The 72,089-nt window shown below is 40.0% G+C and overlaps 1 protein-coding gene and 1 pseudogene across 2 annotated transcripts; one reads left to right on the top strand and one right to left on the bottom strand.

The window, feature by feature from the left end:
* Positions 1-11,094: 11,094 nt before the first annotated feature.
* On the top strand, positions 11,095-11,239 carry LOC141414505 (small nucleolar RNA SNORA51; annotated as a pseudogene).
* An 8,518-nt stretch (positions 11,240-19,757) lies between these two features.
* Slamf1 (signaling lymphocytic activation molecule family member 1) lies at positions 19,758-55,441 on the bottom strand. 2 transcript variants are annotated; one of them, XM_074047691.1, is made up of 7 exons: positions 55,219-55,441; positions 47,260-47,598; positions 45,110-45,400; positions 34,990-35,088; positions 30,785-30,858; positions 22,022-22,114; positions 19,758-20,428 (listed from the first exon to the last, which is right to left on the bottom strand). In XM_074047691.1, exons 1-7 carry the CDS (start codon positions 55,292-55,294, stop codon positions 20,378-20,380), a joined length of 1,023 nt encoding a protein of 340 aa, XP_073903792.1. In that variant the 5' UTR covers positions 55,295-55,441; the 3' UTR covers positions 19,758-20,377. The 2 variants fall into 2 exon arrangements, with proteins under 2 accessions (XP_073903792.1, XP_073903793.1); XM_074047692.1 differs by lacking the exon at positions 45,110-45,400.
* Positions 55,442-72,089: the final 16,648 nt, after the last annotated feature.

The raw sequence follows: 72,089 nt of genomic DNA, 5'->3' as shown, positions 1-72,089 counted from the left end.
TAGAAAAATGAGTTTTGATAAAAGTACAAAAATAGTGAAATTCAAAATAATAGCCCTTTCCACAAATAGTGATGGAATAATTGAATACTTATATGCAAAGAAAAAAAGACGAGAAAGGAAAGAAAAAGAAAACATTGATCTATATTTCTTACCACATACAAAAATTCATTCAAAAATGGACTATGGACTTAAAAGTAAAACCTTACATTATAAAAGAGAAAACATTTGCAATATTAGTGTAGACAAAGATTCCCTAGATACAATACCAAAAGCACAATCCATAAAAGAATCAGTTGATAAATTCAACCTTACCAAAATTAAGAAGTTTTACTTTTGAAAGCCATTGTTAAGAGAATGGAAAGATAAGCCAGGGAGTGGAGGAAAGTTTTTGTTAATAATTTATCCAATAGGAATTGTAATTATAATCCAGAATATATAGACAGTTCTCAAAATTCAACAATAAGGAAACAAATGCCCCAATAAAAATAAGTGAGCAAAAATTTGAACAGACACTTCACCAAAGAAGAAATAAGATAGGCAAACAAGTGAATGAAAAAATGCTCAACATCATTGGCTATTAGGGGATACAGATTAATACCACAAGCTACTTCTAGAGAGCTCTGAAAACATTTAACTAACATTAAAAAGACTCCCCATGCTAAAGGTTGGCAGGGATGGGAAGGAACTGAAATTCTCATAGGTGGCTGGTATGTGTGTCGGCAACATGGTACAATCACTTTGGAAATCAGTGACAATTAATTTAAAAATTAAACTTGACACCTACTTTATGATTCAGTTATTCCACTCGCATGTATTGACTAGGAGAAATGAAAGCATATGTCTATACAAGCACTCGTGTGTGAATGGTCGCCATAACTTTATATGCAAGAGCCCCAAACTAGAAATAACCTCCATGTCATCAACAGAGGAATGGATGAACAAATTGTTATACTCATATAATGGCCTACTAATCTGCCACAAGGAGGAGTGAACTATTAATACACAAAATAACATGGATGAATCTCAAAATAATTATGCTGAATAAAAAATATATAAAATGTAATGTATATTTCATTTATAAAAAATTTTAGAAAACACAAGCTTATGTAGAGGAACAGAAAGCAAATTAGTGGTTATCTGGTTGGAGGTGGGACAAGGGGGGTAGATGAGCTCACAATGGTCACAAGAAAAATTTTGACTGTGATGAATGTGCTCATTATCCTGACTGCAGACATTGTTTCATGATATACACATATATGTGTGTGTGTGTGTGTGTGTGTGTGTGTGTGTGTGTGTGTGTGTGTGTATACATTCAGGGAGGAGAGAGAGAGGAAGAAAAGAGAGAGAGAGAGAAAGAGAGAGAGAGAGAGAGAGAGAGAGAGAGAGAGAGAGATTTAAGCCAAAAGCTTTTGGAGACTCCTCTGTCCATTCCCTTCAGTAGAGAGCAAACTTGGGTACCTGAAACAGAATTTACATTATGCTGCTCAATTTTTGTTTGAAGCATGCAAATTTGACTAAATAGCACCACTTTCATACTCTCAATGTTAATGTAAGATATCTTCATTTTAATTAAAAAGTTTTTTTTGCAAATAGCCAGTGTAGATTGATCCCTGGACCTCATGCAAGTCTGACAAACACTCTATCACTGATTTAATGTAGGACATTTTGAACAATTGGCTCCACTGATCCTTGGAAAACAATGGATGGTGCATCACCTAGTGATTCCAAGTCCTCGAACTTATGTCAAATATTCAACACAACTGGTGTTACCAAGTCTCCAACATAATTCCTAGAACACCCCTCCTGCCTGAGAGACTGGAGATTAAATCCAAAGCCTTCCCATGCTAGGCAAGAGCTCTACCGCTTGAACCATGCCCCCAGCCCTTTTGCTTGTATTTTGTTTTTGAGATAGAGTCTTACTAACTTTGCACTAGGATGGCCTTAAGCTTGTGATCCTCCTACCTCTGCTTCCCAAGTACCTGAGATTACCACACCTGGCTCTAAATCTCCTTTATATGTAAGTTTTGTGCAATGTGTGGCATGGGAGAGAATGCATCATGATACAAGACACAATAAATCTGTTTACAACATGTACTAATTGCAAAATTTTATGTACCAAATCCCATGCCATTTATAGTAGTGAAGAAAAATTTCTTAAAACATAGGTAGAATTTGTCAAAAGGAAGGACATGTTTATTTAATTCCAATTAATCCAGTCACATTACATGTTCTTGACAGTATCTCTTGTCCAGATCACTGCAATTTTCTTTCTCATTTCTTTCTGGTGGAGCTACCATGCATCACACCCACAAACATGGTAGCTAAAAATCAGTGTTTCCATTGGCAAGACACAATATGTTGTGTCATCTTATAAAATGGGCTAAAATCTTGAAATTAATCTGTCCTATACATGATACATTTTTAAGAAACATACACAATTTTTTATTTTTTATCAGCAGTAAGATTAGTACTGACAGACCTACTTCCTGGCAAGATGAAATAGTATTTATTAGCAACTTCATTGTTAACAGTTACTGGAATTCCTATTATTTATTTCTCTGCTCACTAGTATATCTTGAAATCCATAACATTCCTCTTTTATGGAAATCATTATTCAATCTATTTTTTTAGAGTATGCTCTTGAGCAAATTTAATTTTACTAATTTTTCACAAGTTTTTTCTATCATATATTTAAGATATGTGAAGAAAAACTCCATGATACAGTTGGAAGACATAATTCAATTTAAATTTATGCTTATTGTATTTCCAGTGTGCACCAATAGCAAATATGGGATTGAATCAATGTATTATATTCTTTTATAGATATGTTTATTTATTGTGTCACTTAAAAACCTTGACACAATCACATTTTCATGACTAGAAACAATAAACTATTCAAGCAGGATTATATACTCCCTTCACTATATATGTTCAGAAAAGAGGGAAATTGTTTTAGGTGAAGAAAGAACAATGTTACAGAATATTTGAGGGTCTCCTGGATAAAAATTTTCCCCTTGGGTAAATTTTTCAAAGTGTGTGTGAGTGGTATAAATTCTGACTCTATAAATATCTACAAATGTCTTCATAAAGTAGTAACTTAGTTAGCTGGGGATACATCTTTTTTCTAGATTTTAGATTTACAAACAAAAAATATATACCAGCCTGATTCTTATTTTTTATTTTTATTTTATTTTATTTTTTGGTTGGACAGGAGTTTGAAGTCAGGGCCTCACACTTGCTAGGCAGGTTCTCTACCACATGCGCCACTCCACCAGCTGATTCTTATTCTTTAATCTATTACCTGGAAATATTTAGTTTTTTTTTAAATCTGGGAGTTCAGGACTTTACCAGGATGTGTTCTGATATGTTTTCTCTACATATCCTACCTGGCATCTGGTTTACTTTCAATCTGATGATCCAAGTGTTTCTTTGCCAAAGGAAAATTTTCTTCTATTTCCTCGGTTATCACGCTTTTCTAGCCTCTAAACCATCTGAATCTAGCCAGGCACTGGTGGTTCACGCCTGTAATCTTAGCTATTTGGGAGACTGAGACTGGATCACTATTCAAGGCCAGCCTGGGCAAATACCTTGTGAGACTCCCCATCTCCAAAATAATGAGAAAAATGGATTGGAGGTATATCTTAAGCAGTACAATGCCTGCTTTGCAAGTGCAGAGCCCTGAGTTCAAACCCCAGTCCCACATTGCTGAATTAGCATCTCACAATTTTGTATTTTTGCTTTGCATTGAATTCTTTATGGACACTCTACAGAATGCCTTCCAAGCATGGGCTTCAAGTATGTCCATAATGCTTATTTGTTTGAGTTTTAAATTAAATTTAAATGCTTTTATTTCCAAGTCTTTTCTTAGTTTTCTGTTGAACCTGATTCTTGACTCATGAATATAATATCTTTGATTTCCATGTTGGAGAATTCTTTACATTACAGAAAATGTAGATGAGAAAACAAAACATAAGGTTGAAACCCTGTGAGAAGCAACTGTGGTTGGAAGAAAAGGAAACAAAGAAAGAATTATTAAAGAAGAAGGGGAAAACGGAAATCCAAATAAGGAAAGGTTTAAATAAGAGAGAAATGTCAAAACATTTTTAATTCTGCAAATAATCAAAATGGAAATAACAGAATGTTTGCAATTTTTATAGTATTAAGCAAAAGTTAGGTTCTGCATAAGCAATGAGCCCAAAACCAAATAGTATAAAAAGGACTCCAAAAATTTACCTGTGTGGCCATTTCTTAGAAGTTGACAATAAACCTGTCAGGAGGAAAGTGAAATGAGGAAATCACAATTCAGAAGAGAACCAAGGGAAAATTATAAGATGCAATATGATTCAAGTAGATGAAGGCATGTGAGGAAATACAGAGTATTCTGCCCTACTCTGCCATTGTCTCACCCCCAATTAGCTTTCTTAACTATTTTAAGTCATGGTTTCTTCAGCTATAAAATAAAGATAGCCAGAATAGTGCCTTAAGTTTGTTTTGAAGGTTAAATGAGAATGTCTGAAAACACTTAGAAAGGTGCTTGCTTGGCACATTGTAAGTTTTTAATAAATGTTAGCTTATAATATTACTATCACTAATAAATGAACAAGCCGTTTGATCATTAATGATCTGGAAAACTGCCCACCAGAAGGAAAATGATGGTAAAAGATCAGGCACTGAGCAGTAAGAGAGACAAGATTATCATTTATTGGATGCATAAGTTTGTTTCCAGGACTATGTTAAACAATTTCATGGGAGAAATAGTTGAAGGAATTGGGATTGATTAGTTTGGAAAAGAGAAAACCTGTCAAGGGCGCTGGGATTAGGCGGCAGGTAGGACCATGTGATAATTGTGCCCAGGTATTAGGAATGTTACAGTTTGGAGTTGAGGTGTCTCCATAAGTGACAATGAATGCTGCTCCAGGAAGCTGATTTCAGTTTCACAGGAGGATTTTCTCCCTAACTCTAGTCACCTCACAATAGGTAGAAGAGTTCAAGCCAAGACTGGATAGACCTTTAACAGGAGTGTTATTGTGGGAATTTCTTATTGTGTGGATGAATTCTGAATTCCCCAAACAAAATTGTTTACTTGTTTCCTTCTTATGAAGTATGTGCCAAGCTACGAGCTTAGAGACCGCTTACCTGATAGGCCCCAAAACACCAACAGCAACAGCATGTGGGCAACTCAACGTGATAAATATCAGTGGAGGGAAGGAAAAAAAAATGCAACAATTTTGATCTTCTCCTCATGCAAGCTGTATTGAAGGAAATGAATTTTTTTTATATCAACACATGACTCTGTTTTAGAGGCATGAAAAACAAAAAAGCTTGTGTTTTTACCTGATGATCAGAAAGACATGGAACAACATCCAAGGTTGACAGTCTCTCCAGTTACTTGAAGAAAACTGTAAGGAGAACAGCAAGCCCCCGGCATGTGCAAGCACACACATATACACACATGCACATGTACACAAAGAAAGAAGGGGAAGGAGGTTAAGATGGCAGACTAATAGCATTCACTCATTTCTAGCATCTTCAGGGAAGTGACCAGGAACAGTCAGAGAACAGGTAATTTTTGAGGTGGGTGGGGGCAGAACACACTGAAGTTTTAGTTGCAAAAAGACAGAACCATATTTTTTAAAGGATGGTGGTCAAAGAAAAGAATAGTGGAGGCTTTGGCAAGCTGAACAAAGGGACCCTCTGGCGGGCAGTGGGCAGAGAGCTCAGCCTGGCTGAAGCACATGTAGCTGTACAGGGCAGGGACTGAGGTAAAAGGAAGGAAAAGCAAAGCCCCAGAAAACACACTCTGGGTTTCAGCTGTCATAAGAGTCTTATTTTAAAAAATAAAAAAGAACTGAGAAAGTATTGGAATGGAGAAAGAGAAAAAGACTTCTGAGAGTGGTCTGGGTAGAAGTGGCATAGCAAAGTGAGGGAACAGAGACAAAAGACTCAGAAAATACAATTAACACTGGACCCAACCAAGGAGATTTGCATTCTAGTCAGGCAGGGGTTCTGGAGACTTCAGAGCATATAAGCATAGGGAAGATTCTCATTTCTCCCCAGCATTCAGTTGCACTGCAGAGGTGGGAACATTGCGAAGGAACCCTGAGACTAAACAGTAGAAGGATTGATGCTGAGGGTCAAAAAATCCCTGCACCATCCTGTCTCAGAGAGTCACAGCAAGGTTGGACAATTGTCCATTGAGAACTGACTGGGAAATCTGTCCTAGCTGCTGAGGAAGAACTGAATAAGAGACATGGAGGGTTTCGTATGGAGCCAAATTACTTGGACTCATGGAGGGGAGCGGAAGCCAATCCTTCCTGAACAAAGTTCCAGGAGGGAAAAACAACAGAGGATAAACTCATAGTGCACAGCAGTGTACCGCTAGCCTATCACCAGATACTTGAAGGCTCCAGACACTAGGCTACCAGCAGAAATCTTATAGTGTGCTCCACCTAGTCCTAAGAAGTAATAACTGCCATGGAATGCAACCTCTGGTTACCAAGGGAAGTAGGAAGCCAAACTAAATTCAAAGACAATATGAATAAACAGCTGAATGAAATAAGGAGTGCAATGCAAGATATGGAAAAAGAATTCAATAAAGACATAGAAATTCTGAAAAAAAATTTAAGTTGAAATTTTGGCAATAAAAACCTCAATAAATCAAGTAAAAAATGCAGGAGACTGGATCAACTAGAAGATAGAATATCAGAGCTTGAAGACAAGGTAGGTGAGCTAGAGTCTTCAGAAAAAATAAAGAAAAACAAAAATTAAAAAGTGTGAACAGAACATATATGGGACACTATTAAAAGACTGAACCTATGAATCATTATTTCTCTCCTTCTATTTGTTTTGGGATTTACTTGTCCTTGTTTTTCTAGGAGTTTGAGATGTATCATTAGGTCATTGATTTGGGATCTTTCAGTCTTTTTAATATATGCACTCATGGCTATAAACTTTCCTCTCAAGACTGCCTTAGCTGTGTCCCATAGTGAACCTATGAATCATGAGCACAGAAGAGGTATAAACTAAAGGCATAAAAAACATATTCAAAAAAATAATAGCAGAAAAATTCCCAAATTTTGGGAAAAAGATGGCCTTTTAGGCACAGGAGACTTTTAGAAGACTAAGCAAGGAAGACTAGAAAAGATCCTTCCACATGATATTATAGATAAAACATTAAGTATACTAAATGAAGAAAGAATATTCAAAGTTGCAAGGGAAGTGCCAAGTCACAAATAAATGTAAACTATCAGAATACTTTCAATAGAAAGTCTAAAAACAATGAGGACATATAATGATTTACTTCAAGAAAACAATTGCTAATCGACATTACTGTATTCAGCAAAACTACCCTTCATAATTAAATGAGAAATAAAAATCTTCCATGATAAACCAAACTAAAAAAAAATTATGATCATTAATCCAGTACTGCAAAAGAAACTTAAAGGAATCCTACATGCAGATGAGGAAAATAAACAGAACCACAAGAATATGGGAAATACTGAATCCTGCTAGAAGGGTAGATAAGCAACTGAGGATAAGGAAAAAAGCCAACATTATAAAAACAACAAAGTGGTAGGAATTACTATATACCTTTCTATAATAGCTCTGAATATTAATAGTCTCATTTATCCAATTAAAAGACACAGACTGGCAGCTTGGTTTAAATAAAAAGAAGACCCAACTGTTTGTAGCTTATAAGAAATGCACCTCAATGGCAAAGACAAACACAGGTTCAAAGTAAAAGAATGGAAAAAGATTTTTTTTGTGTGTGTCCCAGCTTTATTGGCATTTCAGGGGAAGTTTTTAGAAAGTCTTTTATAAATTTGTCAAGACAATATTGGGTTTTCTACTACTTTTATAATGCTGTCAAGGCAGTATTGAGGGTTTTTTTTAATCAATTATATCTTATGACGCTCCTTTTATGACATATTTTAGCTTTTTGGTTTTGCCCTTGTCTATTTTAGATCAGTCCTTTATTTTTTTATTGTTTTATTATTCATATGTGCACACAAGGCTTAGGTCATTTCTCCCCCCTGCCCCCACCCCCTTCCCTTACCACCCACTCCGCCCCCTCCCTCTCAATACCCAGCAGAAACTATTTTGCCCTTATTTCTAATTTTGTTGTAGAGAGAGTATAAGCAATAATGGAAAGGAACAAGTGTTTTTGCTGGTTGAGATAAGGATAGCTATACAGGGAGTTGACTCACATTTATTTCCTGGGCATGTATGTTACCTTCTAGGTTAATTCTGGAAAAAGATTTTCTAAGTAAATGGGTTACAAAGTAAGCAGAAGTGGTTATACTCATAACTGACCAAGGAACTTCAAATCAAAATTAGAAGGAAAAAAGGTTACTTCAAATTGATAAAGAGACCAATTCATCAAGTGGATTGTAAACACTGAATGTTGGCATACCCAATTTCATAACACAAACACTACTGGACATTAAAGCCCAGTTAGACCCCCAAACTATAATGGTGGCATACTTCAGTACCCCACTCTTACCAATAAGTAGGCCATCCAAACAAAAAAAAATCAAGAAAGAAATTTCAGAATTAATTGACACTACAGATCAGATGGATTTAACAGACATCTGCAAAATATTCCACCCAACACTCCTAGAATGCACATTCTTCTTTGCCGTCCATGGAACTATCTTCAAAACAGATTATATTCTAGGACATTAAGCAAGTCTTAACAAATACAAGAACACTGAAATAACTTGTTTACATTTATTAGAACATAATGGAACAAAACTAGAAATGAACAGCAAGAGAAACTACAGAAAATGTATAAGCACATGGAGTTTGAGCAACACACTTTTGAATAGTCTGTGGGTTACTGAAGAAATTAGGAGTGGAAAAAAGTTCCTAGAAGCAAATGAAAATGAAAACACAATATACCAGAGTCTATGGTACAAAATGAAAATGATTCTAAGAGGGAGGTTGATAGTTATAAACATTTACATTTAAAAAAATCAGAGAGAGCTCAAATAAATAACTTAATGATGTACCTCAACATATTAGAAAAATAAAAACAAGCCAACCTTAAAATTAGTAGAAGAAAAGAAATAATAAGATTAGAGCTTAAATTAATGAATGGAAACTAAAAGAACAATACAAAGGATCAATGAAACTAATAGTTTGTTCTTTGAAAAATAGGCAATATTGACAAACCCTTAGCCCAGCTAGCCAAAAGAAAGAAATAAAAGACCCAAATTTATAAAATTAGAGGTAAGAAAGGTGATATTATGATGGATACCATTTGAATACAGGGACCATTACAGAATATTTTGAAAATTTATGTTCTTATAAATTGGAAAATCTGGAAGAAATGGATAAATTTTTAGACATATATGACCTACTGAAACTGACCCCAGAAGATACAAATAAGTTAAACAAATCAATAATGAACAATGAGATTGAAATATTAACAACAACAAATCATAACAGAAAAGCCCAGGACCAGATGGATTCACTGCTGAATTCCACCAGACTGTTAAAGAATTACACCAATGCTCCTCAAACTATTCCACAAAATATAAAGGGAAGGAGTGCTTCCAAATTCATTCCATGAAGCCAGTATTACCTGATATCAAAAACAGATAAAAACGCAACAAAAAAAGAAAATTGTTTGATGACCATAGACTTAAAAATCCTCAGTAAAATACTTGCAAACCAAGTTCAACAACACATTAAAAAGATCTTACATCATGATCAGGTTGGATTCATTCTAGGGATACAAGGATGGTTCAACATATGTAAATCAATAGATGTATACACCATATAAACAGAAGCAAGGACAAAAATCACACAACCATCTCAACAGATGAAAAAAAAAGCCTTAGAAAAAATACACTTCTTTTCATAATAAAAGCCCTAAAGAAACTAGGAATAGAAAGCTCATACTTCAACATAGTAAAGGCTGAATGTGGCAGACCTATAGCCAACATTTCACTGAATGGGGAAACTGAAAGCATTTCCTCTGAAATCAGGAATGATATGTCCCACTACCCACTCTTATTCAATATGGTGCTTGAATTCTTAGAGCAATAAGGTAGGAGTAAAAAATAAAGGGACAGATACCAGTAGGAATGGAAGAAGTCAAACTATTCCTGTTTGCAGATGACATGATCCTATTTTTCAAAGGCCCTGAGAACTCCACCAGGAAACTCATAGATCTGATAAACACTTTCAGCAAAATAATAGGGTACAAAATCAGCCTACAAAAAAAAACAGTAGCTTTTCTATCTACAAATAATGAACTCACTGAAAAAGAAGTCAGCAATCCCATTCCTCAAAGGGAAAAAAAAGGTACCTAGCCCTCCTTTTAGGAGTTCATCTAGACTTCCATAATCTGGTGAAGGGTTTGATCTGTCAGCTTGTAAAGTCCAGCTAGGGTTGGGATGCAGCTATTCTCACACCAAAGTTAAATTTAATGTGAACCGCACACAAGGGAGGGGTGAGGATAGGTAAGACACCTAAAAAACTAGCTAGCATTTGTTGCCCTTAATGCAGAGAAACTAAAGCAGATACCTTAAAGCAACTGAGGCCAATAGGAAAAGGGGACCAGGAACTAGAGAAAAGGTTAGATTAAAAAGAATTAACCTAGAAGGTAACACCCATGCACAGGAAATCAATGTGAGTCAATGCCCTGTATAGCTATCCTTATCTCAACCAGCAAAACCCCTTGTTCCTTCCTATTATTGCTTATACTCTCTCTACAACAAAATTAGAGATAAGGGCAAAATAGTTTCTGCTGGGTATTGAGGGGGGGAGCGGGAGGGGGTGGAGTGGGTGGTAAGGGAGGGGGTGGGGGCAGGGGGGAGAAATAAACCAAGCCTTGTATGCACATATGAATAATAAAAGAAAAATGAAAAAAAAAATTTAATGTGAACCAAGCAGACAACATGCTCTTCTAGTCCATTAGCTCCTGGACCAGCTGAATAAAGACATCAAAATGCCTTCTCTGTGCATGTCAGGTAAGGTGCAGGAGCCATGCCTGGCAGTGAAGTCTTTGACCTATAGTTTAGCTAATGTTGCATTGAGATCAGGGCTGACAGTTATTATGGGTAGAACCATGTGGGCTGGAGTTAAGTCCCCTGGTGCTTACCGCAGGCTGTATTCTTATACTCTCTGTAAAAAAAGAGGAGGAAAAGTAAACCTACTCCATATAGGAGTAGGAGTAAACCTACTCAATCCAAGCTCTGCACCTGTCTGTATTGTGAATGGGGAGAGACAAGGTGGGAACTAAACATAAACTTAACCAAAGATGTTAAAGACCTCCACAGTGAAAACTATAAAGCACTGAAGAAAGAAATTGCAGAAGACACTTGGAAATAGGTAGATTTCCTGTGTTCATGGATCAGCAGAATCAGTCTTGCTAAAATGATTACACTATCAAAAGTGATATACATATCAATGTAATCCCCATCAAAATTCAATGACAATCTTAACAGAAATAGAAAAAAATCAAAAAAAGAAAAATCATAAACACCTTGATAACCACAAAAGACTTAGCATAACCAAAGCAATCTTCAGCAAAAAGAGAAATCCTGGAGGTATCACAATACCTGACTTCAAACTATACTCTAGAGCATAGTAACAAAAACACTGTGATACTGACACTAAAATTGACACATAGACCAAAGGAACAGAAGATTCAGACATAAGCCCAAGAAGCTTCTGCCATATGATTTTTGACAAAAACTCACATTAGAGAAAAGATACCCTTTTTAAACAAGTGGTGCTGGGAAAACTGGATATCCACATGTAGAAGACTGAAATAGATCCCTATCTCACACCCTGTGTAAAAATCAACTCAGAATGGATCAAAGTCCTTAGTGTAAAAGCAAGTTACTTTGAAACTACTAGAGGAAAGCATAGGGGACACACTTGAAGATATAGTCATAAGCTAGGACTTTGTAACTAGGATTCCAATAGCTCAAGAAATAAGAGCAAGAAATGACAAATGGGTTTACATTAAATTAAAAAGCTTCTCCAAAATAAAAGAAACAATCAACAGAATGAAGAGACAGCCTACACAATGGGAGAATGTCTTTCCCAGATGTTCATCTGACAGAGGATTAATATCCAGAATGTATAAAGAATTCAAAAAATTAAACACCTGCTAGGCACAGTGGCTCAAGCCTATAATCCTAGCTATGTGGGAAATGAAGATCAGGAGGATTGTGGTTCAAAGCCAGCCAGGGTAAAAAGTTTGTGAGTTCATCTCAACCAATGGCTAGGCTTAGTGGTATATTCCTGCTAGGCAGGGACAAATAGGGGGTTGTGGTCTAGGCTGGCCCAGGCATAAAAGCAGAATCCTATTTGAAAAATAACTAAAAAAAAAAGAAAAGAAAAAGGGCTGTGGCTAAAATAGTAGAGCACCTGCCTAGCAAGCATGAGTCCCAAGTTCAACCTCTAGTATTCCTAGTATTCCCCAAAAATTAAAACACCAAAGTAATAAATAACCTAATCAATAAATGAGCAAATGAATGGAACACAGACATCAAATGAAGAATACAAATGGCCAATAAATGCATCAAAAAATGTTCAACATCCATAGCCATCAGCAAAATGTAAATCAAAATTACATTTAGATCACACCTCACTTAAGTCATCAAGAAGACAAATAACAACAAATGCTGGTGAGGATGCAAGAAAAAAGGAACCTCAATACATTGTTGATGGAAATGTAAATTAGTGCAGCCACTATAGAAATCAGCATGAAGGTCCCTCAAAAAATTAAAAAAAAGAATTTCCATAGTATCCACCCATACCACATCTAGGCATACACTCCAAAGAATCAAAGTCAGCTTACCATAGAGATACTTGTCCACCAATATTGTTATTCATAACAGCCAAATTATAGAATCAGCTTAGGTGCCCATCAATGGATGAATGGATAAAGAAAATGTGTATATACACAATGGAGTTTTTCTCAGACATTAAGAATGAAATTATGTTGTTTGTTGGAAAAATGGATGAAAGTAGAGATCATCATGATAAGTGAAGTAAGTCAGTCCCTTAGAGACAAGTATTGCATGTTTTCTCTCATTTATGGAAGTTGGGTTGGGGGGGACCAATATCATGAAGATAGAGTGGAGTGGTTGCTAGGAGGTGGAAGGGAAAGGGAAAACGGGGAGAGGTGAGGGATGTAGGAGAGAAAAATGGATGGGTGAATATCATCAAAGTACATTGTGTGCATGTATGTAAATGTCATAATGAAGTACCTTACTATGTGCAACTAATAGACACCAACTAACAATAAATAAATAATGAATTTTAAAAAAACGCTATGTGAAGACAAGTGGCTTGGCATTAGGGGGAGACTCATTTCTAGTCAGAAGAATCAACAATTCCAGATAACCTCCAGAATAAAGGAGCTGTCATAAGCTGGGATCTGACAGGAGAGAGTGCCTTCAATGCAGCAAGCCAGGCCCACAATAACACAAGATGAGGTCTGCTCATGCAGAGGACAGCCTATACTTTATGCAACACATCAGGGTCTCAAGCAGGGACTTAAAGGACAGATCTTCCTGACCTCCTGGTCTCCTTCTGCTTCTCTAAGATAACTACCAACATTCTTAGAGCTTTATGTTCTCCAGCACTTCCACATTCCTTATGTGTTTGAGAGTACCTAACTGGAGAGCTGATCTGAGAGCACTAGCCTCTTTCCTACACTATCCAGTATTGTTTCTGTGTTGCTAAAATCTAAGTACTGGCCAGTGGAAAAGCTGAGAGGCCTGAGTGGACCAAACGCTTGACTTATTAAGGTTATGAATGATGGGGACTTTGCAACCCACTCAGCTGCCTGGGCATGATGTTTTCTGCTGCTTACCCTTGACACACCCCCTGACCAGAAGTCATATAACTAATAGGCCCTGCATCATGTGTGTTCCAGAAATGGTACAACAAAAAAGATCATGTTTTTAAAGGGAGGAATAGTATGGGAGTTGAGCAGAATAAAGAAGAAAAAAGCAAATGCCTACCAACAGAGACAATATGGTGACTTGTCTAGCAAACATGAAGCCCTGAGTTCAAACCCCAGTACCACCAAAAAAGAAATATTTTCATTCATTGATGTTTACATTTATTTTTGAAAGTCCCATTTCTTTCTTTATTGTTACTTATTATTTTTGAGAAAGGGTCTCACTATGTACCTCAGGCTGGTCTCAAACTCACAATCTTCGTGCCAAGCCTTCTGAGTGCTGGGATTTCAGGAGCTGGGGATGGAACCCAAGGCCTCACATATGCTAGGCAAATGCTCTACCACTGAACTTCACCCCCAGGAGAAGTCTCTTTTTTTGAGCCAGAAAATTAAGTTAAATCCTATTTTGGGGTGTGTTACTGAGATTTTTAATTCAGGGCCTCACATTTGCTAGGCAGGTGCTTTATCACTTACAGCCACTCTGCCAGTCCAAGTTAAACACTATTTTAATATCCTATGGCATTCTTTGATAGTTTTAAATTTAAATAATTGTTTTAGGGTGTTCACTTTCTGCTTGCTAAAATAAATACTTACTGTGAAATAATACTCATGGTCTGCCAGCAGCAACTTCACACCTCTCTTGTTTACTATGACTCTTTGTAAATTTTTTTTTCATTTTTTGTTATTATTGTCATGCTAGCGGCACATTGTAACATTTTAAAAAGTTCTTACAATATATCATAGTTGAATCACCCCCTCCATCATTCTCTTTTATCCCCCCTCTCCCATTCCTGGAATAGTTACAATAGGTCTCATTTTCCATTTACATATATGTGTACACAGTGTTTGCACCACAGTCACCCTCATACACCCTGTCCCCACATCCTCCACCCTCCTACTGGTACCAAACCTCAGACAGAAACTGTTCTGCCATCCTGTTCTCCCTTTTTGTAAAAAAGAAAAGACACTTTTGTTTCCATGTACACATGTACTATAACCCCAATTGGTTCATCTCCTGTATTTTTCTCCTTTTTACCTTTGTCCCCTTCTTATGGTGATTTCAGCAGGTTTAAAAATTCTGTATTCCTTTGTGTATAGGAAGTACATCACCCATATTCACCTTTTTAACTTCCTTCTTTTTCCTCCTTCTCTCATATGTGACCTCCCCTTAGCATGACCTGCTTTTCATAACATTGCTGTATTTGTATTAGGTCTATAGTCCACATATGAGAGAAAACATGTGGCCTTTGGCTTTCTGAACCTGGCAAACTTCACTTATGGTGATGTTACCCAGTTCCAGCCACTTACCTGCTAATCACAAAATTTCATTCTTCTTTGTGGCTGAACAAAATTCCATTGTATATAAATACCACATTTTTTTAATCCATTCATCAGTGGGGCACCTTGGCTGTTTCCATAGCTTAGCTATTGTGACTAGTGCTGCAATAAACATGGGTGTGCAAGTGCCTTTTTCTGTACCTGGCTTACATTCTTTTGGGTGTATCCCTAGGAGTGGTATTTCTGGATCATATGACAGTTCTATTTGTAGTTTTTTGAGGAGCCTCCATCCTGTTTTCCATAATGTTTGTACTAATTTACATTCCCACCAACAGTGTATGAGGGTTCCTTTTTCCCCACATCCTCTCCAACATTTGTCATTTTGTGTTCTTGACAATAGCCATTCTAACAGGAGTGAAGTGGAATCTTAATGTGGTTATGATTTGCATTTCCTTTACGGCCAGGGATTTTGAGCATTTTTGCATGTGCTTTTTTGGCCATTTGGGCTTTTTCTTTTGAAAAACCTCTGGTTCAGTTCATTTGCCCATTTCTTCATAGGGTCATTAATTTTTTAGAAGTTTAGAATTTTGAGTTCCCTGTATATTCTGGCTATTAGTCTCTTGTTAGATGTGTAACAGGCAAAGATTTTCCCTCATTCTGTGGGCTACTTCTTCAATCTTATGGCCATTTCTTTTGTTGTACAGAAGCTTTTTAATTTCATGTAGTCCCATTTGTCAATTGTTTCTCTTAGTTGCTGAACCATTTGAGTTCTATCTAGGAAGTCATTGCCTATGTCTGTTGCTTCCAGTGCATTCCCTGCTCTTTTCTACACTAAATTCCAAGTTTCAGGTTTTATATTAAGGTCCTTAATCTGCTTTGAGTTGATACTTGTGCAGGGTGAGAGCCATGGATCTAGTTTCAGTTTTCTGCAGGCAGATGTCCAGTTTTCCCAACAACATTTGTTAAAGAGGCTGTCTTTTTTGCATTGTATGTTTTGGGCACCTTTTGTTTTTTAATATTACCACTCTTAATTATAGCATTTTCTCTTGCGCTTGATTTAGTGTTGTTTTGTTCAGCATGGCTTAAGGAGCAGTAGGATATATGCATATATGTGTGCCATCTCAACTGGTGTAAGTACTTTGCAATAGTTGCACAATGACTGAATTGCCTAACTGCATTTTTCAGAACAAATCCTCATTATTAAGAAACACATGACTGTATTTTAGTTGCCTGTGTTCTTTGTAGCTCCCATTGGGTAACAGGCTCAAACACTTTGTAGGAACTTAATAACTATTTGTTAACTGAATGAGAAGTAGGAGTCTTCTGTGAAATAAATGTATTACAGCCTGTCATCAGCCCACACCAGGCCTCTTGTTATCTGTGAGAGGAAGGGGCAACTAACACACACTCTCTCTCTCCTGTAAGTGTCCTAAGTTGACAAGAATTTAATTACAGTTTCAGGTAGTACTTAAGTAAGTCTACATCCTTCACATGAAGGGGACATTGTGGTTGCCACGCTGAAGTACGGTGGACTATATTGTCACACCACCCTCTTGTGGTTATTGTGTGGAACGTATTTTGGTATAAATGTTTTACTCAGTAATTCTACTATTTCGGTAACCTTGGAATATTTTCAGTTTTGAGCCATACTTAAGTGGCCAGGTGGCTACATTTAAAATATGATTTTGACAGTTGTAGTTCTTGGTACATAGATGTGTATTTAGTCTACTCAAAGCTGAGTAAAAGAGACTAGCACAGCTCTAAACTAGTGATTCTCAACTGGGGGAGATTTTATCCATTTGGCAATGTCTAGAGACATTTAAATATTTTTATTTACCATACATTGATAGCACAAGGGGATTTCATTATAATTCCATACATGCATACAGGGTACCTTGAACAAGTTCACCCCCTCCATTATATTCCCGTTCCTCCCTCTCTCCTCTCTCCTCTCAGTGTTTTCTCCAGTGCTGAGGATCTAACTCCAGGCTTTGCAAGCACTCTACCATTGAACTACACCTCCATCCCACAGAGACACTTTTGATTGGCATAATCTAGGATGAGAGATATGCTATTGGCATCCAGTGGGTAGTGGCCAAGAATACTGTGAAGCATCCTCCGGTGAGAAGACTAACCCCCCATGACAAAACCTTTAACAGTCCCAAATGTCAACAGTGTTGCAGTTGAGAAATCTGGTTCTAGATTTCTCCCCAAGGGGAATTTGGGGATGTTCAGAGAAGGGACTTACTCTGACAATGACAAAAATTTAACTTTCTTAAAAGATGGTTCTATGCTATGTGAAGAGGGTGGTTCCTGAGCTTTGGTGGAGTGAGCACTAAGCTAGCCCTTGTTCACTCTCCAGGGAAGGGAAAATCTCACAACAAAGTAGCTACCTTCAGTGTTCATAACTGAAGTTGTGGAGACGCTGGCTATGAAACATGTCTAGGAAACACAATACTAAAGTACAATTTTCTTGGTGGATTGGCTATATTTTAATCATTTCCAAAAAAGTAGAAATATAAGCCAGGTATGGTGGTGGTACACACCTGTAATGCCAGCAGTCAGGTGGCTGAGGCAGGAGGATCACAAGTTCAAGGACAGCCTAAACTACATAACAAGACCTTGTCTCAAAAAAAACAGAAACATAAACTTCAGGAGGAGAATAAACTCCCAGTGGCTTCTCAGGCAACATGTGCACCCTGTAACCATCGCATCTTCTCTGTGTGACTCCTATAGAAACCTGGAACGCTGTCCAGATGTATTTCAGAACATCATTCCCTTAAAACCGAAAGTGGGCCTGTTCCTCCTGACTTCTCCAGAATTTAGTATGCTTGGTCAAAAGAAAACAATGTTAGAAGAGAAACACGGGGAATTCTGACTCTAAAGTTTCAGCTTTGTTCTTTTCAGCCTCAGGCAAGCTCCAGCTCACCACGATGTCATGCTGTCATAAAGAAAAGACTGAAGTGTTGGCAAAAGCATTTCTGAAAAGAATTCTCCACTTTCCCATCTGCAACCTGGACCTAAGGTTGCAGGCATAATATCAAATATTGTTGGATTAATGACCCAAAAGTTTCCCTCTAAGACACAGTCTCAGAGACTTTGGACAGGTAGTCTCTCCTTCCCACTTTGTTTCTGCCACAGGAGATGGTGTGTGTAGGGGGAAGACTGGTGTCAGAAGCTGATGTTCTAGAGAAATCTGAGTTGTAGTAAGGGAATGAATGCTCATAACTCCAGGGTTTATCAATCTCTGTTAGTAGTTCCACAGTTTTAAAAACAGATACCTAATGAACCTATGTTAAACAGCATGATGTTTTTTTGGCCTGTCCAGACTGTCTTCTATTTGAGGAACTTCATAATTCTTAAAAAATAGAACCTACCAACCAACCACTCCAAAAGTAGAATATGTCAGATAATCCAATTCTCAGCCTCCTTTGAACATAGGACATGGATGTGTGACCTAGGATCAGTCAGTCCTAAATCTCAGACTTTGAATTAGAAGCTAGAGATGAAAAGATAAAGAAGAGACCTTAGAGTGTTCATTTTGGTGGCAGAAAACGCAGCGACAACTGTAATGATGAGTTTCTAAGTCCAGCAGAGACATTAAGGCAGTGGTGGAGTCCATGCCTAGTGCTAGGCACAGTGGCCTTGAAACTATGATGCCTAGGATTGTCATCCCTAGACTAGCTTTGTAATCTTGACTGTGGTCCTAGCCACAGCCTACTCTTTCTTTATCCTGCTCACTTTCAAAGATGGTTTTGTGGAGTGTCCTAGTTGTTATTTGAACCAACTGATATCTTTGCAATAGGTTTCTTTTCTACATGAAAAATCCAAAGTCAGTTTCTGTTGATTGCAACCCTATTACAGAAGTTGGTACCAGGAAATGGGATGCACAGAGCAACAGAACCTAAAATGTGAATTGGCTGAATAGAAGTAAGGTATAAGGCAATAGGACCTTCAAATTTTGAGCTGGAAAGTTGGTGTTCTTTGTTATACAGCAGTACAATAGTTATTCTTAAAGTGTTCATCAAGATTGTACAAGAACCAATAAGAAAAAGAAATGCTTAAATTGAAAGATAGCCTGTGTAAAAGCAGTCTCTGCTTTTTTTTTTTGAGAAGAAAAATAGAACTTTACTAAAAGAGACCCTGTCTGCATTCTGTATCAAAGTGATCGAACATTTATTTGAAACTTTTGGGTCAAAATAATTTAATTTTCTACTTGAAGGAAAGGGATCCAAGAGTAGATAGTACCTGGTAGAGACTCTGACCTGCAATTCCACAGAAGTTCCTGGGGTAAAAAATGGGCTCAGAACTAGGGTGGAAAGAGTCTTCACTAAGGTTTCAGGAAGTAAACAGAGAATTAAGATTCAAATATCATTTTGAGAAGTGGAAAATCTCTCTGAGACAAGGTCCTCTGAGTATCACAAGTTACTTTATAATAGCACTGCCCAACCCTTGCCACTTTTCTCTTTAAAGATGAATGCTGTTTGCACAGAACTATATTTTTAAGAATCTTAGATGGCTTCCATTCTACTGTTCAAAACTCAGAGACCCCAAAGTCATTTTCAGTTTATTGACTATTTAGCTTGAGTTTTGCAAATAAAATACTGATTCTCTTAGCTTCTTTTATAAAATAATCTCAGAGTGTTTTACATAAAATAAAGAATTCACTCTTCACCCCTCATCCAGAGGGAGAAAATGAGGCACAGAGCCTCAATCAGGTCCACAGGATCAGCTCCCAGAATAAAGTACAGACAGTCAAAATGTAAACTTTTCCAGACTTTGTGGCTGGTGGCCAGTTCTCTGAGACAGGCACTAGATGTCTTGGCTCTCTGTCTTCTTTATTATCCATTCCAGCAAAAAGCAAGATGTCTGGAGATCTGGACTCACGTTATTCATTTTGTCTACTCTACCACGAAGATGGAATACCATATCAAGTAGCTCTTTGTTCGGTATCAGTGCCAGCTGAAGAACAGGATAAACATTTGGGGAGCCATACATCCTTGTCCATTTTACAGGTGTGTGTGACGATACATCACCAGGGAGTTGATCTGAGAGGAGACAGATGTGTAGACTGTCTGTCACAGAGAACATGGGAACTGAGGCCAAGTTCAGTGTTTAGTTTGGTTCCTCCATCTTCCTGCAGAAAGTCCCTTTGCAGAGTCCATGGTGTCAGCTCTCTGGAAGTGTCACACTGGCATAGACTGTAATGGGATTTTGTTCCTGTGAGCAAAAACAGAAAGTCTGTGAGTCAAGGGATGGGGCACAAATTTCACAGACAGTGAATGAAGTAGCATTGTTTAGGAAAAGGAAAGAGTTCATGGAGAATAGCAACTTGCCATGGGTCTGTCACAGATGGAGCATTCAGAAGCAGCACTCAGGTCCCCAGGCTGCTGCCCTGCCTGCATGTAGTAGGGCTACAGCTCCCATCCAAGCATAAGCCTAGAGACCTGTCTCCTACCTACTGAAGACTGGCACTCACTGCCCTGTCTCTGTCTCTGCCCTCTTTCCTTCCCTTGTAAGGAAAAGCATCTTCAGGCATGGGGCACAGTTTGGAGAAGCCAAGAGAATACTAAATTATTGAACTTTAAAAAGAGCTAGCAAGACCCAAGAGAGAGTCAGGGAGGGGAGAAGAAGATTATTGGAAAAGACCTCCCACAGGGCAAGGAGTCAGAGAAAGAAAGAGAAGGAAATGGGCAATTTAGGAAGTTTTGCTGTAAATGTGAAATATACAGTTTTCCTTCCCCAAGTAAACTTAATTAAAAATCTGTATTATTTTTTTAAAGCTTTTGAAGTTAGATTTATATATTTTTTCCCTCCTGGATATAACAAAGCACTGAGAGAATAGATCATCCAGGTAAGGTTCTATTTGAAATAGAGGTCTTGGCCAGGCATATCTGGGCATGTGTACAGGAGGAGCTTTGAAGAAGAGGGATGGGTATAGGCATTTGGGTGACCTTTGTGTCTCTGTAATCCTGGGCTTTCTCCTAGAATGCTTTGGTAATAGAGCCCAAATGGAGTCAGGGTTTCAGCCCAGAATTTGTTTCTGGTCATTTAGTAAAGAGTTCTGTCAGAAGTAAATGTGGTCCTTGCTGATTTTGCAATGGTGTAGACTAGGCAAGTCTTAGTCTCAGTCATGTAGCATCTTCTCTTCTAGGCTTAAGACCTATGCAGAAGCTCCACCCCTAAGTATGCTGATTAAATGGGGCTGTAAACATCTAGTCATGGGCATTTTTAAATGAGTATACAAAGTTTTCAAAATTAAATTAAATTTTTTGATTAATGTGTAATAGTCACACCTATAAATGGGGTACAGTGTGATACTTCAACACAGGGCATGAGCACCTTTCCAAAGCTTCCCTGGTGATTCTGTTTTTCAGATGATGCTGAGAACTCCTGCACCTAAGTATAATACCCAAATGTAAGTGTGTAAGAATCACCCGGTGTAGGTTGATATGTAGACCCCCATGGGTACTCTCCATAGATGTCTGGATTTAGCAGAGTCCTGGGAGGCCCCAGGAATCTTTATTTTTAACAAATATTCCATTGATTCTGGTGTCATCCTTGGATGGCTTTCAGAGAAGCAATGGCCAGTAGGAAGTGAGCCACAGCTTATTCCATGGGAGAGGCACAATTGAAGCCCCAAACCAAAGCTGTGGCTATACCTTGCTGCTTGCTTGCTGTGGACTTTTCCAGTCCAGAGCTCATCAGTCTGTTTCATTTCATTTTTACCTGAAACCTAAAATATTTTCCTCCCCCTTCTGTTCCTCCACCTCTCCTCTCTCAACAGTGAGGAGGCACAGAGAGATACCTTACCTGGATAGACTCTAGGACAGGCTCTGTGGCAGCCACGTAAATGGTTGTGCAGGGATCCTGATCTGGCAGGGGCTCAGGTTCCTTCTGAGCAGGCTGCAAGAGAAGCAAAGAAAGCAGATGAGCTGAGCAGAAAGCTAGTTCCCAGCCCACAAAGAACACAGATTTAAATGCTGTTCAAGTTGAAAAGTTCCTTGTGTCATTTGGTCCAATCTTCTTCCAAGGTAGGAATTCTCCCCTAACTTCCTTGGAACTCAGCTCCAAGCTGAGGTTTCTGCTGTCCTTGCTATCCCTTGGCCTAACGTGTATCTCATTTGCCTTATTATTGCCAAACATCAATTATCATTGTTACTTATATTTGCTTTCATATACAAGCAACTTCAGGAGCATTCTTTTTACATATTCTTTGTGAATGAATGGTGACCCTTGGAATTAGTTGTGCAAGGCAGTAAGCCTGATACATCCTAGGAGAGTTACTAGTAGATAGTAAACATCTATTGAATAATATTCCACATTATTATGTTTTTTATAAGGATTTTATATAGCCATTACAAATAAGAACAAAGAAAATGTTAATTTTTGAATAATTGTCTACCATAGTCTTTACAATGATATATCACAGGCACTATAAATATAAATATATCAACATATAAAACAATAATAATGATATCTTATATATTTAAAATATATAAAACTAAAATCCTAACCAAAAAGTAACACATAAATGGAGGTTAAGTTACAGTGGAGTAAAGGTATTATAGTGGAATATAAAGAATAAAAGGAGCAAATATCAGTAAGTCAAGAATGCATTTTTATAATTTGTAGGGTAGTCACTAAGAGAATAGAAAAAGTTGAGCTGGAGGTGTGACTCAAGCAGTAGAGTGCCTGCTTGTAAGCACAAAGCCCTAAGTTCAAACAGCAGGCCCCCCCCCCACACACACAAAAAGGATAGAAAAAGTTATTTAATTACTAAGGTAATGGAGCAGAAAATGGAGTAATGAAAAATACCATTTTAAAAATATCCTCCAGCAGAGAAACTCCAGTCTCAGAGACCATCACTTAAACATGCTGCCAAATGTTTAAGGGGAGAAACAAGATCAGTCCTACCTAAGCATTTGCAGAGAATTATAAAAAGGAACTATACCCTGTAATGAATTGAATTATGACTCCCAAAAAATACGTTCACCAGTAGTCTCTGAATTTGACTTCATTTGGAATAAAGGACTTTACAGATGTAATTTAGGTAAGAACTTCAAAATGAGGTCATCCTGAATTAGGGTGGATCTACATCCAGTGTTGAGCGTCCTTCTAAGGAACAAAAAAGGAGACAGCACTCAGGCAGACAGGAACATCACATGGATAAGGAGGCAGAGAGGCTAAAAACGCAGCCTAAGTCAACAAACGCCACAGACTGCCTGGAGCCAAAAGATGATGAAAGAGGCAGGAGGAACTGGGGTTGTGACTTGTGTGGCAGACTGCTTGCCTAGTAAGTATAAGACCCTGAGTTCAAGCCCCAGGAGGGCCAAAAAAAAAAAAGAGGCAAGGAGGATTCTCCTAAGAGTGTTCGAAGTTGATATGGTCTTGGCTCTGGAACTGTTAGAGAACAAATTTCTGTTGTTTTCAGTCACCAAGTTTATAGTAATTTGTTATGGCAGTCCTGAGATCAGCATAATCTTTATATCAAAACCTTACAAAGTCATTACAAAGAAGAATTATAGGCTCAGACACATAAGTGGAAAAAACTGTTAACAAAATATTAGAGAAAAAAGTCTACTAATAATATTTTTAAGGGACCAAACTAAATTGGTTCTATTCCAGGAATGCAAAGTGAGTTTGACTTCTGCAAATCAGTAAAGCTCACCATACCAGCTGATAAATGAGAAAAACAACCATAAGATTACCTCAATGGATGTAGAGTGTTGAGAAGCTCAACACTGATTCATTATCAAATGTCTAGCAAACAGGAATAGAAGACAGTGGTGTTTTTTTCTCTTTTGCAGTGAACCAAACTTTGGTGCCATGCATGCTCCAGTTCTCTACACCGGGCTACAGCCCCACCCCCGACAATATTCTTCATGTGATCAAAAAGCCACTACCAAAACCCTTCAGCAAAAATCATACTTAATGGTGAGATACTCAAACCTTTCTTTTCAGGTTTGGAACTTTACAAGGATATCCCACTGTCACCTTCCATTCACCAGCATATGGGACATCTCAGCTGGTAAAAGGGGGTAAGAGAAAGCAAGAATTCTGTGATTTGTAAATGAGGAAATAAAAGTATTTTTTTACAGAAGATACAATTGTGTACAGAGGAAATCCAAGTTATCTTGAATATTGCAGATACAAAGTAAATATACAAAAATTAATTGTATTTCTATATATCAATAATAAATAGAAACCAAAACTTTTGAAAAAAAAATAACATTGGTAATCGTATCACAAAATAACAAATTCCAAGTAAATTATAAAGGATGTAAAGTCCTCTTATTCAGAAAACTAGAAAGCATCATTTAAATCTTAGAGAAGATTTTAAGAAAGGAAGGGAAATACCAATTTATGTGAATTGAAAGGCTCAATATAATAACCATGTATACTCTCCTCAAATCAACATATAATAAATATGTGTCTAATATATTCTTAGTAGGAGATCTTGAGGGGGTGTTTAACAAAATATTATTTTAGAATACATATTAAAATGCAAAAGATGAAAATAGTCAAGAGCTTTTGAAGAAAAAGAAAAAGTGAGAAGACTCATTTTGCCAGATACCAGAATTTATAATAAATCTGTAATTAAGACAGTATGGCCAGGCATGGTGGTGCATGCCTGTAATTCCAGTGGTCAGGGAGCTAAAGTAGAAGGATCACAAATTTGAGGCCATTCTGGAATACATAGTGAAACTCTGTCTAAAAAACAAAACACGCACATAGACGCATTTATGGAGAAAACAAACAAAAGCAGTATGGCACTGGGACAAGTATAAACAAACAGATCAGTGGAGCAGAATAAGAAATTAAAATATAATCACACATATAGGGACCTTTGAGTTATGATTTAAAAAATAACACTGTACAACAGGTGTTGGCGAGGATGTGGGAAAAAGGAACCCTCTTACACTGTTGGTGGGAATGTAAACTAGTACAACCACTGTGGAAAAATATTTGGAGGCTACTTAAAAAGCTAAACATTGACCTACCATATGATCCAGCAATACCATTCTTGGGGATATACCCAAAAGACTGTGAGACAGGTTACTCCAGAGGCACCTGCACACCTATGTTTATTGCAGCACTATTCACAATAGCCAAGTTATGGAAACAGCCAAGATGTCCCACCACTGATGAATGGATTAAGAAAATGTGGTATCTAACCTTAAAGACCCAAAAAACTCTACTCAGAAGCTTCTAGACATCATCAATAGCTATAGCAAGGTAGCAGGATATAAAATCAACATAGAAAAATCATTAGCATTTCTATACACTAACAATGAGCAAACTGAAAAAGAATGTATGAAAACAATTCCATTTACAATAGCTTCAAAAAAAAATCAAATACCTAGTTGTAAACCTAACAAAAGATGTGAAAGACCTCTACAAGGAAAACTATACACTTCTGAAGAAAGAAATTGAGGAAGACTATAGAAAGTGGAGAGAGCTCCCATGCTCATGGATTGGTAGAATCAACATAGTAAAAATGTCCATACTCCGAAAAGTAATCTACATGTTGAATGCAATTCCCATCAAAATTCCAATGACATTCATTAAAGAGATTGAAAAATCTACTGTTAAATTTATATGGAAACACAAGAGGCCATGAATAGCCAAGGCAATACTCAGTCAAAAGAACAATGCTGGAGGTATCACAATACCTGACTTCAAACTATATTACAAAGCAATAACAATAAAAACAGCATGGTACTGGCACAAAAACAGACATGAAGACCAGTGGAACAGAATAGAGGACCCAGATATGAAGCCACACAACTATAACCAACTTGTCTTTGACAAAGGAGGTAAAAATATATGATGGAGAAATAGCAGCCTCTTCAACAAAAACTGCTGGGAAAACTGGTTAGCAGTCTGCAAAAAACTGAAACTAGATCCATGTATATCACCCTATACCAAGATTAACTCAATTCAATCCCCAGTCCTCCCTCTACACCCAACCCCATAAAAAAGAAGGTGAAGGATAACCTGCATTTGAGAGGACATGTATATAGCAAGAAGAGAGCGCTGGTATACTGCTGATGAGAGTAAATTTTAATAAAACCGTTTTTGGAAAAAAAAAAGATTAACTCAAAATGGATCAAGGATCTTAATATCAAACCCCAAACTCTAAAGTTGATACAGGAAAGAGTAGGAAATACTCTGAAGTTAGTAGGTATAGGTAAGAACTTTCTCAATGGAACCCCAGCAGCACAGCAACTAAGAGATAGCATAGATAAATGGGACCTCATAAAGCTAAAAACCTTCTGTTCTTCAAAAGAAATGGTCTCTAAACTGAAGAGAACACCCACAGAGTGGGAGAAAATATTTGCCAACTATACATCAGACAAAGGACTGATAACCAGAATAGATAGGGAACTTAAAAAACTAAATTCTCCCAAAACTAATGAACCAATAAAGAAATGGGCATGTGAACTAAACAGAACTTTCTCAAAAGAAGAAATTCAAATGGCCAAAAAACACATGAAAAAATGCTCACCATCTCTAGCAATAAAGGAAATGCAAATTAAAACCACGCTAAGATTCCACCTCACCCCTGTTAGAACAGCCATCAATAGCAACACCACCACCAACAGGTGTTGGCGAGGATGCGGGGAAAAAGGAACCCTCTTACACTGTTGGTGGGAATGTAGACTAGCACAACCACTCTGGAAAAAAATTTGGAGGCTACTTAAAAAGCTAGACATTGATCTACCATTTGATCCAGTAATACCACTCTTGGGGATATACCCAAAAGACTGTTACTCCAGAGGCACCTGCACACCCATGTTTATTGTGGCACTATTCACAATAGCCAAGTTATGGAAACAGCCAAGATGCCCCACCACTGACGAATGGATTAAGAAAATGTGGTATCTATACACAATGGAATTTTATGCAGCCATGAAGAAGAACAAAATGTTATCATTCGCTGGTAAATGGATGGAATTGGAGAACATCATTCTGAGTGAGGTTAGCCTGGTCCAAAAGACCAAAAATCGTATGTTCTCCCTCATATGTGGACATTAGATCAAGGGCAAACACAACAATGGGATTGGACTATGAGCACATGATAAAAGTGAGAACACACAAGGAAGGGGTGAGGATAGGTAAGACACCTAAAAAATTAGCTAGCATTTGTTGCCCTTAACGCAGAGAAACTAAAGCAACTGAGGCCAATAGGAAAAGGGGAACAGGAACTAGAGAAAAGGTTAGGTCAAAAAGAATTAACCTAGAAGGTAACGCCCACGCACAGGAAATCAATGTGAGTCAATGCCCTGTATAGCTATCCTTATCTCAACCAGCAAAAATCCTTATTCCTTCCTATTATTGCTTATACTCTCTCTTCAACAAAATTAGAAATAAGGGCAAAATAGTTTCTGCTGGGTATTGAGGGGGTGGGGGGGAGAGGGAGGGGGCGGAGTGGGTGGTAAGGGAGGAGGTGGGGGCACAGGGGAGAACTGACCCAAGCCTTGTATGCACATATGAATAATAAAATTTAAAAAAAAAGAAAAAAAATAACACTGTAGTGGGGTAAGGATGATCTTTTTAATCAATGGTCAGTAGGACATCCACCCAGAAAAAATGAAAATTACTTGACCTTTATACCAAAGTCCAAAATCTTTTTCAGGTATATAACAGATATAAATATAAAAGATAAACCACAAGGCTTTTAGAAGATGATAGAAGAACATTTTCTATCTTAATGTGTTTTCTTTTTAAAGAAAAGCTACTACAAAAAGTCTTCAGAAAAAATCATACTTAAATGGTGAGATATTATAAACGTTCTTTTTGAGTTACCTAGGAATAGAGAAAACTTCCTTAAACAGGGCACAAAAATGAGTGGGAAGACTCACTTTGCCAGAAATGAAAATAATACTTCCTTTATGACACTATAAAGGAAGAGATTACTGAATTGATCTACATTGAAATTAAGAACTTCTCTGTATTAGTAGGTATCTCTGAGAAATTGCAATGGCAAGTCACAAACGCTGTGGCTGTAACTGCCAAAGGACTCATATTCAAATGTGTGCAAAGCTTATACTAACCATTAAAAGGGTCTCAAGTTCAAAGGTTTACTAGTCACTTTAAGAAAGAGGATTTTAATATAGCCAATAAATATACGAAAAGTTGTTTAGCTTCCTTTGTACTTTGAGAAATGTAAAATAAAACCATAAGACACATCCAACAGTATTGCTAAAATTAAGAAGGTTGATAATACCAAATTTTATCTTGTGTAGCATTTGAAATTCATTTATCAAAAAATAACTGGGTACACCCACTTTGCAAAACAACATGATCTTACTCAGACCATTTGAGGATATGTATAAGGTATCATTCAGCCAGTCTACTTCTAGGTATATGCCCAATGAAATGTGTGCACACATCCACCAGAAAATATGCACATGAATGCTCATAGCTGTGATTTTCATAATGACCTCAAACTGGAAATAACCCAAATGCCCATCAACAGTCAACTGGAAAAATAAACTCTACTATATCCACACACTGGAGTTCTATAAAGCAATGAAAATAAATGTATTATACCTAATCAGAAAGACATACATGAATCTCAGAAAGATAATATTAAGCAAGAGAAATCAGACACAAGAGGAAAATCATGACAGATTCTTATTTCAATAAATTTCAAAAAGAAGAAAAAAACTAAATTATATTTCTGGAATTTAGGACAATGGCTATCTTTGGGGTACAGAGAAGGAGTCATGATTGGGAGCTACTATGGAGGCACCAGCAATGTTCTGCTCCTTGATCCGGGTGCTGTTTTATGGTTGTTAGAAGACTCAACACTGAAAGACGTCATTTCTCCTCAAATAGGCCAGTAGATTTGATATAATCCTATAAGAATTTTTACTTTTTGTAGTATGTGAGAAGCTGATGCTAAAATTTATGCATGAAAATACAAAAGGACAAGAATAGTCAAAAACTCTTGAAGAAAAACAAAATGAGAACACTTGCTTTACTGGGTATCAGGATGGGCATTTAAAAGTAACTCACTGAGCTGAAATCTCGTGTACTGTGCACTTGTTTGTATATGTGTCATGCTTTACAGTAGAAAAGAGGACGCTTGCAACAAGGGATGCAGTAGATAGGGAAGACACCAATGGGAAAAATGAGCCTGGCTACCTGAAATGTAAGTGCAGGGGTGAGGTGAGTGCTCTTGGGGCTGTCATATATTTAATGGAAGGTCGTTCTCCATAGGGGGCCATTAGTTGCGTAATAAACCTGCAGACCACTGGGAGACAGTAGAAATGAGAGCTTTGTCCAAGAACCTAACTTGGAAATGAATTGTCTGATATAATTTTCCAAAGTACTAGTCAAAGCTGTATTTATCTCTATTCCAGAATCTGCCTCCTCAGCTTCTGGCCTATAAATCACCTGGAATTAACTTTATATTTGACAAACTACAATATTTCCATTTATAACAAATCCTTTAGCCTCTCTATCTCTTCTAGTATATTTGTTCCTCAACTCCATCTTGTGTCAAGTTTCCCCATCACTCCCTTCTTGTTCTTCTTATTGCTTTAGTTTTGAACTCAGGACCTTGGACTTGTTAGGCAAGTGTTCTACCACTTGAACTGCTACCCCTCCATTGCATTTGAGTTATTTTTTAGATAGGATTTTGCACTTTTTGCCTGGGTCAAGGCTTGGACTGTGATCCCTCCTATCTACTTCTCCTGTGTGACTGGAATTATAGATATGTACCACCACATCCAGCTTGTTTGTTGAGATGGAATTCTTTGTTTCCCATCCTTCCTTCCTTCCTTCCTTTTTTCCTTCTTTCTTTCCTTCCTTCTTGCCTGCCTTTCCTCCCTCTCTCTCTCTCTCTCTCTCTCTCTCTCTCTCTCTCTCTCTCTCTCTCTCTCACTTTCTCTCTCTCTTTCTTTTTTGGCCTGGGCTGGCCTTGAATTATGATCTTTCCAGTCTCTGCCTCTGAGTACCTGCGATGCAGACATGATCCACTGTATCTGGCCCCCATCACTCTCTTCTTAGTCCAAGAGTCATTCTACCACCTTTTGCTTTCTTTCATCTCCAAGGCAGACATTCTCTTCCATCTCAATGACACTCTAACTAGAATTCTCAAGATCCTCCCTCTCTTGTCTCCTAGGCACTTTACAAACACTTAAACTTGGATCAAGCCAACATATCACACAATAGCTTTTCTAAACCTTTCCTTCGCTCCTTAAACCCACTCCCTTTTCCCTAGAGAAGGGTGTTAAGGAACATGGAGCTGCAGACTCCTTGGGTGTCAGAGCTAGAAAGCTTAATATGTCATATGTTTACAGCTTCCTCATTTTTGTTTTCTCAGAAGAAATAGATGACCAAAAGATTACCTAGTGTTTCCCATTATTTCAAATAATAAGCAGTCTCACATGATGCTGGTTTAGTGACCTTTAGGAGAGTTCTTGTTCTTGACCTCTACTTCCCTAAATTCATCTGCTCTAGAACCCATGCAGAATCACGAATGTAGACACACAAGGTGGGCCAGCCAGAGACCCTGTGAGAAACACGGCAGATACGTCCCAAGGAAAGTGCAGGACTTACACCTGATTTCTGGACTTGGGCATAGATAGTAAGACTTTTTTCTTCCTTTGGTGGTTGGAAGTGGTTTGCTTTACCTGGAGAAGAAAAATAATAGTGGTTATTTCTTTCTGATCCCTCATAAGCCCTGTGTTCTCTTTACCCCCTCCCCACTGCCACTGCATGTCCACCTTGCCCCAGACTACCACAGGAACGAGACACTGAATCCCAGCCCTGCACATTTGTCATATGACATGGAGTAAGTTACTTGATCTTTCTAGTCTTGTTCCCTACCTGTGAGATGGAATCAAAATACCTGTCTCACCGGGCTATTGTGCTAGTTAAGTGAGATATTACTTGTCAAGTGTTTAGAACAGTGCCTAACATAGAGTAAATACCCAGTACATGTGGGGTGTGATTCTCCTTGGTGGGCCACTCAATTATTTTAACCTTTATTGTTTTGTGTACATATTTGGTCTTCTAACAGGATCCTAAATCATTTGAGAGAAGGGCTGGTTATTTATAATTCATTTGTATTCTCCAGCAGGGAGACGTTGCTTCACTCACAAGCTTTCTCACCTCCTTATTTTGGAGGATTTGATGTATGTGTGGTGGTGGTGCAGGAGGTAATGGAAGGAAAGACCCACGGGGACTTTTGGAAAATACAACTACGATGTCATTTTAGTGCTCATATCTGGAAAATTTGCTCAGGGCCTAGGATCTCTGTAAATGAATAACTTGCAAAAACTGCTGAATACTTAGCCAAGTTTTAAAGTTTTCTTTTTAAGTTATAAGAGTAACTCATTCTCCTTATAAAAATTAAAACTATAAAAATGCATAAAGCAAAAATCATAATTCCCTCTTCCTCAGTAACCAACCCAATTTCGTTCTCAGAAGTGACCACTTTTAAAAGTTGGGTGTGTGTGCTTCTAGACCAGCTCTGTGTAACAGTACTTTCTGGGATAATGGAAATGTTCTATATTGGCCTGATCTAACACAGCCACAAGCCACAGCTAGCAACTGAGTGCTGGAACTGTGACTAATGCAACTGAGAAACTGCATTTTGCATTTTGTTTCATTCAAATTAATTGAAATTTAACTAGCCACGTGTGGCTAGTGGCTACATATTGGACAGTGTAGTCCCGGATATTTGCTGTACTTATATGGATTTTTTTCCATAAATGGTGTCATTGTAATCATATTTCTCTATAAGTTGAGCTTTTCACGTAAAATGCGTTTAGGACATTTTTCATGCTGGGCAGTGGACCTGGTCATTCTAACAGTTCATCCTTCACATACATCATGTAACATGAAGGATGGTGGAACACACAGACTGAAGCATGGAGGACTTTAAGGGCATTACTGCAAGGTCCGGGCAGAGGCAATGGAAGATAAACTTGTTTTAACTCATCTTAGAAAGCAGGGAGCACATCACTGAGGGAATAGCGTTAGGGAGAAGTGTAATTTTAGTTGGAAAGGAAAGGCCAAGTGTGTGTGTAGTGAACATGGTGGGTTGTATGCAGGAGGGTGTGAATCTCGGGGAGGAAATGATGGGAGGCCACCAAAGAAGTACAAGGGATTCTACAGAAGTTGATGTGTGATTGCCCTGTGTGGGCATAGGCACGGCACACCTGATGGCTCCAACTCCACTTTTTAGAGAGAGAGAGAGAGAAAGAGAAAGAGAGAGAGAGAGATGGAGATGGAGGATAGGGCTCAGGGGTGGACCAAAAGCAGACGGGTGCAAGGTAGTTCTGTGCAATATACCCTCTCAGTTCAAATCCACGAGTATTTGCAAAAGTTAGACCTGTCTGCCCAGCACTCTCATAGATAATGCTGGGGATACAAATAAAGAGCAAACTTTAGTCTTTAGGGACATATTGCATGTCAGTTCGGATGAAATCTAGAATTGGGAGGACAGCCCTAACTGATCAGTGAGATGGAAAAACTGAGTCTGACTCAAAAAAGATCACTGGGTCAAGATAATTTGGCCTCAGGTTTTTTTCAGTGCAAAACCATGTTGTCACGAGTCAGCTCTACTCAGCTCAAAGTTATCAAGGTCTTAGGATCTAATGAAAAATATCTTGGAGCCAGGTGCCGATGGCTCACACTTGTAAATCCTAGCAACTCAGGAGGCAGAGATCAGGAGGATAGTGGTTCAAAGCCAGCCCAGGCAAATAATTTGCAAGACCCTATCTTGAAAAAACCCATCACAAAAAAGGGCTGGTGGAGCGATTCAAGGTGTAGGCTCTGAGTTCAAATCCCAGCACCAAAAAAAAAGAAGGAAAAAGATCTTGATCTTAGAATTAGGGCATCATCATTAGCTATGTGGCTTTTGGGCAAATCAAGTCATCTCAATCAGCCTTTTCTCTTACCACTACTGTAAAATAAGAGTATAGCCTGTCTAATGTCTTTTTCAGCTATTATCTGAAGGATGAAGTTATCTTATGTTATCACTACTTCAGGTACTGTTTATAGTACAGCTCTCTACTGTCTATAAGACGTAAACATTGACATTTTAACTCACCTACAAGACATTTGTGCGTCTATGCATGTATATATGTATGCATGTATGTATGTATGTATGTATGTATGTATCTAGCTATCCTCTATCATCCATGGAAGCCCCGATGTCTAGTGCTTTCTTGTATTGACTTACCAATCCCCACAACTATACCATAAAGTATGTGAAATTATCCCCATTTGGCAGATGAGTGATGAGTGATGAGCTCATCAGTAGCAAAGTCTGCATGTGAATATTTGCTAATGCCAAAGCCCAACTTCTTTTTGCTTATTTACATTTATTTGTTTGTTTTGCAATGATGATGGGTCTCACTGTGTTACCCAGACTGCTCTCGAATTCCTGGGTTGGAGTGGTCCTTCTGCTCAGCCTCCTAAGTAATTGTGGTGTGCTACGACACCTGGTCCAAAGCCCAGGTTCTTAACCAGTGTGTTCTCCTGGCCATGAGGCCAGAGTCAATCTGAAAATCTTCAGAGTCAGGCTGCATTCTGGAGATGACAGCATTAAAAGTTGTCAACAGAATCTCTTGAGCAACGTTTCATGGAGGGTATAGCAACTGAATGTAGATTTTGCCATAGGTTTGAGGCAGAGATTTGTGTTGCTGGCTTGGAAGGAATAAACAGTGACTGGAGATGAGGATGGATGTGTGTGTTGAGGGAGGGGTGGGCAACTGTGGTGCGATGGGGGACACCACCACCTTCAGAGTTCAGCCTTGTGCTGAGCAGAATGCAGTTGAGGAAAGAATGGGGATTAGAACTCCAGCACCTTCGCTCGCTAAGCTACTGTGGGTGAGTTAAAATCACTTTTCTCATCCCTGGTAGCTCGCTGTTTCCTTATAATAGAAGCCAAGTGTGTCTGCTCTTCACCACCATGCCCTTAGGCTCTCAACTGAATTTCTGTCTGAATTTCTGTCTGAATCACCCACTCTTCCCCCACTTCCTCCCCAGTGAACTTTTAGATGGAGGAAATGAGACAGAGGTAGGAAGCTGTGCTGTGATGCAGATTTTCTTATATAAGCAAAACCGACACGGAGTGCTGAGGTAAGGGCTTTTGTAAGAAGACTGTGTGGACAGCATTCATCTACCGAGAATGAGATCAGCCATCAGCTGGGTGATATGAGCATCAAGTTCTACCCTGACCATGACAAGGTCAGCCAGGGCCTCTGTCCTGGTCATGGGTCAAGACGTTCTGACTCCCATGTGGGTAAGTGGTAGTCAGTACGGCCAAGGGCACATTGTCCTGAGATACTGAATCAAGGGCAATTCGAAGGAGAGGCCAAGATACTACTTCTAAGCACTTAAACTGCTGGGGAATAATCGGGCCTTACTGATTTCAGTCTATCCTGGCAGACGTTTTGTAGAAGATCCTCTGAACTTCCTGAATTTTCCGTCCTAGTGAAAAGTATTAAGCCTCTTTTCTGTATCCCTGCAGCATCCTGTACGTAGTTCAGCGACAGTACTGAACTGAAATACTCTGCAAATGTGTTCCACATTAGGCACTTGTATCTCTTTCCTTAAGGCCTGGTATTGGTGATGAAGACACATTGAATTGTACCTAATTGAGCTACAGCCCAAGGTATTTGTTTAGTATTTTTCAAAGGTGGCCCTGGGCAGAAAGCTAAGGTAGCGAGAACAAGTCTGCACTTGTGGGGAAAGGTCCTCTGCTCACAGCAGGGAGTCTAATAAGAATCTCGGTGTTGTCAGACACTTACCTCTTCTACTCAACAGTTGTATTACCACTTCGATAATCATGACGACACCCACGATGCCTCCTAAGAATAGCCCAGCATATAGTCCCCATTGTCTTGATCCTGAAAAGAAAGTCAAAGGTCAATCTCAAAAGCACTGTAGTTTGAAAACAACCTACACAGAAGTAAGAAGACTGGGCCTCATGTTCTGTTTCTACATCCTCTCCCTGGGACACATTTGCCTACAGAACTTTGCTGACAAGCTTTATACCATGGAAGATTGCCATATCTATTTTCTTATTCTAATTTCACTTACTATGTCTGACTTTCATATTCCTAATTTTCACAAAGATTTCTCTATTAAAATGTTTTATTTTCGCACTAATAACCACATACCTAAATTTAACTTATCTTTGCTCCTCCTAAGTCAATCTCTCTGCCCTGTTTCCCTATTTTAAAATTTTTAGTGTGTCCTGTATCCATTTTGGGTAAAAAAGAACATGATGGTTTCATGTGTTGTTTCCATATCCCTACCCCATTCTCATGAGACACTGGGAAGAAGAAATTTGCTTTTCTTTTTTTTAAAAAAATAAACATAATAGTGCTATTATTGTCCTCCCATGCAAATAACTATCTTGAACCCACCAGACCTGAACTGAAAGAAAAACATGTAGTTTTTCCTCTAAATCGTTGTGGTATTTAAAATTAGCCAGGCTTACCCAGGCTCCAAACCAGAGAGCCATCATTCTCTCCTTTAGCCACTTTACCAAATACTTTTAGTCAGGGGATATAGTGAATGAACCTACTGTAGTTCAGTAAGGTAATAACAGGCAATTATTGAGTGATTTAAAAAGGTCAGGTGTTTTTTGCTAGTGTGTAGTGTACACAGAGTACTAATCCACTAGGACATAGCGTATATAATGTACACACGTAGTACAGTGGACGTTGTGTTTAACCCTCACAGTAATTCTACAAGGTAGATAATCTCATTATCCCATTTTATGGGTAAGGAAGCAGGCATGGAGAACATCACGAACCAGAGCTTACCAGGTGCTGGTGGCTCACATCTGTAATCCTAGCCACTTTGGAGGCTGAGATCAGGTAGATTACAACTTGAGGCCAATCTGGGCAAAAAGTTCATAAGACCCCCATCTCTAAAACAACCTGACCAAAATGGACTAGTGGTGTAGCTCAAGTGGTAGCATGCCTGCTTTACAAGCACAAAGCCCTGAGTTCAAACCCCCAAGACACCAAAAAAGTAAAAAGAACTAGAGCTTGATCTAGGAGTAGAAACATGGCTGAATGCTCACGACAGACTTCTTGGGGAGTCAGAGAGACTCCTAGACTTGGAGAGAGTTACAGCAGGATAATGAACAGTGAGGCCCCATCTAAAGCACCAGGGTTCTAACTAATAGCACTGAGTTTCTAAATCGTTTGGCCCCAGGCATTAACATCAATGTGTAAGGGTCTCCTATAAAGATAGTTGTGGAATCAACTTGCTTATTGTTGGAGCTGTGAGGGAACTGTTGGGAGGAAGTGGAAAGGAAGGAAGAATTAGGTTATAAAGGAACAGAGTAATTGCAGACACAATTCAGATGTTTATAGAACTTACCAAAACATAGACTAAAACCTCATTGAACTGATAAGGCATCCTGCCAAGGTGCAAGTGGGCCTCCAGTCTGACAACTACACAGAAATTTCCTTCTGAGTTTGAAAACATTCTTTTTCATTTCAAGCTTTTTATATATCAGGAAATCTCACTGAACTGACTTTGATTACAGGTTTCATTATAGCCTCTCTTCTTTACCAACTTCAACAGTCATATGATCTTGATCAAAAAGCAAGGGGACCTGGGTGTGGTAGTGCATGCCTATAATCTTAGCACTAGGGAGATGAAGGCAGCCTAGGCTATGCAGCAAACCCCATCTTAAAACAAACAAACAAAAGTTAGGGATACACAGACAGTTCTAAAGATTTCTGACTGTATAAAGATGGAATTTGGAATCTTTGCTGAGGCCAGAGTGCCTGTGAACTACTCTACTCTGAATGACTTACAATGGCAAGAAACCTCTGAGGGATGTTTGTGTGTCTGAGAGAGGGTCTGAGAGGCTCAGGGTTTATGGTGTCAACACTAGGTACCCACAGAGAAACCGCCCCAATACTAAGATAAGAAGTAGAGCCAGCAGCCCATGGAACTGGTCCAGCAAAGTTACTATTTTGAAACTATTTCCTCTTTCTTGTCTATCATGTGTATTTTGGTAAATTCTCTCTTTTTTTTTTTTTGGTGAGGAGGGTGGTACTGGGTTTTAAACTCATGACCTTGTGCTTGCTAGGCTGGTGCTGTACCACTTGAGCTATGTCCCCAGCCCTTATTTTGGAAACTTCTAAAATAACAGTTATTTTGAGAACAAACATCTCAGCCATTTATATCACTTAAAAAAGATATTTCTCCAAAATTTCATTTGAGATTAAAAAAAAAAAAAGGCCAAAACCAACTAACTGGAAAATGTCAAGTGACAATCCTGCATCAGTAATGCCCGCCAGGCCCACCTTTCTCCTGGCAGCTGTTGGCAATTTTGCTGCCTTCTTTCTCACATATACCAATGATAGGCACGTGACTGAGCCCTGAGGTGACAGCACCAGCCCTCTCTGTTTTTTCAGAATCTCAGGAGGATGAAATTAATTTTCTACTCTTATACCATGACATAAATGACCAGCATATTCCTCTCCATACAGATCTCAGAGAAAAGCTGGCCATAATCTTGAAAGGTAGTTCATCAACTCTAAGATATCTCCTCATCTTTGGATATAAACGTGGATCTATTGAGGAATGTAAGTTATAGAACCACATGCTTGAATAAAGCCTTCAAAGAACTTCACCCAATTTTTGTGGGGGAAACTGAACCTCAGACAAATCTACCTAGAGTCCCAGAAAGTGTCAGTGGAAGAAGTGGGTGAGTGAGATGAGAACTGCAGATTCTGCAGTTTGTGATTGAGTCTCTGGAGATGGGGTCCTCACTAGGAAAGTTGGCAGGCTCTACTGCCCGGGAGACCTCTTGGGCCCCAGGCTCTCTGAGTGACCAACACATCCCTTCTCTATCGCCCATCCAACAGGTGCTCTACCCCACACTGTCCTTCCTAGTGCACCTCTAGTTGTCTGCCATGCTTGGCCAGTCTTGATACTCAGACTATTTCCTTCCTGGTGTCATCTTTCCTGACTATCCCAGCTTTCACTCTTCTCTCTTCCTTAGACCCTTATAGCACCTGTGATTTATGTTCTATATCTTAGAACCTGTGTTTGGCAAGAATATCTTTGCCATGAAGACCATTTTAACTGGTAGTATTTAAACCAGATAGATGGATTTAAATTCTGGATATACCACTTAATAGCTGTGTGCCTCAGAGAAGCTGTCATGCCCTCTGAGGCTTCAGTTTCCACATCCACAGAATGAACATAACAGGACTCAGTTCACAGAGCTGTTCTGATGAACAAATGCAATAATGTATGGAAAGTGTTCAGATCAATGTTTGGAATCCATTATGTGGTCAATAAATATCAACTGTTTCCGAACTAGCAGCTCAATTTTTGGAGGTCAGAGACCATCTTTCTTTCTTTTCTTTCTTTCTTTCTTTCTTTCTTTCTTAGGTACTGGGGTTTGAACTCAGGACTTCACACTTGCTAGGTGCTCTACTACTTGAGCTACACCTCACACAAAGAGAGAAAGACCATCTCTTACACAGTACTTCTTTTGTAGCTATCTAAGTACTTAGCAGATAATAGATGCTCAGTAATTTCTCCTTGGTTGATATGTTTGATGTCAAGTCCAAAAGACTCCTCACTGATGTCCAGAGATGCTTCAGTTCTGTCTGATCCTTTGCTTATGGTTTAGTCTCCTATCTACATAGCAGGCCTAAGTATTTGCATCTTTGGTGTTCATCCATTTGGTACTATTCTCTAATTTTGATATTTTTATGGAAATTAAATATCAGGGACTCCATGCCCACAGGAGTCCGTAATTTCTGGAAATAATTTCTCATGGTCTTCTTAAGTCTTTCCTTCTATAGCATCACTTGTTCTACTCTGTGCTGCCTTGGGTGCAAAGTTCAGTCCCCTTACCAATCAAAAACAAACAACAAAAGCAACCCTAAAGCAAGAATTCTGTGGTTTAAATCTCTACCGAGAATTTGAAGGGTCACGAGGAACAGACTTCATTGTGAACCAGTCAGCCTTCACCATCCAATAGGCTCAGACCAGACCTTTATCTCCTTCTTATTTCTTTTCTGTTTTTCTTTGTTTTATCTTGTTGGGGTTTTTGTTATGTATTATTTTAGTTTTTGAGATAAGGTCTTGCTATGTAGCCCACTCTGGCCTTGAACTCATGATCCTCCTGCCTTCTGAGTGTAGGGATTATAGATGTATACCTCCAAGCTTGGCTTCTCTTCCTATTTCTGTAAGAGGACTATCTTCTGCCTTTCTCATACAGAGCCATCCAACCCATACCTGGATTCCTTGGGGGGGGAGGGTGGATGGTGTTCATTTTTTGCCTTCTAGCATTTATTAAAGTGCTATCTTAAATAAATACTACTTTTCAAAGAGGAATTTTAGTTGCAATCTCTTTAATATGACAATGTTTTTTCATTCAGTAAAATATAGGCGTGCTACATAGATTGAAGTTCTATAAAGATAGCGCCTATACCTTGTTCTTTTTTTGTGCCCCCATTCCATCTGATACCATGTAAGACACAGGGACCCTCCATTTACATTGATGAACTTAAATTAAATGAGACCATTTGAATGGATCTGACAGAAGACTGTTATGTACTGTTTCGTTTAAAATTATCAGCGTGCTAAATGTAAGAAGATCTCAGAAGGAAATCAGGGTCACCTTCTGAATGCCCAAAGGCTGAAGTCAAAGAGAGGGAGCAGTGACCTACTTAGCAGGTGTTTTATACTAACAAAATGGAGCCGGAAGGAAAGTGTGTATCTGCACACTTGGAACATCACCTGTGCTCCCATTTTCAAACCAGAGATTCCAGCTTGCCCTCTTTTTTGCTCACCCATGCAATGAGGCCTCTCAGGATCTGATTCTCAGAAATCAGACAAGAGTTATCCTTGGGTCCACAAGGCCTTCATTCACAAAGAAATACTGAATGCTCATGAACCAGAGGTTTGGGGCTTTGTTTCCTGGAATCTCTTAGAGGTAGCTGAGCAGACTGACATAATGAAGAGTACTTTGCGCAAGTCTCCACCCTGTGGTTCTGTCCACCACTGGCTGTGGTTTAATCAAGAGAAATTGGCACATAGCCCCACCCCCAAGGAAAATCCCACAGCCCCCTCCCCCCTTTTTTTTCTGTCTGTGAAAGTCTGTTGTCATAGAAACACAAAAGCTTCTCTTTCTCCTCAAAGCCCAAAGCCATATTTTTTTAAGGAAGATGAAGAAAACAAAAAAGAGTCTAAGAAACAATGGAGTTCACCCTGGGAGACACTGCGGTACTCACATAACGGTCTGAGAGTACCGGATCTCTTTCCTGCCTTTCATGTGGTTCTGTCGTCAATGCTGCCGAATGGAGCATAGCTCCTTGAACAAGTCAAGAGAAACCTTCTTGCTAGCAGCAGTTTCCACTCAGAATTGGGGGCAGGGAAGGAATGCTTACAAACCAGATACTAATTTAAGGCCTGTAACTATCCAAGTAAACATTTTTACAGGATCCACAGCCTTAGAAAAAGCTCTTACACCTGCCTTTCCCCCCAGATTGTATTGCAGAGGATGCTAGTTGTGGTCCAATGGCCATTTCTCCCCTTCTTTCATGGCAAGCCAAGTTTTGTCCAGGGACATGACTCCCCAGCTAAGAACTATACTTCTCAGCTTTGTGTGGCCACACAATGAGGCTGTAGCCCATGAAAACTGTCTAGCTTCCATCCTTCCAACAGTGTTGTCAGGATGGTTGAATTGAATGGGGAAGACTGTGAAGAGGGACTTGCCCCTGGGCATGAAACATCTAGGTGACTCTGTAAAAATGGGGGATGGCTGAGGAAATGACTTTGTTAGACAGGGGAACTCTCTAGCTCCCTAGCAAGTGTCAGTCTTTTCTTTCACTGAGTTGAGACAGACTTGCTGAACCAGCATTTTGCTAATCTCCTGAAAAAGGTCTCCCTTTGAAGATGAGCTTCTAGGGGGATTCCCTTTTAGTTGAATTATTTCAGGTTTTGTATCAACATCTTAGCACAGACATAACTATTTCAAAACATAGATTAAGGACAACAGCAAGTCACACTTTGTCCCTGTTGTGCCACATCAACATGCCTCTCATGACTTATACAGAGGATTTTGTAGCACCCAAGCATTTCAACTTTGCAATAAAGATGCTTCATTATGATAGACATTAGAAGGTTTCCTACTATAAAACATTGAAATGGCAGTGGGAACAAGGATGGATATATGATGGAGAGTCTGGACAAATGTCATTAAATTATTTTCCAAGGTACAAATATGTTCTTGCACCATTTAGTTTTACTGAGTCTTGGTATCAAAAGACAATGTTGACATCACACCATATTTGTTCTCATCACACCATTATCAATTTTGAGTTTTTCATTAATGAAAATGAAAAATGTCTTAAAATCACTGTCCTGATTCATTAGCTAGCAACCTCCAATAAGCCTTCAGACCCACCATTTCATCCCTTTGTACACAGAATGAAAGAAGTCTTTGTTAAAGTAACAGTCACTGCCTTGACCCAGGCCTCATCATCTCTTGATGGATCACTGTAGTGTCGTCCCTCCCACAACCGATTTCTCTTTCTTCTGTCTCTCCCCTGCCCGGATCTATTCTCTCCACCACTGAATTTTCTCTTTGAAATGTAAACCTGATTTTGCTACTCTATCTAAAATTCTATTCATTCCTCTCACCTACAGCATACTATAGAACAAGACCCAGCTGTATGTACTTTTCCCTCTGACTGGAATGTCTTTTGTCAGCATGGGTAATTTCTATTTATTATTAAAAACCTAGGTTATGTCACATCCTCTGTGATGCTCTCTCTGATCCCTGGAGATGGTGTTATTTATTCCCTGCTCTTTGTTAATTTGTACACACTTAGTTTTGCAACCCCCTCACACAATTTAATCTGGAATAATTATTTATTTATAAAACTATCTCCTTCCTTAAAAATAAGAATCATATCTTTGTATTGGGCCATTTGTACTCAACAAATGGCACAATATTGGAGCATAGTAAAATAAATGTTTTGTCAAACTAAGCAAATTGTCAGCATTCATTTACAAACACAAATCAATGCACTAGTGAAACTCTGTTTTCAGTAATTTAGGCAGCCTGGTGTAGTGGAAAGGACATGTCGCAAACCAGCTGTATGATCTGGTTTGGATATGGTGTGGTCCTCCATCTCTGGAGGGGTGTGTGTGTGTGTGTATTGCCACTTGCATTATGGGTTGAATTGTGTTCCCCTAAAATTCACATGTTGAAAATGAAGTTATTAGTGTGGGCCCTAATCTAATCCAACCAGCATCCTTATAAGAAGAGGAAATCTGGATACACACAAGGAGACACCAGAGATGTACATGCACAAAGGAAAGACCATGTAAGCTTAAAGTGAGAAGTCAGCCATCTGCAAACCAAGGAGAGGCTCATAAGAATCCAAATCTGCTAACATCTTGATTTTGGATTTTTAGCTTCTGGAACTGTCAGACAATAAATTTCAATAGTTTAAACCATCCATTTTGTGGTATTTTATTATGATAGTCCGAGTAGACTAAGACATCCTGGCAACACTTAATAATAGTTCTTGCTGACACACATACAAACCGAATCATAGACTACTATGTCTGAAACAAACCTCACTAGTTCACCCCTTTCATCTTACAGATGATGAAATGGGCTGCAGAGGTGGAAATGGCAGCCTCATGTCCAGCAGTTCTCTTACTGACTGACCAAGATCCTGACAGAACTCTACACATAGTACCATGTTTCTGCTGCTTCTTGCCCCACCACACCTCACAGGAGCCTGCTCCATACTCAGTAATCTGGTTTACTAGTGTATGCTCAAAGTGGCTTGGATGGGTAAGAGCATCCTCACATGTTCTCTTAGAATGTCCTGAGTCAAGAGCCACTAGTGTAAGCTTTGTGGCCTACCAAGATTTCATCATGCACTAATTAGATTCTCGAGAAGCATAAAAAGAGCCCTCCCCCTATTTTTGGTATAGACCAAGCTGAAGCATTTGGTGACCTGTCTTTAATCTGGCTGCTATAACCAGAGAGGGCTGTGCTGTGGTGATAGCTACTTCTTCCTTGCCCCCATGAGGGGCAAAAAAATCACCTACCTTTTCATTATGGTTTATAAGGCATTTTAAGTACATTTGCTCTTCCACTAACACCTATGAGAATTCCAGAATCAGAGGGAATTCCAGAATTCCATCTGCATCACTTGTGCTGGGCATAACCTTACTTAACCCTTTTATAGTTTGGTTTCCTCATCTCTAAAATGGGGGCTATTGATACTGTGCATATTATTTGGTTGCTGTGAGGATTGCATGAGATGTCACCTAAATGGCACATAGTAAACAATTAAGACCTGCCAGTTGTGATTATTTATAGATGAACAATCTAAGTCTCAGAGAGGTCAAATGATTTATCCTTGTAAGTAGAAAGTGCAACATTGAATCTAGGCCCTCTGGGGCCACATTCTGTAAAGTTCCCTCGTGCAACACTGTTTTCTTGGTTCTACCAGCACATTCTACCAGAATGACTGTGGACAGAGAGAGAGATCTGGACTGGGAGCATAGAGTTGAATATGATTTGTATGTAAGGTGATCAAGTAGCCAGACACATTGGGGAAGTGGACGGATGGTTACTCTTGCCATGAAATGGCTGGGAGAGGCAACATGGCTGCATTAGGTTGATAGAAGAATTCTTAGGTGCTTTCCAGGCAGCAGGAGGGTGTTTTCCCATATGAGAATCCTTCAGGGGAGTCTCTGTTATAGTAGGTGCTATGCTGAGGGCATAACCTAGTTACATCCCCTTTTCCCATCATCTGGGAAAGGTCTCACATCAACAATAAGTCTACTGTAGACAGGCGTCTCCTTGGAATGACTGTTTCCTCCGAGTGGGTACAGAGAAGAGAATGTAAGGAAGTAAGTAGTGCCTGTAGGACCATACCGGGTCCTTCTGTCCTCAAACCTGCCTGAGGCAAGGACACAGAATCTTTGGTGTGAGGGGGAAAGTGCTCTATTCTTGCTTATTTAACCGATTTCTCTTCCAAAAGAACAATGATGCTTTCTTTCTAGAAAAAGAAAAGACCTAGCCAAAAGATCTAGGTTTAGGTGTTAATTCCTCTATTTAAAAGTTTAAGAAACTTGAGGAAGATACTTAAATGGTATGAACTTCAAGTTCCTCATCTGTGAAATGAAGTTAATGATTGTACCTATTTGGCAAAGTTATTGTGAGAGTCCAAAGATAATACAGTTCAAAGTGTTTTGTCAATAATAAAGAGCTATATAATTCATCATTTCCCCCCAACTTCATGGTTCATGAAGTAAGTCTTATCCCTGCTTTTCTCTGACTCCCCTGGCCTCTGACATGCTATGAAATTCAGGATTCATTCCATAAATGAAGCCCTTCATTATATCCTATGTTTCATTATCAAGCAAGTGATGCATAGCTTATCTTTACAACATATTGTGAAAGATCAGAAATCGCATATCATATCTATTCCAAATCTACAGCATACGTAATTGAGGAATACTTGTTGATGATATAGAACTGTGCCACCATTAGTGGAGCAGGGAGTTGGGAGTCAGGACCTGCCACCTGCACTCCCTCCCTCACCCAGTCATCCTTGCAGATTGGAGCAAGGCAGAGAGGAAAGATCACACCTTGGAGACCTGGGTTCTGGGTTTGGTCCCATCTTTTCCCATTGGCTCCTTATCTACAAACTGAGCATAGTTACGCTGCCAAGAACCCACGTAAAAGTCACCGAATGCACATGGGAAGCTTTTACAATATAAAGAAAACATAAAGTGCTATTGTCAAGGTGAAGATCTTGGCTATGGAAGTAGAGTCATCAGCCCCATCAGGAACTAAGCCCATACTAATTAATGTGGCATCTGAGCTGCCACCTGCTTACTCACCTGAGGAATCTGGTATGCACAAGTGCCAAGGGTTAAAGGCCTGGGAGCCATTGCTGATAGGGTTGCTCACAGTGCAGATGTAGATAGCATCAGCATGCTGGAGGTCAAGGGTAAAGTGTAGGAGGTGGGAGTTGTTGCCTGGGCTTAGCAGTGGGGAGCCTGCCTCATTATTCCAGGTGTAAGCCACATGGTCCCCCTTCTCCACTGTGCAGGCTAGCAACAAGCTGCAGGTCCCATTCTCATTTTCCTGGGTTCTGTTTATCACTTTAATTTCTGGAGTGGAGACCTTTTCTGTCAGTAGAAGAAGAAATGGAGTCATCACCCAAATGAACCCCATGGAATTGTCACTTGACCATTTAGTCAAAACAAAGTGTACCCTTAATGGCACTTTTCCTCCCTGAGGGGCTTCAGTGTGCATTATCTCCAGGGGGAGTCCATTGTTTCACACCATCTCTCATTTGCACTATACTCTTTCCACAACCCTCTTGAGAAAGAATAATGAAGGATTTGGTTTTTTAGTCCCCTTCTGCCAATTGTTAGGCTTTCACTGGCTCTGTCTGGTGTCTTCAGGCTAGATTGTTCCCCTGAATGCTGTCAGGAGTATAATGGGCTTTAACTGACTTAAAGTATGACCTTGTAGGCCTAACAGCATGAGTTTTCAGTGGTAGGATTCTGTGTGAGTATGTAGCAAGTGCTTCCTGGGTCTAAACTAGGGCTAGGTTTTGAATCACAGCCATATGCCCAATTCAGCTATCCTACTTTATTGCTATAAACAGACAAAGTAAAAGGGAATGTCTTGTTTATTTACAACTACTATAACACAAGCACAGTGCTGGAGCTGTGCAGTCATCATCTTTAATTTTCTCAGAAATTATAGCTAGTTATAATTATTCCCATTTTATGGATGAGGAAACTTGAGTCCCACAGAGATGGGGTATCTTACATAATATTACACAGCTTCAAGTTGGCCAACCTGAGATCAGAACCTCAGTCTATCTGTCACCAAAATCCAGCCTTTCTTGAGAAGAAAGTCATGGCTGCAAAGACCACATTTTTCAAAGTAAGAATTTGGTCAGAAGATGTGACAAAGGCAGTAAACTTTCAGGAACAAAAGGACAGATTATATGATACATTGTTTTGAAAATACATGATGTGTGGCCTCCAATCTCACAGAAGACCTGTTCCAGAGTCATTCTTGAAGTGATCAGGACTCCTGGGTATGGACAGAAGGTTGTGGGAACTCTGCATGCTCTGTTAGCAGGAGAGGGAATGATGGGGCAGAGGGAGTCGGGGAGGGTACTGCTGTCCCTCCTTTAGGTAGAAGTTCAAGGAAATGCTGGGTAGGTGGAGCCCCTACCCCATCCTCAGAGATAAGGAAGTCATTTTGGAAAAGCAAGAAAGCCCCACACGGTGTCAGGATGCCTGGGAATTCAGGGGAGCCTCTGGGCCAAAGAGACATAAAGTCTAGATGTGTTCAAGGGGAAGTGGCAATTAAAGAAGCTCAAAACAGCCCTGGCCTTAGATTCAGGTGGACCTACGTTCTGGTTTCAGAACTGCAACTTAGCAACTTTATAGGCAGAGTCTTTGTTTAAATGAGAAAAAAAAAATGCTTCTTCCACCTTGTAGGCGTGATCCTATGCCAGGGCTCAGGGCTTAAAGTGGTGTGTGGGTGGAATTTTAGCTCTCTTTGCACAGAACCCCCAGTGGAGTGAACCACCCACCCAAACATGCATAAGCATGTATAAACCACTCCGCTCTGAATTTCAGTGTCTTCACCTATGAAAGAGAGGTTGGGTTTAATTACTGCTATTATCAGGAAAACTTGATTTTTTTTTTCCAAATAAAATTTTACTTGCAAACCAAGACTTGGGGCTCCAAGCCCTCCAGCCCACAGGCAGCTGGTCTCCTTTTCTTTCGAAATGGGTCAGGGTACTTTACACTAATCAGCTATCACCAATGTGCAATTTGGAGAGAAGAAAAAGAACGTCAACCTCTAAAACCACTTCCATGAAGCACAGTAGAAATACTTCTCGGGTCAGATGATCTTTCGAGTTGCTTCCAATTCCAAATACCCTTTGCTTATGAGAAAGACCTAAATTCTTGGGCAGGGGACCATCTTGGGGCCAAGATGGGGAAACCCTTATTATTACCATAAAGCTTAAGCTCCACACAAAAGTGCTGGACTGAGACATTTTCCTCCAGGGACATGAGGTACCATCCCTCATTCTCCTTCCTGCTTCTCAGGATCCCCAGGCTCAGGTTTTCCAGATGAAACTGATAGCCAGCCTCTAGGTAATGCAGAGAGTCCACTTCAGATGGACGAAGCGACACTATTTTCTTCTTGACGCTGCTATCTCGAGATTTTGCCATTGTGACAACGATGTGGAGGCTTTTGTTCATGCTTTTATCAATCCGTTCATGTGTCAGGGGCAGCATTGTGTTACTTCCCAACTGTTGGAGAATCCTGGGACAGTTCATCACGCCCTCACCTGTGGGAGGGAGGAGAAGAGTCCCTTAATACGGAGGCTTTGGAGAACCACACTGTGTTGTAAATCAGGAATGGCAGGCTGAGGCTCTCTCCCTCCCCCTGGGCTACTGTGGAGTTGCCAAGTCCCTAGTGGTCTGTAAGGATTGCCATGAGGGTTCTCACTATATCCTCAATATTTCAAAAATCTTAACAGAAATCTTAAAATTACTTAGGATAGAGCTGTATAGACTAAAACACTGGTTTTCTATCAACTCAGATTTACAGTTAAGGCTTGTAAAGCAGAGATAAAGTAAATGACTTCCCTAAAGTCACAGTTGTACATGGCAGATCAGGACTAGAAGCTAGGTCTATAGCTTCCTCTGCCAGAGTTTTCGCCACCATGGAGCATACAAGATGAAGAGTGGTGGCAACTGAAAATGATTCTGAGCTCATGAGTCCAGTGGACCAAAGATACAGAAGCATCATGTCAGGTGACGATGAGAAAAACAGGAAGTTCTTAGGAATGTGGAGTCAGAAGTGGGGAAGCCTAGTGCTCAAACTGGAATCCCAGTCTCCAAACATCCCTGAGATAGTTTATAATGCTGAGGGTGAGATATTATCTTAGCTCTCTTTTTAAAATGCTGAGCTAATAACAAGGAGGAAAAAAAAAAGACACAACACCCAAACCTTTCAAACCACTATAAGGGATCCTACTGCTGATTATTTAACACCTTTCTGCTCAAACCCACAGTGTGCCTTCCTCCTTCTCTTGGCTGGTAACCTTCCTTTTTGTTTCACTGCAAATAAAATAAAAGAAACAAAAAGAGAACTTCCACTTCTGATCACCTCAAGTCAACCTACCTGGATGAATGTCCTGTATTCCCATGGAAGGCCAGCTTCCTCTCTCATGGAGCACTTACTCAAGGCTTTGCCCCTGCAGTAACATCCACTCCCCAGCCCTGCAGTATTAGTTATCCTCTGGGGTAGTTCCATCAACACACACACACAACCATGTAATTGCCCTCATCTTAAAAATTCCTCCCTGATCACAAGTTCATTCCCAGCTACTCCCCCATTTGTCTCTTTTGCTTTATACAAGGTCCCGTTAATGTGTGTTCCTGTCCCTGACCTAATTTTCCCATACCCGCTTCTTCTCTACTATGCAATGGAAGCACCTTTGTCAAGGTCACTATTTATTCTAAGAAGCCAAGTTAATTATCCATCCTTATCTTACTTGTTTCTTAGGAGCCCTTGACATGGTTCATCACCCCCTACTTGAAACGCTGTCTGCATTGGTCCCTGAAACATCACACTGTCCTGACTTGGCTTCTCATTTCCTTGGGGAAACTTCTGCTCTTTCAGACTTCTAAGTATTGGAATATTGCAAAGCTCAGTACTCAGACTTCTCCTCTTCCCTTGTCTAGACCTGTTCAATTAATCATTCACTGCACAGTTTGACATATTTCTGCAATGCTTTCAGAATTTCATCTCCCAGACAATCCCTTCATTGTACTCTTGACTGCCTACACAGAACAGTACTTGAAGGTTTAAAGAGCATCTCAACTCAAACATTATAATTCATCCAATTTCTCAGGCCAAAACATTGAAACATCCTTGATTCATTTCTTTCTCATGCTCCACTTTCAACCCAGAAAATTCTGTTGTCTCTAACTTCAAAATAAGTCTGACATCCAAGCACTTCAGACTTTCTTCATTCCTACCACCATTATCCCGGACCTGGGTACTGCCACTGCCTTCCAACTAATCTCTTTATATCTGTGCAATGCACAGAGTTATCCTTTAAAGCCATGTCTGATTTTTGTCTCTCTACAGTTTTTAAACTTCCAGGGCTTTCTAGCACTCATAGAATAAAGTTCACAGTCCTTGACTGATATACTTCAAAGACTCTACCTACCTTTTCCCTGGTATCACTCCAATTTTATTTCCTGCCCTCTCTCTGACCCTCACCTCACTACGGCCATACTGCTTCTGACTGTACCTTTTACTCACCAAGAACCATCCTATCTCAGAGCTTTTGTACTTGCTGTTTCTCTCTCTGGAAATCTCTTTCATTATGTACCTAGACAGCTCATTCTCTCACTTTATTTTAGGTTTCTGCTCAAAAAATTATCTCCTCCGAGAGCTCTCCTCTATCCATTATCTAAAAAGCACCCTCCTTGCTCTCCCCACTGTCTGATATTATAGCGCGTATTAGCTTATTTTATTGTCACCTGCCCCACTTCAACACAGTCTGCTCCAGCGGAAAAACCTCACTCATCACTGTTTTGGTCTTAGGCCCCGATGCAGTGTTTGGCACATGGGAGGCTTTTAATAAATATTTGTTCAATTTACACATGCTGAAAACCATATTGCGTGACATATCTCTTCCTTAACTTCACCTAATATGTGTATAACTGAATTTAACCATAAGCCAGTGTTCATAAAAGGAACCCATGACTCAGAGAATACAGATTGTTCTAGTTGATAAGAAGTTCAGATAAGTAAAATAACACTGTCTGCTTCAATACAGGGGTACCTAGAAAAAGACCCTTTCACAATAAACTGTGGCTAAGATGAGCTGTTAGACAATTGGGTAAACAAGCCAAATGTTTTGACACCAAAATGCCCTGAAGTCTTTACACTGTCCAGGAAAAGGCCCAGCTAATATTAAATAGAGATCGGTGATTGGGAAAAAAGAGAAAGCAGTCCCCCTGGGCTAAAATCAGAATTAGTGTGGCGGAAACACATAATTGTTACAGAAAAGTGAGAATGGTGATTAGGCATTTGCTCTGCTAAGTATTGCTAATACATTAACCCTGAAAACAGCCATGCTTATCCCTATTGCTTAATGACACAAGCATTGTCTCATACTGCTATTGTGGCCGTTGGTGGTGGCTTTTACATAGATACATTTGGACACTTGTTGGACTTTCTGCCAGCCACACTAGGCAATGCCTGACTGTCCAGATGACATGGCTCCTCTGGTGGCCTCACAGCTGAATGGTAGAATAGTACATGGGAGATAACCTCTTCAATCCCGAACCTGAGCTTCCACAGAGAGTAACAAGAGAAAACGGAGAGCCATACATACAAGTATGAGCCCTGAGCTTGTGCACAAAAAGTTGTGTAGATAGGCATATGTACATTTTTGGGGGAGTACTTCCTTAAATGTCATTTTTCAAAGGATCTAAGATTCAAAAAAAAAATAAAAATCACTATGATACTGCTGTTTTAAGAGCATTTTTGATATGGTGAAAAAAAAAAAGAAGAGAAATTATTCACCTTCTAAGACTGTCACCCTCCTCTCTCCTAAATGTCTCCCTTGAAGCCCCTCCCCCTAAAACTCTACAGACCATTTGTACCATGGTTGTTTTCAGAATGTGGAAATTGATGGGGGAAAGAGAAAGAGAGGACATAGGATTAGGTAGGAAATAGCAAAAAAAAAAAAAAATCAAAGAAAAATGTCAAAGAAAGAAAATAGAGGGGAAAGAGAAGAGAAGAGGCAGATGAGGACAGGCTGAGTGGTTTACACCCATGAGGAGTGAAATCAGAACCTCAAATTGGGAAGAGACCCTAACACTCCACAACCCACATGAAGAATGATGATGTAACACCTGTGCCTGTGAGTGGCTGGGTCTGTTCAGGAGGTGTGGGGCTTGAGATCATCCTCACCCAAGCACAAGTGGAAACATAAGTGGGGCTTTAAAGTGGTTCATAAAACCCTTCAAGTGGAGTCCCTGCTCCTGAAACATCCTACTGCCTGATGAGTGTTTTCCAGTGGGCCTGTGATTCAGTCAACCCTGTTTGCTAAATGTCTAGCTAGAAGGAAACAGTTATAGCTGTAAACACCAACTCACTTTCCTTCATGGGTGATTCTACTTTGAAAGTAGAGTGATTCACATGGGCCCATGAATAATGGCCTAAAATCTGTAGGATTTAGCCAGTCCTTTCACAAGATGGGATTCTACCTATAACTTTTTTTCTTTTTCCTTTTTCTTTCTTTTTTGACCTGGTTTTGATATTTCACATGTGCTTTTAACATCTTGCTATAGCTTTTTTTTTTTTTTCTGGTAGATAGAGACAGGAATCATTGGCCCTCCAATTCTTATGGCAAATTTAGACTCAGAAAAAAAAAGTAACTTGTCTAAGTTGGTTTTTAAACATAGTCATCAGTCAAGCTCCTGTTCCCTGATGTTGCTGAGAGTCCTGAGTTTTTGTATACTGAACTACTTACACGTACCTTTCCCCAGTCTAAAAGCCTATAACGCCCTGTGTTTTGCTTGACTAATCACCACCTTGACTACTCTTCGTAAGGGAAGGCTTCCCTGACTGCTAGCTTACCTTAGCTTAGGTTTTCTGCCATGTGCATCCGATGGACTTTGCATCTCTCCTTCATATCACTCATGGCGTTTTTAACTGGCTCACTGTCTGTCATCCTTACTCAATAATAAGTTTCCAAGAGTAAGGACTATGGGAGCTCAGGAAATCCTTGCTGCCCAAGTGAATGAATAGAATGGAATGGGATAGATGAATGAATGACAGATCTAAGTTCTCTCTCTGTAATTGGAATACACTCTGTTTTGTCTTTGTAACACCCCTAAACAGTTCAGTATAACTTGTCTGCACTTTCCAGGTGAGGAGATAGAAGCACCTTAGCTCTGAACCCTGAGTTGCTGCTACCATTTCAGGTGCCATTTTCCAAGAACTTGTGGCACTTTAGCTCTGCATTTGTGCCTCCCTCTAAAACACTCCTCTTCAAGTCCCATAAGAATCCAGTCTAGCAGATCCATATATTTGAAAGCCACCCAAGCAACTGGTCACAGTGGTTGCCTCCAGCATGGGCTATGGAAAGGAGAGGTTAGTCTTCACTCCATTCTCTTCCATATTGTGGAAGTTTTATAGACATACTAGTTCACAAAAAAGTTAAATGAAAACTTTCATAATGAAAAAAGTTTACATCTACTCTCCTAGTTTCAGGTCAAATTCTTCTCTTGTGCCTTCCTCATTCTTCTATTGCTTTATCAGTCTCTCTCCTTTTGAAAATGTCTATACTTTAATTCATTTCAATTCAATTCAACTCATGGACTTCAATTATAGATAGAATAGTCTAATTTTTATCATGGGACCTAAATACATATTTTAGCATTTCTTCCACTCTTCAAACATAGGCTTATCCAATTTCATTCCTGAAATTGGATAGAGCCAGGCTACGTGAGTGCAGGGAAATTCTTGAACTACTCTTTCCTCATTTATAAAGTTATAATGGTAGTAATAATAAACTTCATAAGGTTGGTGTGAGAATTAAATGACTGATAGACCTATAGCACAGTGCCTGGTATATAGCAAGCATGCCATAATTCTACTATTATTCACTCAACAAACATTTATAGATGGGCTCTTACATGCCAGACACTGTGTCAGGGCTGGGCAGAGGCTGTGGTTGTTTATTTTGCCTCCTCTGCATGTTGCACAGTGCCTGCTACATCATGTGTTCTTCATAGATTGTTGCTGAATGTAATTATCAAGAATCAATCTGCAGCTAAAACCGAATAACACTGATGTTCTGATTTCCAGTTCAATACCGGAGACAGTGGGGGAGGGGATCATATCTAAACTTTTAAAAAATAGAAACGAGTAGACGAACACTTGGCATAGCAGGGGCCAGTGGACACAGGAGGTTGGGCCAAGCCTAGAACCCAGAAACTTGTCCCTCACCGCTCACCCACTTTGTGAAAGCGATTAAGAGGACCTGAATGGAGAAGTAAAAAAAAAATCTCATTGGAGTAGGTTCATGAATCAAAATGTACCACTGTAGTGGGGTTTTGATAATGCAGAAGGTTACCCATGCGCGGGGGTAGAAGAGATATGGGAAACCTGTACCCTCCACTCAATTTTGCTACGAACCTAAAACTCCTCTGAAAACTAAAGCCTATTTTTAAAAAGACTCTCATGTGTGTGTTTGGGGCGGGGGAGGGGGGAGGGGAGGGGAATCAGTGTAAAATTCACTTTATTGGGGAAAGAACATGTGGACATTTTGGGTTTTACAATTCTGGCCAGAAATTGGAAATAGAGTCGAGTAGAGCTGGAAGGGGAGTGGGTACTGATTTTTTGCAAGAATTAAGCTCCTCGATTGGGTCTGTTATGACTGACCTGTCCCATTTGCAAGCATTTCCATCTGAGTTTTATTGGGGTTTCACAAAAGGGTGCCTATTTAAAAATAGAAAAAAACACTAAAAAAAGACTTTGAACATATCTTAGAAGATGAAATGCAAGGGAGGAGCAGCTACCAGCTGAGAGACTCACCTTTTGGGGCTAGGCTGATTCTAACCAGTGGCCTTTGAAGCCACTGAAGTAGGACAGCTGTCACGGCACCTGAGCTGCCATGGGCCAGACTGGCCAGGACACAAACAAGCAGCAACAGAAAAATCCGACCCACAGGTTAGCCTCATCACTCTTTACAGTCACCAAGAAGCATGCCGAAAATTGTGGGGTTCCAAATGAGGTGCCACAAGGGAGGCTTGGCTCTTCCTGTGACCCCTTGAAGTGGCTCAGTTTGGCTTTCTGAGCCCTGAGCTCAGTTCTTTCTCTCCTAGACTTCAAGAAGTAGGATCTGTGGGCCTGCTGAGTATAAGGGACAGTGAGGATGAGCAAGGGCCTCTTCATCTCAGATTCTAGCAAGAGATAACCGTGCACAGCAGCCCTCATCCCTAGCATATCTCAGAGTTTTACTGAAATATGGAAAAGCCCATAATGGATTTGCAGTCTTGAAAACCACAAGCCCAAAACACTTGGGCCTAAGGATCTGCTCCCCTTCCTTAATGCCATCTCCACTCCAGGATGCCTTCCACAGTCCAACCAAGTCCCAAAGCACATAAGCAGAGGGAGCTCCACTCTACTCAAAGGACCAGTCCAACACTTAGCATTTATTCTCAAATATCTTTGCCCATAGCCCTAAACAGAAACAATAGCTTGCCTTGGGAGGAAAATGAACCAGAAAAACAGAAGCAAACCTAGCTCCAAAACGCTCTGCTACAATTTGGGCTCTACCAGTAGATCTGCTTTGAGCCTGAGGGTTCCTAATTCTGTACCCAGCCCAGGGCTCCAAAAATCCCAACCTCTTCTTCTGTTTCTACCTGGGAACCTTCTCTTCCAAGACAGTGGATATCAGTATGACCACCCTGTAGCCACTGTTCTCAACCAAAAGCTTGGATTGTTCATTTTCTACCCTTTCTTCCCACTGTCACCTTTGCTTTTCATTGGCCCTTGTTCTAATTTGTGAGCTGGTACGCGTATGAGAAGTGTCCACTTCCAAAACAGGGATGCAGGACAAATCTTCTCCCTCAGTTCCACCCCTCCAGTTCAATCCTGCGAGCCTATGTCTTTACCAGAAGGATGCCCATACGAACCAACCACTTAACCAAAGCTTCATCTAGAGAAGCTGATTAGAGCTATAACAGGTGCCTTTAACAACCAGTATCCTTGGAAATTAGGACTGACCGAGCTGAGCCTTGGAACCCAAGGGCCCAGGAACTCATTATGTTCCTTCCTCTTCAGTCCTTGAATCTTCTCTCCATCTGTGAAGCTATGCCGATTCCTAGCAGCTAAATGCAGGACTCAAACACTCAGACAGACCAACACTCACCTGTTCCATAGCTCAGCTCAAAAGCCAGGGACAGAAACAGCAGGAGGCTCAAGGAGAGGATCCCCTTAGGATCCATCAGCCAGCAAGGAGAGGGAGGGGGGCCTGGCCGGGAGCCCGGCAGCTGCTCACAGGTGCCCCGCCAGAAGCCAAGCTCTGATCAGGCAGTGCTGCCTCTGCTGTCTAGCTTACCCATCAGGAACCCGGAGGTTCCTGAAGCAGCTTCCTGTCTCACTGGGGCTTTTTCTGCCTGTGTCTTGAGGATTGCTCATTTCTCCTCAGCCTTAAATCACTTTGTTCTTCTCAAGAAATGCTTACGAATCAGGCACTTAGACCTTTGGAGCCGGGAAAAGGGTTGTGCAGTCACCTCGGCCAGACCCTGATGTGAGACAGAAATAAGCTCCCCTCTTTCTTTCCTTAGATATTTCCCAGGAAATTGTTGTCACAGCTTCTCTGAGCAGTTCTCTCTGGTAACTTTTTGACAGAGCTAAGAAAAGATGGACTTTGGTCAGAACGACCCACATATTCGATAATTCAATGAGGAACTTGAATCAATGACTTTCAATGAGACGAAGGACTTGACCCCTTTCTTCTGATTTGTTCTATAATCTTGCAGAACACCTCCATGTGCAGTCATGTCTTGGTGCCATAGTCATAGAAACATGGGTGGGCAATGAGGACCACTGGCTAAACCCTAGTTCCCTCCTGGGAACAGAGCAGCAAAACTGAGTGAGTCCTGTGCTTTTCAGAAGTTCTTTTGATTTTAGAGCTTGTGCCTAAATTTTTGTTGAGGAGAGGAAGTTAGAATTGGCAGAAGAAAGACCCTGCTATAAGAATGGAACCCTGGAAAATGCTATGACCAGTGTACATAAGACTTTGAAAGGCCAGGTTAATGTTTTGTCTTTGAGATTGTTTTTCATTTGTGACAGGGTCTTCTATGTAGCCCAGGCTGGTCTGGAAGTTGCCATCCTCCTGCCTCAGCCCGTCAAGTGCTGGAACTACAGGTGTTCACCATCAGTGTGATCAGCTCCGGCTAGTATTTTCGTAGTCCATTGTTAACAGGTCACAGGCACTCTCCTCTTGGTGACCCCGAAGGCATCCGGGTAGTAAGAGATAGTGATAGAGGCAAACTGGCTCTTTTCTCTATTTCCCTCTCTCCCTCCCAGTGCTCAGCCACACAGTGGCATGTTGGAGCTGGTCCATACCAACTCAGTTGTTCATTTTCATGGATCTTGTGAATTGACTGACAAACATGGTCATTATTAAATCATATACATTTATATAAAGTTAAATTTATATACATTTGTATAAAATACAAAGAAATCAACTGTACTTAAAACAGAAATCAAGCTTCAAAAGTCTTTTTTCTAATATTATATAATGCTATTGTTTTAATGCTCTTAAGTCATTGACACCTAAATGAAATATTAGATCATGGGTACCACTTTTCCTAGCTCTGCATGCAATGACATCATGTTGGGAGATCAAAATCAGCCACGGAGGGAGTTCATACCATGGAAATTTGCAAATCATGGCTTTAATTTATTGTTTTGGTGATTGTTTAGATAGAAAAGTGATGGAGAAAACATAAGGATGCAGACTAAACTTAAAAGTGTGCTGTAACTATGGCTCTTACATTGTGAGTAGCATAAAAATTGAGAAAATATTTTTCCAGCGTACAAAATTTCCCATCTGATTCAGCAGTCATTAGCATCACTGATAAGCAAATCATGTTCTGACATATGTTGCCATTTCACACTTCTTTAATTTGAAAAAGGACATTCTCCAACACTCATGTTGGAACTACATTCATTAGTTGTAACTGATATCCATAATTCATCATGAGTTGTACCTCATATACAACTCATATCCACCGTAGGTTGGCTATGGATATGGGTTACGTCAATATAAACACAGAAACTCTATGAGAATCATTTGGCTTTACAGAAGTTACGATAAGAGTATTGGACATTTTATTAAAATACAATAAATTATATTTTGTAAAAGTGCATTACACATGCTTCATATTCATAAAGCTTATTACAAAGTTGTGTGTATAAAATATGCGTGGATACATTGTTTTCAGGGAGTTGGTTGTTAACCGTCTACCAGCACACCACCGAAGAATACAAGTGGAAAGCAATTGGCATACTTTCCATATATACCTGAAATAACAGCAGTTATATAACTAAGTGATATGGGGATATTGGCATCTCATATTCTCATACAGCTTCTCCCATAAGGCTTTACAATCACTCACTTGAGAAATATCAGGACAGATGTTAGTGCACATTTATTCTAATTTTGTGTGCATGCATGTGTATGACTGGGGTTTTGAACTCTGTACTTCATGCTTGAAACAGATGCTGTACCTCTTAAGTCACACCTCCAGTCCATTTTGTTCTTGTTATTTTGGAGATGGGAAGCTTATGAACTTTTTTGCGTAGGCTGGTCTCCAAGTGCAATCTTCCTAATCTCAGCCTCCCAAGGATTACAGGCATAAGCCACCGGCACCCATGCAAGCCTTTTTTTTTTTTTAATGTTTGATGCGACAATACCATGACCATGTTATGCTCTTTTAAGGCACTTTGATTGAGGTCTTATTATTAACCTCATCTCATTAATGGGAAACCAATAATCGAGGTCTGACTTCAAGACTGATGCTCTCTCAAGTCACAGCAGATGGAATGCATGTTCCATTGTACTTTCACCAAGACCTTCTCTTCCAAAGGCAGGCATTTATACTTATGTTTATTTTCCTCTTCCATTCATTTCTAGAATTTACCCTTTTCAGGTGGACAAGGTTCAACATGTAGAGCACCTGTCTAGAAAGTGTGAGGCCCTGAGTTCAAAACCCCAGTACCACCATAAAAAAGAAAGTTTAGAATTAACCCTTCTCTAGCCTTAACATGGAGCATCTCTACTCCATTCTCCATATCCTCTGTGCAGAAATACATCAGACTAATTCTGGACACTAATCTGGAGGGATTTCCTTTGCAGTGCAATCTAAAACTCAATGAAAGTAGACACAAAGTAAAGGTCAGAGGTGGTTTAAATGTAGGGATTGAGGCTCTGTAGTGGATTGAATAGTGTTCTATCCTAAATTCTTGTCTATCTGGAAACTCAGAATGTGGCCTTATTTGGAATAAGGGTCTTTCGTATGTAATTAGGGTAAATTCAATGAGAGTATCTTTAGAAGAGATAGAAAAGAACACAGAGACACAACAAGAAGTCCAGATGAAGACAGAAGCAGAGATCGGATTTATGCAGCTACAGTCCAAGGAACACCTGAGAATACCAGAAACCCCAAGAGGCAAGACAGGATTCTCTCTCAGAGCCTTTGGAGGCATCCTGGCTCTGGTGAGTGGGTGAGGTGGGATGGGTTCAAATCTTGGATTATTTGAGTCCAGGATCTTACCATACCATTTCCATTATATTGAGCAAGACCCTTAGCTAGTCCTCAGGCTCATGATGGCCAACCTGCTATCATCTGTAGAATCTGTGCTTCTGGCACAGACCAAAGCATGGGCAGCAGAAGAATCCTGAGTGAGCACCATTTCCTGTCCCCAGCCTCCATCACCTGTGGCATAGCACCACTTCCTTCTCTTTAGCTATACAGAGCCCCAACCTAAGAGTAAAGAGGATCATATCTCTGTGGGATACAGCCTTCTCCAAACAACCTCAGATGGGCTGGGAAATGAGGCCATCTCCAACTCTTAAATGCAAGGCAGCAATGTCTCCTAAGACTCGCTGCTCTCTCTCCTGACACTATGGCTAGCAGTTGCAAAGTGACCTTCCCGACAGTGTCTGGGGTTGCACACTCTTGAGCATTTTGACTTCCCAGCAAATGACTGTCTTCATCACGGCCTCTGACCAGATATCCCTATAGCTGAGCCAGTCCCACAAGGAAGAGTAACGGAGGGGGAGACCATGCACCTGGCACATGGGCCTCATGAAGAGCACACTTATCTGGATAAGTAAAGAAAAAAACCCATAAAAAGAAAATGAAAATACAAAATTCCCCCAAACTGAACATCTCCTAGGAGACCTAATTGCAGAGTCTAAAACTGGCCTGGGGAAAGCACTGGAAAAAATACCCCTGGGTCCACCCTGCTGGGTAAGATGAGGAAGCTTGCAGGGGCAGGTGTCTGATGTGGAGGCTGAGCAGATCAGTCAACCAAAAAGCCTTGTTATGGGGCTGGGACTGTGAGGGGTAAGTGAGGAGAGGGGAGGGAACTGGGCTGGGAGTTGGCTCTAGCCCAGATCCAGGCCCAGACTTTACCTAGCTCCTCTACTCTGAGAGTTCATGCCAGCCAGTCAGCTGCCTGGGCTGATGAGTGTGCTGAGTGGCCCAGGCCCTGGTCCTGGGACACGGGACTGTGAACACTGGTCCTTAGCACATCTCTGGGGCTGAGATTATCCAATTCAACGCCCTCATCAGGTTGCTGACATCAGAGCTTCCCCCAGGGCTCCAGATCATTTCAGAGCACTAAAGTGTGGGGGTGGAGATACATAGTGGACATCTGTCATCTGAAGACTTCCTCTCCAGCCACCTTTCATTTTCACTGCTGCTCCTGCCATCCTTTTAGACCCCAGAGCCAACATGGTGTGCAGATCCTTCCCTCTTGGGGCACGCATGGACTGACTCTGAACGCTCCATGTCCCTTAAATGGGAACTCTGAGAGTCACTGCTTTACAGACTCCTTCCATGGCACTTTTAGAGCAATTCTCGGCAGGATTGGGGGTGTTTCCTAGTATGCCTGCTTTTTACTGGCATAAGTTGCTAGAGAGAGGGAAATGCCTGTGTCATGCTTCTCCTTCTAGGAAGGAACAGCATTCAGGAACCAGGGACAGTGACTGCTGAGTCACCGCCTCAGAACTTTTCTGTGCACATAAAACCACCTCCCATAACCCTGATCCACCTTCTTAGACAGATTGCCAGATAATTTGCAAAGTACCCTAGAAACCCGGATAACTACTGCCAGTCTTGTCTTCCCACCACACAGAGCTCAAACTGAGGTTTTCTTTTCTTTGGCAGTTCTAGACAGCTATTTGGCAAGCCTACTGAGCACTCTTCTAGCAAATGCTGGTAAGGAGGAGAACTCATTCCTTTCCTTCTGAAAAGTTCTGGTCCCTCACCATCCAGTTACTTCCCAGAGACAGCTGGGAAGATGGTGGTGGCGTTCTCTAATGAGATCACTCATTGGTCCCCTGAGATGCTATTGATGAGATGTCAGTGATGAAGTCCACAGCAGGGATTCCTGCACTGTCACAGTGATGAGGTTGGCTGACTTGAAGTGAGACCAGGCAAGAGGAAAGAGCTTGGACACTGGCAGTTTGGAAAACTTAGCTACAGGCTAGAAATGTTCAGTGAAGAATTCTCACTGGGATCACTAAAGAGAGACAGAGGAATTGTGGGGATGAAACACAGTGGTGGAAGTCCAATAGCTTCCTCTTCTCCATCCACTGACCTGTCCCAGCACTATTAAAAAATCATGGCTTAAGTACCTCAACATTATAAAAGCTATATATGACAAACCCACAGCCAGCATTATACTTAATGGAGAAAAACTGAAACCATTCCTTCTAAAATCAGGAACTAGACAAGGATGCCCACTATCTTCACTTCTATTCAACATAGTACTGGAATTCCTAGCCAGAGCAATTAGGCAAGAAGAAGGAATAAAAGGAATACAAATAGGTAAAGAAACTGTCAAAATATCCCTATTTGCAGATGACATGATCCTATACCTTAAAGACCCAAAAAACTCTACTCAGAAGCTCCTAGACACCATCAATAGCTATAGCAAGGTAGCAGGATGTAAAATCAACCTAGAAAAATCATTAGCATTTCTATACACTTATAATGAACAAACTGAGAAAGAATGTATGAAAACAATTCCATTTACAATAGCCTCAAAAAAATCAAATACCTAACAAAGGAAGTGAATGACCTCTACAAAGAAAACTATAAACTTCTGAAGAAAGAGATTGAGGAAGACTATAGAAAGTGGAGAGATCTCCCATGCTCATGGATTGGTAGAATCTACATAGTAAAAATGTCGATACTCCCAAAAGTAATCTACATGTTTAATGCAATTCCCATCAAAATTCCAATGACATTCATCAAAGAGATTGAAAAATCTACCATCAAATTTACAGGGAAACACAAGAGACCACGAATAGCCAAGGCAATACTCAGTCAAAAGAACAATGCTGGAGGTATCACAATACCCGACTTCAAACTATATTACAAAGCAATAACAATAAAAACAGCATGGTACTGGCACAAAAACAGACATGAAGACCAGTGGAACAGAATAGAGGACCCAGATATGAAGCCACACAACTATAACCAACTTGTCTTTGACAAAGGAGGTAAAAATATATGATGGAGAAATAGCAGCCTCTTGAACAAAAACTGCTGGGAAAACTGGTTAGCAGTCTGCAAAAAACTGAAACTAGATCCATGTATATCACCCTATACCAAGATTAACTCAAAATGGATCAAGGATCTAAATATCAGACCACAAACTCTTAAGTTGAAACAGGAAAGAGTAGGAAATACTCTGGAATTAATAGGTATAGGTAAGAACTTTCTCAATGGAACCCCAGCAGCACAGCAACTAAGAGGTAGCATAGATAAATGGGACTTCATAAAACTAAAAATCTGCTCAATAAAAGAAACGGTCTCTAAACTGAAGAGACCACCCACAGAGTAGGAGAAAATATTTCCCAGCTACACATCAGACAAAGGACTGATAACCAGAATAGATAGGGAACTTAAAAAACTAAATTCTCCCAAAACTAATGAACCAATAAAGAAATGGGCAAGTGAACTAAACAGAACTTTCTCAAAAGAAGAAATTCAAATGGCCAAAAAACACATGAAAAAATGCTCACCATCTCAAGCAATAAAGGAAATGCAAATTAAAACCACGCTAAGATTCCACCTCACCCCTTTTAGAATAGCCATCATTAGCAACACCACCACCAACAGGTGTTGGCGAGGATGCGGGGAAAAAGGAACCCTCTTACACTGTTGGTGGGAATGTAGACTAGCACAACCACTCTGGAAAAAAATTTGGAGGCTACTTAAAAAGCTAGACATCGATCTACCATTTGATCCAGCAATACCACTCTTGGGGATATACCCAAAAGACTGTGACACAGGTTACTCCAGAGGCACCTGCACACCCATGTTTATTGCGGCACTATTCACAATAGCCAAGTTATGGAAACAGCCAAGATGCCCCACCACTGACGAGTGGATCAAGAAAATGTGGTATCTATACACAATGGAATTTTATGCAGCCATGAAGAAGAACGAAATGTTATCATTTGCTGGTAAATGGATGGAATTGGAGAACATAATTCTAAGTGAGATTAGCCTGGCCCAAAAGACCAAAAATCGTAGTTCTCCCTCATATGCGGACATTAGATCAAGGGCAAACACAACAAGGGAATTGGACTTTGAGTACATGATAAAAGCTTTAGCACACAAGGGAGGGGTGAGGATAGGTAAGACACCTAAAAAATTAGCTAGCATTTGTTGCCCTTAACACAGAGAAACTAAAGCAGATACCTTAAAAGCAACTGAGGCCAATAGGAAAGGGGACCAGGAACTAGAGAAAAGGGTAGATCAAAAAGAATTAATCTAGAAGGTAACACACACGCACAGGAAATTAATGTGAGTCAACTCCCTGTATAGCTTTCCTTATCTCAACCAGCAAAACCCTTGTTCCTTCCTATTATGGCTTATACTCTCTCTACAACAAAATTAGAGATAAGGGCAAAATAGTTTCTGCTGGGTATTAAGGGGGTAATGGGGAGAGGAAAGGGGCGGAGTGGGTGGTAAGGGAGGGGGTGGGGGCAGGGGGGAGAAATGACCCAAGCCTTGTATGCACATATGAATAATAAAAAAATAAATAAAAATAAATATTAAACAGGGAAAAAAAAAAGCTAAACATTCATCTACCATATGATCCAGCAATACCACTCTTGGGGATATACCCAAAAGACTGTGACACAGGTTACTCCAGAGGCATCTGCATACCCATGTTTATTGCAGCACTATTCACAATAGCCAAGTTATGGAAACAGCCAAGATGCCCCACTACTGACAAATGGATCAAGAAAATGTGGTGTTTATACACAATGGAATTTTATGCAGCCATGAAGAAGAACAAAATGATATCATTTGCAGGCAAATGGATGAAACTGGAGAACATAATTCTGAGTGAGGTTATCCTGGCCCAAAAGTCCAAAAATCGTATGTCCTCCTTCATATACGGACATTAGATCAAGGGCAAACACAACAAGGAAATTGGACTTTGATCACATGATAAAGCAAGAGCACACAAGGGAGGGGTGAGGATAGGTAAGACACCTAAAAAACTAGATACCATTTGTTGCCCTCAATGCAGAGAAACTAAAGCAGATACCTTAAAGCAACTGAGGCCAATAGGAGAAGGGTACCAGGAACTAGAGAAAAGGTTAGTTTGAGAAGAATTAACTTAGAAGGTAACACACAAGCACAGGAAATTAATGTGAGTCAATGCCCTGTATAGCTATCCTTATCTCAACTAGCAAAAACCCTTGGTCCTTCCTATTATTGCTTATACTCTCTCTTCAACAAAATTAGAGATAAGGGCAGAATAGTTTCTGCCAGGTAGCGAAGGGGTGAGGGGGAGGGGGAGGGGGGAGTGGAGTAAGGGAGGGGTGGGGAAAAGGGGGAGAAATGACCCAAGCATTGTATGCACATTGAATTTAAAAAAAAAAATCATGGCTTAAAATTGGTTCTAAAAGGGGCCTGGCATGGTGGTACATACCTGCAATCCCAGCTACTCAGGAGGTATAAAGTCAGGAAAATTGAGATTTGAGGCAATCCTGGGCAAAAAGTTAGTGAGATTGCTTCTTGACCAATCAGTCAGGCATGGTAGTGTGAGCCTGTAACCCTAGCTACAGGGAGGCATGGGGAGGAGTATCACAGTCTGAGGCCAGCCTCAGGTAAAAAATATGAGACCCTATATGAAAAATTACTAAAGCAAAAAGTGTTTGGAATGTGACTCAACTGGTAGAATACTTGCCTAGCAAATGCAGGCCCTAAGTTCAAACCCCAGTACTGTCAAATAAATAAATGCTTTACATGTAATTAGTTTAAACTATAATGACTCTAAAAATCCTTTAATGATATAATCATGCTTATCAGGAGTAAATAAAACATTGCTTATCAACCATTTAAATGACTTGTCTCAGGTAACATTTTTAATTTAGAGTTTCATTCTGTAATGCTTAATTTTATGTTAACTTGAATTAGTAGATTTGTAAAGTAGATTGCTCTCCTCCGTGTAGATAGGCAGCATCATCCGCCCCTTGAAGGCCCAAATAAAAATAAAGAAGGAAGAAGGCCTGAGTAGAACAAAAGGTGGAGGAAGGAAGAGTCTACCCCTTTGGTTTCCTGACTGCCTGCTTGAGTTGGACAGCTCATCTTATCTCTGGCCTTGAACTGGGTTTTTACCATCAGCTCCTCTGTTTCTCAGGCCTTCAGACCTGAACTGCCTGTGTCACCAGCTTGCAGACAGCAGATCACAGATTGTGAGGCTGTTAAGTCTCCATAAGCACATAAACTAATTGCTCATAGTAAAACATTTTATAGCTATATGCTAAAGGCTGTTTGTCTCTGGAGAGCCCTAATAGATGTCCCCTCTTTTTTAAGTTACAATTATAATACAGAATTGAAGACTATTTTAAAAGAAAATATTGGGCTGTTGGGGTGGGGGTAATCAAGTGATAGAGTACTTTCCTAGCATGTACTAGGCCCTGGTTCAATCCCTCATACTAACGAAAAAAGAAAGAAAGAAAACACAATCCTTCAGTGTTCTAACCTTGTCACAGCTGCTTCCAAGTTTGCAAATGTCCAACTCTTTGTTTATAAGGCAGCATAATAGAACTGGCCCAGAACAGACCTGAGTTCAAGGCCTACTCTGCTATTTATAAATCATGCCACCATAGGCAGCACAATGCCTGGTGTGTGGTAGGCATTTTGCACTTGGTGTTCCTGGAGGTAGACATGAGTGATTGATTAAATGATCACCATGTATTTGTAGATGGGGATGCACGTGAAGGAGTGCACATCAAGGACCATCCTCAGACATGGAACAGAATGTGTTAGGAATACAAATGAGTGTTATCCAGTTTAAGGCCAGTCTTGGCAGGGAGATTGTGAGATCTCATCTCAACAGATGGTGGTTGAGCATGGAGTTGCATGCTAGTCATCCCAGCAGCAGTCAGAAGTGTAAAATTGGAGGATGGCAGTCCAGGATAGCCTGAGCAAAAAGCAAGACACTATCTCCAAAATAACAAAGCAAAAAGAACTGGAGGCGTGGTTCAAGTGGCACAGCACCTGCCTAGCAAGCATGAAACCCTGAGTTCAAACCCAAGTACTGCCAAAAAAAAAAAAAAGTCAATAATAGCTTTGTAGTATAAATTAGAGACAAAAGCACATATGAGATGAGCCCTTAAGAACTTTCAACAATTGAAGACTGAGTAATGGGTTTTATGAAATAAGTATTTAAAAGTCCTAAACCTGGAATGGTGGCTACCATGGAGATCAGAGGACTGCAGTTCAAAGCCAGCCATCTCAACCAACTAGCAGTGAATGTGGTGTGTCTGTGGTCCCAGCTACTAGGGAGGCTCACAGTTCATGGCTGGCTCAAGGCAAAAAAATGAGACCCTACCTGAAAATTAACTAAAGCAAAAAAAGGGCTGGGGACATAGCTCAAGTGATAGAGCAGCTATATACCACACCGTGAGGCCCCGAGTATTTAAAAGTTTTGTTACATACAACTGAAAAAAATTCAGAGCTCTCAGTTCCCACCCCCCTGATGTCAAGGGAGGTTTTTCTTTCCTCTCTATTTTTCCATGCAATTAGCATGGAAAAAGCAAATTATGCTTTACTAGTAAATAATTGTTGGTTCCTTAAAAAAAAGAACTGAAAAACTTTCAGCAAATATTATCATATTTTTAAAAGAAAAACATCAGTACATAATACAGAATCGGAACAGTAAAATAAAATAAGAATCATAACCAAAAATGTGAAGCAGAGTGAAAATATGAACCGAGCCCTTAGCCTCACCTGCTTCAGTTTAACCAATTCCATGTGTAGGAAGATTTGAAGTCAATGCCAAAGGTGTAAAAATTGCAAGGCTTATTTATTTTTGCTGTATAAAACATCTATAGGGTTCTCTTTCTGTAGGGTGGGCTCAGTCACCTAAATTTATCCTTTTTGTTATGTTATGAAATTTCAAATCAAATGCATCTCTAGGTGTCATCATAAATAAACATATGATAACGAGGCTAATCTTGAAACATAATTGCAACCAAGATGCCCATGCTGGCGGTAGAGACCTTGGAAGCGATGCCCCTTTTACTGAGTGGTACTTTAAGTGACTTTTTTTTTTTCGATCAATAAGCTACCCATTCCAGAAACACATTTGTAACTAAAATCACTGTTACGTGCATACTTTTGTGTTCTTTTTTATTTAACGTAATACATGAAAATGCATTGCACGTTGTTGCATAGTTTTAGGAAGAGGAATTTCTTACAGAGTATCTTCAGTATCTTGCCTTTAAAAAAAATGAAAATAGTGAAATTGTTTAAAACATCAAATGTTAGAAGGCATTCTGTTGGATAAAGGAAGTAAAGATCTTGTTTTCAGAGACAAATGCTTCCTTCTCCAGTTTTGTTTTGTTGAACAAAACAATAAAAGTACAATAGGAAGTAGTTCCTATCTTTAGCAGTGAATAAGACGGTTGAGAGGAAGGCTCTACTTCTGTTATATTGTCTTTAAGAAGGATGACTTGACTCATCACTCCCAGTTCTGACAACAGAACGTAGATAAAGTCCACTAAAATGCTGACCCCTCATCGCTGGGCCTCGAGTGTCTGGGGTATAAACCTGTGTGCTCACAGAGCATCGTGAGGTCCAGTTGTCTAACTTGGCTTCCCTTCCTCCAACACCTCCAGCAGGGGTTTCTGCACAGGCATTCTCCCTGCATGCCAAAGCATCGACACCCACACCGTTAGCAAACCAAACTCTAGAACAGAGCAGTGGGAAAAAGATAAGTGATCGTGTTGTTTGCATGTGTTCAATGGACTCCTGAAAATATCTGAATCTACTGTAAGAGCCTGGGTTCTTAGTTCAGCTTGTTCACACAGGTGTGCTATGTCATGGGATTGGAAAAGTATGAGCTCTGCACCAGGTCTAACTTTACTGTTATCCCCAAGCTATACATCATCAACTGAGGCTTACAGAATTAAGTAACTTGCCTAAAGTTATAGTAAATAAATAGCAGAGGCAGCACCTGGATGCAGACTCTACCACTTCCTGCCACACTGGCCCAGAACACAGGCTGCTTAGCAAAGCCATTGTCAGAACCTTTAATATTAAGGGCCAAAAAGGTTGGATAAGGAGACCTGGGTAAGAGAATAGCTGTGGGTCTATATGCTTGTTCTGTCACATCCCTTTCTGGGCTCTGTGCCCCATGTCCTAATCTGCTTATCATTGGGGATCTTTTGAATCTTGGCTTCCTTTAGTCTTTCCTGTCTTCTTAGATTCTGTCTCTACCCCCTCTCTCTGCCTCACCTTTTCAGACTTTATTTTTCTTATTGTGGTACTGGGGTTTGAACTCAGGACCTCACGCTTGCTAGGCAGACATTCTACCATTGAATTACACCTCCTCCAGGCCTTTTTGCTCTGGTTATTTTGGAGATAGAGTCTTGCTTTTTGTCCAAGCTGCCTGGACCTGGATTATCCTATTTTGTGCTTCCTGCCATCACTTGTATGGCAGGTATGTGCTGTGATGCCCAACTTTTTTCTGTTGAGATGGGCTCTCACAACTTTTTTGCCTAGGTCCACACTAATCTCAGCCTCCAGAGTAGCTAGGATTACAGGCATAAACCACCATTGCCCTGTTCTTCCTTGGCTATTTGAGCTCTCTGTCTTCAAGATCATGTTTTGGTCAGTAGCCAAAGTTTATAGTTGCTGCCTATTTTCCATTCTTCTACAAAGCTAGCAATCTCCTACAGCTGCTCTAAGCCTGGCCTTGCTCTCCTCTTCCTGAGTTGTGCATTGAGGCACCATAAACCCTGACACTTTCACCATCTGGTCTTATAAATCTCTATTTGGGACCTTAGATACAGTTCTAATTCTTCCTCAAATGATTGACATGTGTGACAATTTATACTGCCACTCAAAGTACCTGAGGGCTTGAGTTTGTGCTTATACTAATGAAATTATTACACCAGTGAAGTTTCAGTTGCAGAGGTAAATGTAGCCAAAAAAACATGCAAATAAGACTTGGAACCACAGGGATTCCACTCATTAATTGTGTGACCTAGGATAAGTCACAGTGAAAGAAACTGAGAAAACTCAGTTTCTTCTCTATAAAAGGGTGCACTGCAAGTTGCCTGATGTAATGTGTGTGATTGATGTCACTGTGATGCGGGGTCCCGACTCACAGTGAAAGGGCTCAACTCAGGGTGAGATAATCCTTGATTTCATCACAGAAAAGAATTTAAGGACAAGTCAGATTTATTAGCAAGACTGAAAAGTACACACTCAAAGGGGTGATCCACCATCCCAACCACAGCAAGGAATATGCATAAATTTTGGGTTACATTATTGGAATTTTGATCCAAATTGGTTTTCTGACCAACTGCTAATCCTTTTTCTTTCTTTCTTTCTTTCTTTTCTTTCTTTCTTTCTTTCTCTTTCTTTCTTTCTTTTCTTTCTTTCTTTCTTTCTTTCTTTCTTTCTTTCTTTCTTTCTTTCTTTCTTTCTTTCTTTCTTTCTTTCTTTCTTTCTTTCTTTCTTTCTTTCTTTCTTTCTTTCTTTCTTTCTTTCTTTCTTTCTTTCTTTCTTTCTTTCTTTCTTTCTTTCTTTCTTTCTTTCTTTCTTTCTTTCTTTCTTTCTTTCTTTCTTTCTTTCTTTCTTTCTTTCTTGTTTTTGGAGTCCGCTCATAAGAGGAACGTCTTATCTGAGGTTACTGCAGTCTTATCTGATAATTTCTGGTGTTAGAGGCCTATCTGCTGTGTCTCAAACAGTGAGAGGGTCAAACTAGAGGGTACATGATCATTTCCTTCATTCTATAGGGACATGTTTGATGTTGCTAGTGTCATTGTGACATATGACTAATTTAAGGTCTGGTATGTGCTTTAAAAGTGCTATTTATGTGGGGTTGCTCTGTGAAAGGTTTAAAGTTTCACTTGTTTTTCCATTTTCCCTTCTTTGTCCTCTCCATTTCCCTGTCTCACTATAAGATCACTGCTCAAATCCTCCCTTAGGACAAAAGCAATCATTCCCCAATGCTGGAAGTCTGAGTAGCTGACAGCTCTCACCTGAGTCCTTCTCCAAGTACTGCCTTCAGCCAGTTTCTTCCCTGAGAGCAGCCCACATACAACAACTGGTTAACCTGTAGATTGAAAGGATATAGAAGTCCTCTGAAGGGTCATCCCAGCTCCAGATGCCTCAGGAAGTGAGGTGAGGCTTGTGTAGTAACTGCATCCACAGTTCAACTTCTCCGTCTGCTCAGTCTTCCTTCCTTCACTCCCCAAATAAGGTACGGTATATTTTTAGATTGTCAAAAATTTATTGATTGTGGCTTACAATATATTTTCTAGATCTTTCCTAATTCATTTATGTATGTTTCTCTTGGTATACAATGACATTCATTCCAGATTCACCCTATGGTATTGTAAGGGTAGAGCAATATCTCCTATTTCTTTTCAATAGGACAATAGCTTCCTTGATGAAGCTAAGAATTTTATTGAGTGTTCTATATATTACAGAGCACTAGAGCCTCAAGGTTTAATCTAAATGATATGCTGGCCTCCTTAACTCGAATCCTATTATCTAACGTGCAGAGTTGGATAAATCTTCCTAAAGCATTGTGTATTTCCACATTGGCATTCTTGTTTTACTTTTCTACTTACTCGGGTAATCTTTCTAAAGTACAGTATTTGACAAGAATGAATATAGAAATCTTAAGCTGACTAAAACTACCATAAGAAAGGGACTAAGGTGGAATGAAGAAAATTAGAGGAGCTAAACCAATTGGGGTTATGATACATACATACAAGGAAATATCACAAGGAAACTCCCTGTTTAGCTACCTTTATCATAAGCCAAAATGTCATGTTTTTTGTTTTATCTGTTCTCTTTTTTCTCCTACAAAATCAGAGAATAGAAGGGTAGAACAAGTACCACCAAGGCTGGAGGTCTGGCACCAGTAGGAGAAGGGAGGTATGGGGGAAGGGGGTAGGAGGGTGAATAAGGTACAATAAAATGTGTACACATGTAAGTAAATGCAAAATGTAACTGTTGAAACTGCTCCAAGAATGGGGGTGGAGGGGGATAAAGAAGAATGGTTGAGGAGGTGAATTCATGTATGATATATTTGATACATTGTAAGAACCTGTATAAATTCCACAATGTACCCCCACCCATCACAACAATAAAGGAAAATAAAGTACAGTATTTACTATATCACACTTGATATTTGCTGGTTCCTTTTGACACTGGATTACTGACCCCATGTTCGTGTGTAGGTGAAGTCGATGATTGAAGACACCAGACCAGGAGTAAAGCAAGCACAAAGCTTATTGAAAAGACAGCAAAGCCCCACTCGCACAGGAGGGGCTCAGGGAAAGCTAAACCGTGGTATAACTAGACACTAGGAATGATATGGGGCTCTGCCAGGCTCAGGTCCAACTATTCTATCTTGAAACTATATTGGTGATTGATTGGCACCTAGTCAATGTTCCACTGAACCTGGCCAGCTAACTGCCCATCTTCATCCTTATCAAACAGAACATTCTGAGAAGGTCTGGTCAGCTTGTCCTTGTCTTGAGGCCCACCACCTATATCTTACAACTGCATTCTGTTATCTTGATAAGAGGCCTGCTACTTTTCTGAGAAGCCTATTTCATTTCTCTAAGAAGCCTGCTATTACTCATGCCCCTTCAGATGTCTGCTTCTAAAGTGTCTCCCACATCCAAAATGGAGTCACCACTGTCATTTGTTCCCTTTCACTATCTCTTCTTCCCTGTTTTCCATTCATTCCTAGGAAGGGTGTACCACTTGGAGAACTGAGGCCTTCCCCCAGGAAGCAGTGTCCCTCCTCCCATCAAATCAAAACTCCTTTTTGCATACAAATACTTCAACATGTTCTTGGAAGCCATTCATTCTTGGATGGGAGCCACCAAAAGTTTTAAGCAGGGGAGTGACTTATTTTTTTGCTTCATAAAGATTCTCTTGGTCATAGTGCTGAAGAGACTTAGGTAAAACTAGAGACGGGAGCAATTAGAAGAAATAATGGCCTCAACTAAAGAAGTGACCATTGAGTGAGAGAGAAAAGGGCCCACTAGCAAGTTATTTTATAGGTGGATTTGGTGGGGTTTGGTGTCTAAGAAGATGTGGGATATGAAGGAGAGGGCCTTCGCAGGGCACTGTCTACCGTACACTCTGGCCTGTAAGACATGTGGTTCAGTCTCCTGACAGATGACAATGCCTCTCTCTGAGAAAGGAAGCATGGGAGGTAGAGAAGACGTTGGACAAAATTGAAAGCAAAGAGTACAAGGTTAGTTTGTTACCTTGGGATGTGTTCAGTTAAAGTGTCTATGGTGAGTTCAGAGGAGTATTTTAATAGACTGAATTTAAGAGGAGTGGAATAGTCTGGAGGCAAAAACATAACAAAGTTTGAATTCATCTTTTCAACTCCCTCCTCTCTCCCTGAGAAAGCTAAGGCTTAGAGGCCAACACCTCTGAGGGACTCGCCATGAGCCCAGTGTCTCCAAAGTCTTGATCAGAAACC

This window comes from Castor canadensis, chromosome 11 (assembly GCF_047511655.1).
Source record: "Castor canadensis chromosome 11, mCasCan1.hap1v2, whole genome shotgun sequence".
Taxonomy (NCBI): Eukaryota; Metazoa; Chordata; class Mammalia; order Rodentia; family Castoridae; genus Castor; species Castor canadensis.
This window is presented reverse-complemented; position numbering and strand designations above follow the sequence as displayed.

Bases quoted from the DNA above. Each gene is read 5' to 3' on its own strand.
- Slamf1 (XM_074047691.1), bottom strand. From the start codon at position 55,294: ATGGATCCTAAGGGGATCCTCTCCTTGAGCCTCCTGCTGTTTCTGTCC. The intron at 45,401-47,259 runs GTAATAATAAGG...TTCTACTGACAG, and splicing joins TGTGGAGCTTAAGCTTTATG to AAAAGGTCTCCACTCCAGAA. The intron at 30,859-34,989 runs GTAAGTGTCTGA...TTTCTTCTCCAG, and splicing joins ACAACTGTTGAGTAGAAGAG to GTAAAGCAAACCACTTCCAA.